The sequence below is a fragment of the Mus caroli genome, unplaced genomic scaffold (assembly GCF_978045245.1).
Source record: "Mus caroli unplaced genomic scaffold, Mus_caroli_1 scaffold_12, whole genome shotgun sequence".
Classification (NCBI taxonomy): Eukaryota; Metazoa; Chordata; class Mammalia; order Rodentia; family Muridae; genus Mus; species Mus caroli.
This window is the reverse complement of record NW_028227267.1, coordinates 36,212,606-36,284,694: the sequence shown is the minus strand read 5'-3', so window position 1 is coordinate 36,284,694 and position 72,089 is coordinate 36,212,606. Positions and strand designations below refer to the sequence as shown.

The 72,089-nt window shown below is 41.6% G+C and overlaps 1 long non-coding RNA gene and 1 pseudogene across 1 annotated transcript; one reads left to right on the top strand and one right to left on the bottom strand.

The window, feature by feature from the left end:
- Positions 1 to 34,969: 34,969 nt before the first annotated feature.
- Positions 34,970 to 66,706, bottom strand: LOC147001732 (uncharacterized). Its single transcript, XR_015044730.1, has 3 exons — positions 66,397 to 66,706; positions 39,782 to 39,964; positions 34,970 to 35,738 (listed from the first exon to the last, which is right to left on the bottom strand). It is a non-coding gene; the product is annotated as an uncharacterized LOC147001732 (long non-coding RNA).
- LOC147001733 (uncharacterized) lies at positions 46,280 to 51,506 on the top strand (annotated as a pseudogene).
- Positions 66,707 to 72,089: the final 5,383 nt, after the last annotated feature.

Sequence of the window (72,089 nt, the reverse complement as noted above, 5' to 3'; positions counted from 1 at the left end):
CATATTCCAACCTCCAACAGACTCAGGCCTGGAACTGGGAACTTAAAAAGGTAGAAACTGGGGAAGTGAGAGCTAATGAGACCAGGAAGCAGCCATTCAATGTCCCTGTTGGCCTTTGTTCACAGATGCCTATTTTGTCTGGTTGTTTTGGAGATACAGAGAATGTAAGATTTTAGCTTTTGAAGAAGGGACATAAACTTTACAATTTGATGTTGCCCCTGTAGTGACTTCTTCTATTGCCAAGTACAAGGGAGTTTTCATTGCAAAGAAATGGGGTTGTAAATCAGAGATTTTGTGAAATCACATGTCTCAATATATTGAAACAGTTTCTCCTCTCAAGCCAGTTGCACTCTAAAACATATAATCCAACTTGTGTAAAAGTAAAGGTGCAGGAGTAGGGTTTTGGCTTCTGGGAAACAAAGACACCTGGGTAAATAGACTGTTTATTCCATGAATGGACCACAGAAGTAGATTTATATTGGAGAAGAATCTCCCTCATAAAAGGATCCTAACCAAGATGAGCGACCCATGCCATGGCACTAACAAACTCTCCCCATTCAAAGCACTGGACTTGTAGTGAAGCAGAGAGAAATCTCTAGCTTTGGAAGGAGAAGGTGACAAGAGGTATCCCCAGGGGCAAAAGAGAGACTCCAGGAAAGGGCACCTCAGAAACTGGTCAAGATGGGGCAAGCTGGTAAGCCGGTAGGCCATGGAAGTTCCAGATGACATCATCAGTACTCACTTCCCTGGACAATCTCTTGTATTCAAGAGAACCTTGGAATCTTCTGTGATGTCACCAGTGTTGTGGTAACCAGAGCGGCTTGTGGGGTATTCCTTCAGATCCTCATGGGTTCCCAAGGAGGCATGTTGTCCATGCTCCTCAGGGTTTTTGGGAGAGAGAATAGAATACACACCGACACCAGACCAAGTCAGAAAGAGTCTGGTCGCCCGTCATGGTGGGAAAGGGCAAGAAACAACTGGTCATGGAGATGGCACAGTGAGTCCTGGGCAAGGTTTGGTGAGCTGCCGAGAGGATGTGGGCTTCAGCTGGTCCTTCCAGGAATAGGAATTATGATCTGGATACTTCAGATTCTTCAATGGTAGAACCAGAGTCAAGAATATCTGATGATTAGTTTTACAGACAGCCTGATATTCAAAAGCCTGCAGTTTCTTTGCTGAGAGATCTTAATTTCCCCCTGAATGGAAATTAGGCAGAGCAAGCTCTTTGAGAATAGAAAAGTGTTGTTCTCAGGATAGAGTGTTCATGTACTTCATCTTAATATAGTTTCCTCTAGGTTACATGAGCTTGTGATGCCAAGAACAGAGAGGGCTATTCCCCTGCCTATGAATCAAGGTCTCAGACACTTTGGTATTGAACACACATGATGTGGACTGATTCACAGTCTGGGGTTCCTGTAGTAGTGTACGAGCTCTCATCATGCATTTGAAGAAGACTAGAAAAGTGTTGGCTAGTATGCTAAGAGGTACAGACTTTGTTGTCAGCTGACAATGCCCTCCATTTATTCGTGCCTGGCACAGCTTATGCATTTCAGGGCTAGGGCTAGGGCTAGGGTGATTACAATAGGAAGTCAGGCATATGTTTAGTGATGGTGGTTGTGAACAGGGACCTAGCTGAGGAGCCCAGCTTGAAGATACCTATGATGCACTATCAGGGATTCACAGTGTCTCTAGATTTTCCTCTTCCTCAGGCTTCTGTGTGGGACAAAGCATGGTTTCCCTTTCCATGCCGTATTATCTCTACAAGGTTACTAGTGTTTTTCTACCTACAGGCTCTGTTGGGGAGCCATCACCCCAACTCCCGACCATCAGTGAGCAGGAGAAGAGACGCGAGAGTTTGGAGAAGCTCAAAAGAGAGCTCCAGAACATAAAAAATGCCAGAGAACTTCAGGGAATCCTGGCCAATTACACTAACAAGGAGTTAAACGACAGGTAGTCTTTATGCCCAGTTCTCTGCTGACTATCTTAGGCCATCCCTGTTAAGCCCAGATTCCCTCATACCACAGGTGGCTACAAATCCAGGCTGTCTGCATATCCAAATCAATTTTGCTGATTGGATTGTCGACACAGAACTTCAAGTTCACATAGGACTGAGATGGGGACACAGGCACTTTTCATTCCTCCAAAAGTAATTCAGAGGCTGTGGCATGAATCACAGTCTGGGGATGAAGGTAGTAATGTGTGAGCTCTCATCCTGTTATTTAAGAAGCTTACACAGGTGTTGGTTTGTGGGAGTTGCTAGGTAAAGTTTGTTTATAGCCAATCCTTTCCATAATTGGCCAGGTGGTAATTTCGGTCTAATTGGTCTTGTCAACACCTGGAGGGGCCTGTCCCACATATTGCCTCTCAGTATGACTGGATTGGCTGCAGTTCATCACAGCTTTTCTCAAATTTTATTCATTATACTCTCAGATAAAGGCAAATAATTTTATTTATTTGGCATTCTGATTGAGTGTAAGTGTGTGTGTGTGTCTCTCTCTCTGTCTGTCTGTCTCTGTGTGTATGTGTGTCTGTGTGTCTTGTGTCTTGTGTCTGTGTGTGTGTGTGTGTGTAAAAGAGACAGAGACAGAGACTGACAGAGCCTGAGAGAGAAACTGGGTGCATGTGACCTTGAGTGTGCATTTGTGGATGTGTGTGTTCCTGGGTGTGTGTGTTCCTGTGTGTGCAGCTTAGGATCTAGAAAGTCTGTGTCATATGATATATCCTTAGGTTTTGCCTGACTCCATTTCCAGGCAATAACAGTGAGGAAGCCAGGGATGTTCATTATGAGTAGCTTAGGACTTGACCTCTGTGCTCACCTCACCGTGGATGCACATTGGAATCTCCTGGTGTGTTATATATGATTATGTCCTTTGGGAATTTTTGTAGCAATAGAACCAAGGATTGGCAATACCTTGTCAAAAATCAGGAGGAGAATCATACAGATTTAACGTGGACCCAGGCCTGTGACACAGATTCCTGGAAAGTTCTGGGAGAGCAAGTCTATTCTTTCAAACCCCTTCAGGGAGCTGAAGCAGATCAGCACCCTGCCTTTTCTTCCCTGGGCTTACTGGCCCAAGCTGAAGTGCAATATATTTAATAAGCACCAAGTGGAACCGGTAACAAGGAGCTAAGTCCAGTGGAATGTATGGGGTGGGATAGAGCATGATTCAGCTTGAATTGAAATGATCCTTGTATCCTTAGTTCACGGGACAATTTGTTGCTTGGGCCATGCCCTCCCACAGGATCAACTTTGAGACATATATGCTTGAGATGCAACATGACCAGGTGATGACTGACCTGAAGAGAATGCCCCAGGATATCAGTGAGGCCTTGTCCAAGTGCAAGCACTTGACTAAAGAAAATCAGTTCTACTGGTGAGTGACTAACAGGGTCATGAGCCAAGAACTAGGCCCAGGGTATGTCTGCCAATCCTTGTCTTTGAACTAACGTGGGGGCTCAGGTTCTATACTCTTAGTCTCTAAACAGGAAGCCTGCCTCCTTCAAACAAGGCACTAAGATTTTGACATCTTAGACTCATTTTGACCAAGTGTGAAGAGACTGGTAGCCCCTCAAATCACTGTCCTTTCCAACTAAGTATTCTCAAGATCGAAACGTTTCCACCATGATGGAGATATCAATCAATCTTGGGCCTCTTGAGCTCTGAAAGTAGATTCATAGATGGGGTTTCCAGGAGAAACATAGAAAGATAGTGTGATGCTTGGGTCTCTTCACTCCTAGAGAATTTTGCCCTATATCTACAGGTGGTTTTTTAATACCACAGACTTACAAGCACATATAGACCCCATGTTCTTTTCTGAGAGATACATGAGTCCTTGTTGGTTGTCAGGGTTTTCAAAAATACCTTGGGTCTTCTGGAAAGTGGCAGTCCTCTGGATTTGATCTCCCTCTATGGCCAATCTGGATACTTGTCTGGGGCTGTCTGGGGATCAGGGCCCATGATGAAGGAATGGTGCTTGGAGGAATGGGAGGAAGATGGATGGATGCTGCCTGTAATCACCATGTTTTGTTTGTGGCTCAGCTTCAGGAACTGCCACCTCCTGATTGAAGCTAAGCTCATCCAGCACAAAGTCAGGATGTTGTGGAGTGAGAACAGACAGCTGCTAAGGGATCAGACTGCATTGGAAGAATGCAACATAGCAACAAAAATACTATGTAAAGAAGGCAGCCAGAAGATCAAAGACCACTATACTAAGCACCAACAGGTAGGATGAATGAAACATCATGGGCAGAATGCCCTAATGTGTAATCATAAAGACAGTCAAGCCTATGTAACCATCCTGCACCTTATCCAGGCTCTGTCCTATGTCTCATCCAGTTTTACACTTCTGTGATCATTTCCAAGACTTTCTGTGGAGTTACCCTCTTTTGAAGAAATTGGATTTCTGCCATGCCCTCTCCTCCCCATCCCAGTCGGCCACCTCTAGCTTGCCACTCTAGTCAGAGGAGATCCTGGACCCCTGAAAGCAACCCCTTGAGGCTCTATGGTATGGAGAGGTGCTTCAGGATGCCACCTCCTGAATTATCTAGGAACCAGGTCCTCTGTTCTGCTCTATGGCAACTCACCCAGAGGGGCTTGGGCCAGTCCTCTCCTAGGACAGAAGGGCAGGCTCCAATTTTATTGCTTTATAATTAAAGACTTTAGTAAGAAACAGAAAGTTATACAAAATATGTATTTTAAACATAGCAATTAGAGATCTTTTCCTATCTTGAATTAAATTAGCCCCCTAGAAATGCATGGTGTGTCTTACTATCTTCACCAAGAGGATTCAGGGAACCCTACACTGCATCCCTCACCTGACATTGTTTTGCTTAGTATATCAAGGGCATGGCTTTGCTTCAATACAGATTCCCCCTCATATTTTTTCAGAGTGTTGCATTTCAGAACATCCTTGCATGTCAATTCACTAGCCTCTTTTTGACTGACATTAGAGATGGTTTTTATGTCACATGAACTGCAATGTTATGAAAAGATCCTGGATAATAACTGCGGCTAACTTTTTATTGATGCTACCAGGGTCTTCTGAGAAGTAGCCAATGTAGGTTTAGAGAGCAGAATATATTTCAACTTCAAGCTTGCTGTAAGATGTTCTTGGAGCTCTCTAACTTAGGACCTTGAATCTTGTGTGCACCAGCTTGTATGTGCAGAACTTATACCAAACTTGTAGGATCGGCCAGTATCTGAATGGAAAAAGTTCCTGAAGAAGAAATAAATACAGGCCAGGGCACAATGGCTGGGTTAACCTAAGAGCCTTTAACACATCTGAGGTATCACTAATTCCTCAGGTAACAGGAAATGTGCTGTAATATAGCAGTGTTTTCATTGGGGTGAGTGTGTGTGTGTTTGTGTGTGTGTATGTGTCTTTGCTTTTGCCCAGGGGTGTTTGACCATGCGTGTTTTGAATTTGTGTAATGTTAGGTGCTTGTAAGTTCTTTTTTATACAAGTGTGTATTCATGTATTCTTTTTCTATGTGTGTGTGCATGTGTGTGTGTGTGTAGGGATGCACTTGTGTGTCTCTGTACATATATGTATTTAATTGTATCTCTATATATTCATATATTCACTTGTTCAGAAAACATCTTAATTGTTAATAGACAAAATCTTTAATGAGAAAAAATACTCAGTCATTTCATATTGCCTTGGAAAAACATCAAATATAGCAGCCCATCATCATGACTGTCCACCTAGCTCACTATAATTAAAGAAGACAAAAAATTGTATAATGTCAGATTTTCAAGAGAATTCAGAGGGAAAAGAATATAACTGTACTAAAATCATTTGTAGAAATAAGGAGGAGGCTGCTGAGTCAAATCAATGTGCCTGAGAGTCAAAAAGGCTGGCTAAGACTTTGTGTTTCTTGAGTTTCATGTGTTTTGCAAATTGTATCTTATATCTTGAGTATTCTAAATCCCTGAGCTAATACCCACTTATCAGTGAGTACATATCATGTGAGTTCTTTTGTGTTTGTGTTTCTTCACTCAGGATGATGCCCTCCAGGTCCATCCCTTTGTCTAGGAATTTCATAAATTCATTCTTTTTAAAAGCTGAGTGGTACTCCATTGTGTAAAAGCACCACATTTTTTTGTATCCATTCCTCTGTTGAGGGGCATCTGGGTTCTTTCCAGCTTCTGGCTATTATAAATAAGGCTGCTATGAACATAGTGGAGCATGTGTACTTCTTACTGGTTGGAACATCTTCTGGATATATGCCTAGGAGAGGTATTGTGGGATCCTCCAATAGTAATATGTCCAATTTTCTGAGGAACTGACAGGCTGCTTTCCAGAGTGCTTGTACAAGCTTGCAATCCCACCAACAATGGAGGAGTGTTCCTCTATTAGATACAATTTGCAAAACACTTGAAACTCAAGAAGAACGAAGACCAAATAGTGGACACTTTGATCCTTCTTAGAATTGGGGACAAAACACCCATGGAAGGAGTTACAGAGACAAAGTTTGGAACTGAGATGAAAGGATAGACCATATAGAGACTGCCATACCTGGGGATCCATCCCATAATCAGCTTCCAAACACTGACACCCTTGCATACACTAGCAAGATTTTGCTGAAACGACCCTGATATAGCTGTCTCTTGTGAGGCTAAGCCGGGGCCTAGCAAACACAAAAGTGGATTCTCACAGTCAGCTGTTAGATGGATCACAGGGCCCCTAATGGAGGAGCTAGAGTAAGTACCCAAGGAACTAAAGGGACCTGCGAGCCTACAGGTGGAACAACAATATGATCTAACCAGTACCCCAGGAGCTCGTGTGTCTCCCTGCATATGTAACAGAAGATGGCCTAGTTGGCCATCATTGGAAAGAGAGGCCCATTGGTCTTGCAAACTTTATATGCCTCAGTACAGGGGAACAACAGGACCAAGAAGTGGGAGTGGGTATGTAGAGGAGAGGGGGTATGGGAGAATTTTGGGATAGCATTGGAAACGTAAATGAAGAAAATATCTAATAAAAATAATAATACCAAAAAAAAAACCTTTGTGTTCCTTCTCTGTACTCAGTGAATAGTGACTGCCCACTGGAAGATCAGGGGACTTGTTGCATCTTCTGAGCACCCTAGTTTGTTTTCTTCCTTCCCTGCTACCATTTTCTTTCCAACTTTGCCCATGCTTCACTCAGTTGTTCTTGGCTTGGAGTTTGTCCAGGGTGTTATGATTTGAAAGAATGAGTGGCTTGGTGTTGAGAATGTACTAATCTTAAGGTGCATACCTATGGTGAAGTGCAAGAACAGGACTGCCTCAGGCAGCCCTTTAGACTCACAATAGTCTACAGAACAAACACTGGTCTGTCTGTAGCACTCTGTAACTACTCTTATTCAACATCATTCACTCTGTGTTAAAATCATCCTCAAAGAGGCTGGGGAGAAATGAGGATACTCAGACATTGCTGGTGGATTCAAATGGGGTCACCCTGTGAGATGCCATGTCCAACTCTTAAAAACATTGTACTGCATTGCGCAGGGACCTGGCAATTCCAGAACAAGCAGTAAGTGTCCAAAGAGAAATTAGGGCACATCATGGTTTTAGGGATATTCCTCATAGCAGCCCTGACCTATAAACTATCTATAAGTCCATCAGTAAAGCAGTGAAAATTACACTGAGTCCAGCCTTTCCATGGAGTATCGCCTAGTGGAATAACACATGCAACCATTTGACTGTGAACTATTCAGACTTATTTTCCTCAAAACATCTCTGGCAGAATCTCCTTATAGGGAAAGAAGTTTCACTTAGCATCCTGGTTATGGAGATTTACTAGTTGCCTGGGCTCCTAGCTTGGATCCAAACTCATACAGGCTATGGTAAATGAAGGGCCTATTGGAAGATTCTGCTCACTTTGGAGCCACTGAGGAACAGTGAGCAAGAGGCAGGAACAGGCTGATCTACCTCCATCCAGTGTGCCTTTGTTGGAAACAAGCCTACTGCGCATAGCCTTGGGAACTTCCTAAGCAGCTTTGGCCACAAACCCATATTTCCATTTTCTGTTTTTTAGGAGAAAGCACACTATTGACTGAGCTGTCTATAGGCTATGCCTACTCTGTTCTTACCCCAGTCAAGATTATTTTCTTTTACTTTTTCTTTTAAGAAAAAAAAATATTTCTTTAAAGTATGTGAGTACACCTTCTGTTCTTCAGAAACTCCAGAAGAGGTCTTCAGATCCTTCTGAAGACGGTTGTAAGCAACCATGTTTTTGCTGGGTATTCAACTCTGGAAGTCAAGAAGACCAGACACTGTTACTAAGTGCTGAGATACATCTTCAGCCTTTTATTTTTCAATTAAATGTTTTTTTTTTTTAAATTCTGGCTCTGTACTGTCCTGGGAGGTCTCTGTTTTTATCATTAGCTTGGAAAATAAACATGTTTCTTCAATGAAATACATTTGTACGTGTGAATACATGTGCTTGTGTTCGTTCAGAAATGTAGGAATGTGTGTGTCTGGATCTCTGTCTCTGTCTCTCTCTCTCTCTCTCTCTCTCTCTCTCTCTCTCTCTCTCTCTCTCGTCTGTATCTCTGCCTAGGGCTGTGTGTGTGTGTCTTCTCTGTCTCTGTCTCTCTCTTTCTCCCTCTCTCTCTCTCTCTCTCTCTCTCTCTCTGTGTGTGTGTGTGTGTGTGTGTGTGTGTGTATGTGTGTGCAGGTTTGTCCTGGCATGGCTGAAAAGATGCAGCGTCCTTTCTCTGTCTCTGAGATGAGGTACTAGCACAGGATGGCAGTACCTAAGGAGCCATATGCATAGCGAAACTATTGGGTTTTGGGTTTAGTTTTTTGTTTTTCCTTCATGAACATCCTTTTAGAGTTCACTTCTTACCCTTGGAAAGATTGGCATGAAGCAGACTCTTGCTGATTACAGTATCCTTTCAATGTGCATGGATTTCCTGTGAGATGGATTCTCTGGGGATTCCCAAATATAGGGGTTCAAAAGGAGAGCCAAGGAAGGATTCTGCACTCCAGAAATAATAAGAGGCTTCACTTCAACATTTGCTAGGCTCCCTAGAAGGCCTCTGTTCAATGGTAGATTCAGACACTGATACAACTTATTTTTCAATATAAAGTATTTAGACTATTGGAGAAATGTGGTGTTTTACTTTAACTCCAGCACAGTGTGTAGTTCACAGTTCAGTGTCAAGCAATTTTTTACATTTGAGAAAAACATCCAGGCCCAGGTTCTCTCTGCCCCTTCTCCTGTAGGGATACAGGAAAGATATCAGATGAAAGGTCATATTGGATTGTCCTGCTGAGTAAAGCTGGTGTTTGCTGGATCACTGACATGGCAAGATCTCACCAGGTTTTTTTTCTCTTCGTCCCATAGGTCTGAAATATTCTGCAGAAGCTCAACAGATCAGAGACCAGGTCAAGATCTTGCTCAGACACAACTGTTCACCAGGAGCACTGGGTGTGCAAAGCAAATTAACCACATCTAATCCTTGCATCTAATCCTTGTAACCATGGCAACCTTGGGCTGCATTTTCTTCTTTTTTGGTTTGCTATGGGTAATGAGGCCTTTATTTTGTCTAGCCTCTCGTCCAGCAAGATGCCTTTTTGGAAGGCTTCAGAAAAGTGCTGACATACATCAAGATCTGCTGGGCATCCAGCAGGACTCTGACAATGCCAATTTTAGATGATCCTGTTGGGTCATCAAGAATTATTTCATGCTGATCAGTCATGTGAATTTGAAAAACTTTGAGGTATCATCTGTAACATCTCTCATGTTAGCCTTGGAAGGACTAGTTCATCAGCAGAACACCCACCCCAATGAGGCACGCCTATATTCATCTTCAACAGACTATTACCATCAGTGACTTCCTTTTCACTATTTTACTAAGGCCAGCAACAGGCTGTGGGTCTGTGCTAAACATCTGCAGTAAGAGAATGATGCTTAGCTTAATTATTGTGTTTCATTTTTGGTTAGAGTTTTGATTTCTTTGGGTCTTTGGTTTTCCTGTATTTTCATTTGAAGTTTCATTATATATTCATTATCGATTTGTTACTGTAATTAATTTGCTTTTTTGCTAAGTCTATATAGTGTTTAAACTGACTCCCCATTTTAAGATGTTATTGAATAAAATTAGTGTATTGTTATGAATAAAACGTCATCCCTAATTATTTCTATTATAAGGACATTCTGCATTTATGTGTGGTTCATACATAGTCCTGTAACACTAGAAGTTTCAGGCAGGAATGGGACTCTTCAAATATCATGTTGTTTAGGCTTCATAAGTAGTGCCCAGCCAGCCAGAGCTCCACAGAAAATTGAGCTTTTGATGTGGATAATGTGTCAAACTATGTGGATCCCAATGTCAGGATGAAAAAAGGATCCATGTTCTATCTTTATAGTCATAAATTTAGCTAAAGTTATAATGTATTCTCCTTTGGATGACCACGTCAATCAAACAAATGAGAAATACAACAGTATTTCTCTAATACATCCCAGGAAATAAAAATATTCACTTTGAATAATTAAAATCTTCTGAATTATAAATAAAGTGATTTGAATAAAAATGACCTTCAAAGGTCATTTCATAATTGAATGTTTGATACCTACTGCATAGAACTGTTTTAGGAAGAACTAGTAGATATGGCCTTGCTGGAGGAGTTGTGACACTGGATGTTGGCACTGAGGTTTCAAAAGCTCATGCCAGTCCCTGCCTCTGTCTTTGTCCCTGTCTTTGTCCCTATCTGTCTCTGTTGATCTCACTATGTTTCGCTCTCTTTTTCTCTATATCTCAGTCTACACTCTCTCTGTCTCTGTCTCTGCCTATGTCTGTCTGTGTGTCTTTCTGTCTGTCTGTATCTATCTCTTTCCTCTGCCTCCTCTATATGTATCAGATTCAAGTTCATCCACTCCTCTAGTTCCATGATGCCCGTATGCATGCCTGTCTGTCTGCTGCAGACAGGCATGTGTACATGGTAGTGCACACCTGTAATCCCAGCAGTCAGAAGGCAGAGGCAAGAAGAACTGCATGAGCCTCTGGACAGCCTGGTCTATGTACTAGATTCTGGAACAGCAGGGGTAACTAGAGAGTCCCAGTCTCAAACACACTCCCTTTTAATGTTCTGTCCAACTGAACAGAATCTTCAAAAGAAGAGAAAGAAATGGATCATAGATATGTATTTAAATGTTTAATATCCTTCCTCATTAGAAAAAAATGCAAATTAAAATAGTTTTAACCTTGTATCTTACTGCAGTCAGAATGGCTCTTACCAATAGACTAAATGACCACAACTGTTGGTATGAGTGTGGGGTAAGAGAACATATATTCACCCGTACAGTCACTATGGAATTCGGGAGAAATGTTCTGTAAAACATTGTAAGAGATAGATCTCCCATATGAACCAGCTGTACTATTTGTGGTGGTTTAAATGAGAAGAACCCTTATAGGCTCATACATTTGAATAGTTGGTCAACAGGGTATAGCACTATTTGATGATATTTGGATCTGTGGCCTTCTGTGGAGGTGGGCTTTGAAGTTTCAAAAGCCCAGCTCAGGGCCAGTATCCCTGCTTCCTTCAGATCCAGATACAGAACTCTCAGCTACTTCTCCAACACCAGGTCTACATCTGCATGATACTGTCAAGAAAAAAATGTATTAAAGTTCTGAAATGGTAAGCAGGCCCCCATTTAAATGCTCTTCTTAAAGGGACCTATCATGGTCCTGGTGTCTCTTTCTAGCAAGAGAACACAGACTCAGACACTATTCCAGAGCATATAGCCAAAGGCATGATCCTAAGACAGAGACCGGGGTGTGCTCATATTTCTAGCTGCTTTCTTCATAATAGGCAGGACATCAAAACAACCCAGATGTAATGTAACTGATGCAAGGATAATGAATATATGGTTCATATACACAATGGTAATGAACTGTGACAATATAAATGAAATTTACAGGTTAAAGGATGGAGACATGAATAATCTTCCTGAGTGATATAACCCAGACCCAAAAAGACAAATACCACATGATGTGTCTTACGTGGATGGTAACTTTGAATGTCTAGAGATGTGTATTTAAACTGTAGTATCCATAAAAGGTAATGCACTAGTGTTGGGTTATAAGACGATATTTCAAGAAAATAATAGAACACATAATTTGTGAAGGAGAAAAAGGAAAACAGTAGAACAGAGTGAGGTAAATGTCTTGGGAGATTGCAGAGGAGTGTGGTGGCTTGAATATGGGAGTGGTACTTTTAGGAGTTGTGGCTTGTTAGAAACAGTGTGTCAGTGTGGAGGGTAGGCTTTGAGACCTGCATACTAACCATATGTCCTGGTGTCTCCACATATCAATATAACTCAGTCTAAGACCTGGGACAGTAGACTACCATGTCCAGAATTTGGTAAAGTTGAGTGGGTTGGAAGTCCCAGACCCACAGTAGATGGCAAAATGTCACATGCTTCCTACCAGGCCTCTTTCATGGGACCAAAATCTCTACATAGGAACATGGCCTGTGGTCATTTAGAACAGAATAGTGTTCTCCCTACTAATGAGGTACCTAGAAGATGGTAGGGTTTAGTCAATAAGCTTCCCTTCCTGGACATTCCTTCCTCAGAAGGTACTTAACTTCTAGTCTAACCTCAAGACGTGTTATGCTTTCATTTCCATGAAAAACAATCAATAAACAGTTTAGAACCACGGACTGTCTCTGTCATCAAACCAACTGTGGGTTACACGGAGAAAAAGCCTTTGCCTACAGAGCCTTGCCATCTAAGTCTCCAACAGAATGCCCCTCAGTACACCTGGGCTAGTCACATCTGAGCTAATCCAGAATTTCCCATTCCCAGATTTCAGGGCTAGTTCTCAGCCTGCTGGCCTCCTCCATGCTCAGATCCTCTGTGACTTCTAGCAGTGCCTGCATGTCCAAGGTTCCTAGGACCCCTGGCCCTGGTCTCCATGCAGGCCAGCAGGCTCAAACCTGCTGTGAACTACCTGCAACCCAGCACTGTCTGGATGTCAGACAGTGTACTCAATAACTTCTTGGAAACTTTTTCTAATAACATATGCAAATGATCAATCACCATGATCCAATAGGCATCATGAATAGGATGTAAGAATGATTCAATATTTTGGAATTCATCAAAGTAATATACTATGTAATAAATTTAAAAAATTATTACTTGATCATCTCTTTAGATGCTGTATCATCCCACGGATGCAGGAATGATTCAATATATGGACATCCATCAATGTAATCCACAAAATAAAATAACAAAATATATTGGATAATCTCATCAGATGCTGAAAAAGTGTTAGACAAAATCAATACAACTTCAAGATGAATGCATTGTAGGAATCAGAAAGTCGCAGTCTATATCTGAGTATAATAAGAGCAATATAGAGCAATCCAATTGCCAACATCAAAATATATGGAGAAAATTTTCAAGCAATCCCATTAAAATCAGAGACAAGGAAAGACTTCCCCCTATTCCCCTATGTATTCAACATAGTCCTTGACTTTTTAGACACAGCAAACAGTCACAAAAAGCATATCAAAGTGATACAAGTTGGGAGGGAGGAATTCAAGACACTACAATTTGAGGAGTATGGGATATTAGACATAAGTGAGCCCCCAATAATCCAGGAGAGAACTCCTACAGCTGATAAACCACTTCAGCAAAGTCAATGGATATAAAATTAACTCAAAAAATCCAGGAACTTTCCTCTACTCAAAGGATAATTAGGCTGATGAAGAAATTTTTAAAAACTACATACTTCACAATAGTCACAAACAATATCCTGGTATGACTCTAACAAATCAAGGGAAAGATCTGAATGATAAGAACATTAAGTCTCTGAACAAAAAAATCAAAGAAGACCATAGAAGATGGAAAGCTCTCCCATGGTCATTGATGAGCAGTATAAATATAGTAAAAAAGGTCCATCTTGCCAAAAGCAATCTACGGATTCAATGCAATCCCCAACACAATTCCAACTCATTTCTTCACAGAGATAGAAAAAGCAATTCTCAAATTTATCTGGAATAACAGAAACCCCAGTATAACAAAAACTATTTTTTTTTTTTTTTAGTTTAGAAAATCTCTTCTTTTTTGATAGGAATAATACTTCCTGTGAGGACTGGTGACAATCTTATCTCTTTAAGATACTTTTACATACTTTCACTCTGAACCAGCAAGCCTGGCATTTAAAAGAGTTGCCTCCCTCCCTCCCTCCCTCCCTCCCTCCCTCCCTCCCTCCCTCCCTCCCTCCCTCCCTCCCTTCCTTCAATAGCCCTGCTTCAGCAAGAATCACAGCCTTCTATTTTCCACAGTGCATATAGCAGCTCCCACCTTCATCAAGTCAGCTGAGATTGGCCTGGGTATGGCACCACACGCTTGTAATCTCAGCACTCCAGAGACACAGGAAAGAGAATTGGGAGTTCAAAGCCATGCTTAACCACACCTGAGATTTGAGGCCAGCCTGTCCATAAACAACAAAAGGGACTGAGTAGACAGTTTAGTCAATAAAGCACTTGGCTTGCACACTCATGGATCTGAGTTTGATCTTCAAACCCGTGTTAAAAAGCCCAATTTGGGAAAGATGCTTGGTGGTCAAGAACACATACTTCCCCTTTCCCATATTGTAGGCTGTGCCACTTTGCCTGACTGATGGTGTCCTTCGCTGTTCAGAATCCTTTCAGTTTCATAGGATCTATTACTTGTTGATCTTAGTGCCTATGCTAGCTCTGTTCTGGTCAGAAAACCTTTTCTTGTGTCAACATATTCCAAGGTTATTTACTGCTATTCTTCTGTCAGACTTGGTGTATCTGGTTTTATGTTGAGGCCTTTGATCCATTTGGAGTTGAATTTTGTGCAAAGTGATAAGTACAGATCAATTTGAATTCCTCAACATGCAATTGTCTAATTTGACCAGAGCCGTTTGTTGAAGATGCTGTCTTTTTCCCAGCATGCATTTCTGGCTTTTCTATAAAAACTCAGGTGCCCAGACTCTCTCATTTCATTTTGGAACCTGAGCAGAATAACAGCAAATATTTTTACACTTCACATTACACACACACACACACACACACACACACACACACACACCCTCATTCTCTTATTTGCTCTCTCTTCTCCCCACTCTCATCACACCATTACAGTTAATAGAACACCAGAAGTCCTTTTGAGAAAAGATGGTCTTAAGTGTCAAGATACAATCGTAGCAAAGGCCAGAAGAGTCTGGAAGGAACTTGCCTTTATCCACATTTACCAAGATTGAAAAATTGTCTTAAGGCTCCCCAAGAGCAGGCTCTCCTGAGAGCATTCTGTGCTGTCAATTTCCTGTCCTGTAAGAGTGCATGCAAGTAGCCCTTTACTGAGAGGCTGCACATTAGCTTCGGTCCCTTCAGGACTGAGAAAGGGCAGCTATCCAGGTCTTTCTTTCAGAAGATTAAAACTAGTTAGGGTCATACAGAGGTGATGGTTCAACTTGACATTGAATTGGCTTTTCCTCAATGCATTGAGAGGACAAATGCTGGCTAGGGCACTTCTTCTGCTGGTTTCTCAGTCACAGCAAGAGACAGAGCAAGTTTTATTCCTCTGCCAATCTAGTAGTCCCTGGCATTTCTTCTGGCTCTCCACAAGAAAAATCCAGCATTAGAGAAGTCTTGAAGATTTCCTTTTTTTTTTTTTTTGATTTTTAATATTTTTATTACATATTTTCCTCAATTACATTTCCAATGCTATCCCAAAAGTCCCCCATAGCGCCCCCCACTTCCCTACCCACCCATTCCCATTCTTTTGGCCCTGGCATTCCCCTACATTGGGGCATATAAAGTTTGCAAGTCCAATGGGCCTCTCTTTCCAATGATGGCCGACTAGGCCATCTTTCGATACATATGCAGCTAGAGACAAGAGCTGCGGGGTTCTGGTTAGTACATCATGTTGTTCTAACAATAGGGTTGCAGATCCCTTTAGCTCCTTGGGTACTTTCTCTAGCTTCTCCATTGGGAGCCCTGTGATACATCCAATAGCTGACTGTGAACATCCACTCCTGGCTTTTCTCTTGCTCCATTTCCTGGATATGACAAGTTCATACAGAACTGTCCTGGAACATGGTACTTCATTCAGATGGTTCACAAGAAGCACTGGTTTTGTTAATGTTCCATCAAACCTACTCCCACTAGTGTCCTAACACTGGCAAAGGCAATGAGACATGAGGCATCTATTCCAGGAGTTTCTGATTATTCTCAGAGCAGCAGTACAGCAGCCCACAAAGCCGGCAAAGTTAAGTGAGGTCAAACAGGGAACCTAAGAGCATACTGCTTCTTTCATAAAGTATGTTCTAGAGGATTACCATATCTAAACACACATAGTTTCGTACGCACTGGACACTAAAGTGCTCAGCATACATTGCTTTTGTCACTCAGTTTCCCCAAATATTAGAAGTCCCCAAATTTGGAGAAATTTGAAGGAAAAAATATGTCCCTGGGGTTGGCGATACCTCAAAAAAGTGTGAGGACAGAGAACTGTTTGAGACTCAGAGACCAAATGCTTACCAAGATCAAAGTCGAAGCCCAATAGGAAGATCTAAATAATATGCCATTGGATGAAACATGAAATTCGGAAGCCATAGGCCATGAAGGTAAGTCTTTGGCCTTCAGGCAGATCTATTTCGAATTTTCTGAGGAACCTCCAGATTGATTTCCATAGTTGTCATAGTACTTTGCACTCCCACCAGAAATGAAGTTTTGTTTCTCTTTTCTCACATTCTCACCAACATGTGCTTTTGCCAGTTTTTGATCTTGGCCATTCTTTATTGGAAAGTATACGGCCTTATACCAATCTCAATTGCTTTGGTTTTCATTTCCCGGAAGACTAAGGACTTTCCACATTTCTTTAACTGCATCTCAGCCATTCAAGTTTCCTTGTTTTGATTTTTTTCTATAGTTCTTTGCGACTTTCAGACTGGGTTCTTTTCTTTTTGGTGTTTATCTACTTGAGTTCTTTAGATATTTTGGAATGTAAGGTTAGTGAAATTTTTTTCCCAATATGTAGGTTACCAATTTGTCCTACTGACTATGCCCTTTGCCTTACATAAGTTTTTCAGTTTCATGAGGTCCCATATATCAATTTTTGATGTTAGAACCTGAGCCATCGGAGCGTATTTAGAAACTTTGCCCCTACTCCTGTGAGTTTGGAGCTCTTTCTCAATTTCTCTTCAATTAGATTCAGTGAATCTGGTTTTATGTTGAAGTCCTGATCCACCTGACCTTGAGTTTTATTCCTGGTGATAAATATGGATCTGCTTTCATTTTTCTACATATTTACTTACTGACAGTAGGACCAGCACCATTTATTGAAGATGCTTTCTTTTTTCCATTGTATATTTTTGGCTTCTTTGTCAAAGATCATGTGTCGATATGTATGGTTAAATTTCTGGGTCTTCAATTAATTTTGTTTTTATATTTTAAAATATTTTAATCTTACACTTCAAAATTTATCCTGTTTCCTGGTTTCTGGTTCAAAACCTGTTATCTCATGCCCCCTCCATCTGCATCTATGAGAGAGTTCCCCACTCACACAAACACTGCTGTCTCCTTGCCCAGGCATTCCCCTATACTGGGGCATTGAACTTTCAAAGGAACAAGGGCCTCTCTTCCCATTAATGTCTGACAAGGCCACTGTCTGCTGCATATGTAGCTAGAGCCTTGGGTTGCTCCATATGTACTCTTTGATTGGTGGTTCAGTTCCTGTGAGCTCTGGAGTATCTGGTTGGTTGACATTGTTGTTCTTCCAATTGTTGCAAATCCATTTAGCCCCTTCAGTCCTTTCTCTAACTCCTCAATTGTGGGCCCTATGCTCATTCCAAAGGGTTGCTGCAAGCATCTGTTTCTGGATTCTTCAGTCTCAGGCAGAGCCTCTGAGGAGACAGCTGTAGCAGGCTCCTGTCATCAAACACTTCTTGGCATCTTTGATAGTGTCTGAGTTTGGTGTCTGTATATGGGATGGATCCCCAGGTGGGAATTCTCAGGATGGCCTTTGCTTCAGTCTCAGTTCCACAGCTTGTCTCCACATTTCTTCCTGTGACTCTTTTGTTCAACCTTCTTTGACACTTTTTTTGTTATTTAAATGAATTTGCAAATTGCTTTTCTAAGTATAAGAACAATTGATTTGGAATTTTGATGGGGATTGCATTGAATCTGCAAATGCATGATGGCCATTTTTATATGTTAATCCTGCCAATCCATGAGAAGTGGAGATCTTTCTATCTTCTGAGATGTTCTTAGATTTCTTTCTTCAGAGACTTGAAGTTCTTGTCATACCAATATTTCACTTGCCTGGTTAGAGTCTCCTTCAAGGTATTTTCTTTTGTTTGTGACTATTGAGAAGGATGTGGTTTCCCTAATTTCTTTCTTAGCCTGTTTATTTTTTTAATAAAATAAGGAAACTAATTTGTTTGATATAATTCACATCCAGCCACTGTGCTGAAGTTGTATATCAGGTTTAGCAGTTCTCTGGTGGTCAGTGCTTCTAACCATTGGTTGTGTGCTGACCACTGTGGTTGAATTATGGAAAGCTGCTAACCCCTGTGGTTGGAAAGCTGGAAGAAGCTGAGGAGCAGGGGGGTGGGGGTGGGGGTGGGGGTGGGGGGTGGGGGGGGTCAACCCTGTTGGAGGACAAGAACACTCAGTAATCCCGGACCCTGGAGATCTCTCAGACACTGCAATGCCAACCAGACTGCATATAACCACTGTTATCAGGCCCCCAAAATATATACAGCAGAGAACTGCCAGGTCTGGATTCAGTCAGAGAAAATGCACATAAGCCTCAAGAGAATGGAGGCCCTAGAGAGTTCAAAGATCTGGTGCGGGTGGGCGTGGGGGTGGGGACATCCTGTGGACACAGGGGTTTGTGGGTGGTGGTATGGGTAATGATATGGGGGTGGATCAGGAGAGGAATAAAATCTGGAGTTTAGCCTGGTCTGGTGACACATACCTTTAATCCCAGCATTCCGGAGGCAGAGGCAGGCAGATTTCTGAGTTCCAGGCCAGCCTGGTCTATAAAGTGAATTCCAGGACAGCCAGGGCTACACAGAGAAACCCTGTCTTGAAACAAAACAAAACAAAACAAAACAAAACAAAACAAAACAAAACAAAAACAACAAACAAACAAATCTGGAGTTTAAAATATATAAAGGAAAAAAAATTTTTAAATAGAAGAAAGAAACAAAAGAAGGAATTCTCTGTTGGAACTTTTGTGGTCAGTTAAGTATATGATCCTATCATCTGCAAATAGTGGTATTTTAACTTCTTCCTTTCCAATTTGTATCCCTTTGTCCTCCTTATGTTGTCTAATTGCTCTGGCTAGGACTCTGAGTACAATATTGAATAGGTAGGGACTGAGAAGGCAGCCTTGTCTACTCCCTCATTTTAGTGGCATTGCTTCCAGTTTCTCTCCCTTTAGTTTGATGTTGGCTACAGGTTTGTTGTATATCAATTATACTATGTTTAGGTATGGGCCATGAATTCCTGATCTTCCCTAGACTTTTATCATAAATAGATGTTGAATTTTGTCAAATGCTTTCTCAGCATGAAATGATCATGTAGTGTTTTTCTTGAGATTTTTTTAGATAATGGATTATGCAGACAGATTTCTGTATATGGAACCATTCCTCCATCCATGGGATGAAATCCACTTGATAATGACGAGTGATCTTCATGATTTGTTCTTGGTTTTGGTTTTTGAGAAATGAAATGCATAAGTTTGCACTGGTATCCATAAATGAAATTCAGAAGTTCTTTCTTTTTTGTGGCTTTGTTATCAGTGTAACTGTGGCTCCATAGAGCACATAGGGTATTATTCCTTTTGTTTCTATTTTGTGGAATAGTTTGAAGGGAATTGGTATTAGGTCTTCTTTGAAGGTTTGAAAGAATTCTGCACTAAACCCATCTGGTCCGGAGCTATTGTTGGTTGGGAGATTTTACCCATTGCTTCTATTTCTTTAGGGGTTATAGGACAGTTCACATGGTTTATCTGATCCTGATTTAATTTTGGTACCTGGTATCTGTTAAGATAATTGTCCATTTCAAACAGATTTTCCAGTTTTGTTGACTACAGCTTTGTAGTAGGATTTGATGATTGTTTTTTTTTTTTTTTTTTTTTTGATTACATTGGTTTCTGTCATTATGTCTCCTTTTTCATTTCTGATTTTGTTAATTTCAATACTATCTCTGTGCCATCAGGTTAGTCTGGATAAGGGATTTTCTATCTTGTTGATTTTGTCAAAGAATCAGTGCCTTGTTTTCTTGATTCATTGTATAGTTTTTTGTTTGTTTGTTTGTTTGGTTGGTTGGTTGGTTGATTTCAGCTCTGAGTTTGATTATTTCCTGCCATCTACTCCTCTTGGGTATATTTGCTTCTGTTTGCTCTAGAATTTTCAGATGTTCGGTCAAGCTGCTAGTATATACTCTCTCCAGTTTCTTTTAGGAGGTACTCAGAGCTATGAGTTTTCCACTTAACATGGTTTTTATTGTGTCCCATAAGTTTGGGTGTGTTGTAATTTTGTTTTCACTAAATTCTAAAAAGTCTTTAATTTCTTTCTTCATTTCCTCCTTGGCCAAGTTATAATTGAGGAAAGCATTGTTTAGCTTCCATATGTATGTAGGCTTTCTGTTGTTTTTGTTGTTATTGAAGAACAGCCTTAGTCCGTGGTGATCTGATAGGTTGCATCAGATTATTTCAATATTTTGTATCTGTTGTGGCCTGTTTTGTGAACAATTATATGGTCAACTTTGTAGAAGGTGACATGAGGTGTGGAGAAGAAGGTATATTCTTTTGATTTAGGATGAAATGTTCTATAGATATCTGTTAAATCAATTTAGTTCATAACTTCTGTTAGGTTCACTGTGTCTCTGTTTAGATTCTGTATCCATGATCTGACCATTGATGAGAGTGGGGTACTTGACCTCTCCCTCCATTGTTGTGTGAGTTACAATGTGTGCTTTGAACTTTAGTAAAATTTCTTTTCTGACTTTGGTTGCCCTTGCAATTAGAGCATAGATGTTCAGAATTGGCAGTTTATATCGGTAGATTTTTCCTTTGATGAATATGAAGTGTCCTTCCTTATCTTTTTTGAAAAACTTAGGCAGACTACTCGATTTTATTTGATTTTAGAATGCCTACTTCATCTTATTTCTTGGGAACATTAGTCTGGGAAATTATTTTTCAGCTTTAAATTCTAAGGTAGTATCTGTCTTTGTCAGTGAGGTGCATATCCTGTATGCAGCAAAATCCTGGGTGCTGTTTACTTTTCGAGTCTTTTAGACTATGTCCTTTTATTTGGGAACTGAGTCCACTGATGGTTGAAAACCACTCTGGAAATCATTTTGGTGGTTCCTCAGAAAACTGGATATAGTACTACCTGAGGCCCCAGCAATAACACTCCTGGGCATATACCGAGAAGATGCTCCAACATGTAATAATGACACATGCTCCACTATTTTCGTAGCAGCCTTATTATAATAGCCAGTAGCTGGAAAGAACCCAGATGTCCCTCAACAGAGGAATGGATGCAGAAAATGTGATGTAATTACACAATGGAGTACTATTCAGCTATTAAAAACAATGAATTTATAAAATTCTTAGGCAAATGGATAGAACTAGAAAATATCATCCTGAGTGAGGTAACTCAATCAGAAAAGAACACACATGGTATGCACTCACTTATAAGTGGATACTAGCCCTGAAGCTTGGAACATCCAAGATACAATTAACAGCCCACATGAAGCTCAAAATAAGGAAGACAAAAATGTGGATACTTTGGTTCTTCTTAGAAGGGGGAACAAAATACCCATGGGTGGAGACAGAGAGACAAAGTGTGGAGCAGAGACTGAATGAAAGGTCATTGAGAAACTGCCCCATCTGTCTAACCATTCCCTATACTGTCACTAATCCCAGGTGCTACTGTGGATGCCAATAAGAGCTTGCTGACCAGAGCCTGGTATAGCTATCTCCTGAGAGTCTCTGTTAGTGCCTGTCAAATACTGAGGAGGATGCTCTCAGCCAACCATTGACTGATTACAGGGACTGCAGTAGTGGAGATAGAGTAAGGACCGAAGGTACTGAAGGGTTTTGCAGCCCCATAGGAGGAACAATATGAACCAACCAGTACCCCCAGTGATCTTAAGGACTAAAGCACTAGTCCAAGAATACATATGGAGAGAACCATTTTTCGAGCTGCATATTTAACAGAGGATGGCTTTGTTGGTCATCAATGAGAGAAAAGGTCCTTAGTCCTGTGAAGGCTCGATGCCCCAGTGCTCAGGAATGCCAGGACCAGGGAGCTGGAGATTGAGTGGGATTATCATTTCAAAGTCTGCAGATGACCTCCAGAAAACAAAGGAGTCAATTTGATCATCCCGAAATAAAATAACATGGGAAAAGCTTAAAAGCCAGTGACTGGACAAGTTAGTCATTTGGAAGAGGTGTCCATCAGCCTCTGGTTCTATCTGTACCTTCAAAGTCTACTCAAGGCTGGACTAACCTGAAGGAGTAAACACAAATCTCAGGGAGCACACAGTGGTCATGGAATACTTTCACCAAAGATAGATTCAGACAATCTATAACGATGACAAACAGAACTCACCTGTGGAATGGGAACACTCTGGCTGTACAGTCTTATTCTGACAAAGGCTCCAGAATTCAAGATTATGTACCATAAAACTAGAGCAAATCTGTGTGCAGGACACTATTGGCTCATCAATCCTGGGATACACCAGGGCATTCAGTAGGCACATATTTGTTTTAAGTAATCCCTACAGGAATGAGAAGAGAGGATGAATATGCCAAGATCACCCCTCTAAAAAGAAGACCTGAGAATGTTAACTCATCACCTAATGTAGAAAAGGCTGTGCTTTCCCTTTTAACTTCCAGCTATGCATCTGTTTAAATAAGAGAATGAGAAAAGGCACAATGGGGAAATCCCAGCATCTTCAAGAAAACACCATTCTCTTCAATCACAGGAGAGTGGGTTAGGAATGCCTCCCCCACCCACCTGCACAACTCTTCCAGGGAAAACAGAGGCTTTAGAATCTAAAGCACAGACTCACATCTAACCAATGAGAAAGGCATTCTAAGTCAGATCATACCAGCCCACAGATACTAAATGATACAATGAGAAAACCTTTTGAGAAGCAATCGCCCTCCACCCTACCACTCACTCCCCCTCCCTTTCTTTTCTCAGACAGGGTCTTTTGTAGCTCAGGAGGGTCTTGAACTCTGGATCTTCCTGTTCAGTGTTCCTAGTACCCAGCCTTGAGAGACATTTTTCAAACAATGTTTAACACCAGGTGTCAGACTCTAAACTTCTGAACTTCTAAGACTATCAGAAGCCAATTTAGGACTATATAAAAAAGGCACCACTGTGGGTGTGATTGTCCAACACATTCTTGCACATTTCTGCATTTTCTTAAACTTTATTTACATTATGCTCTACCCTTAAAGTTTCCTTCCAATTATCTGCAAGCTGGATAACTATCTCACTCTGTCTCTCAAAAATCCCCCCATGGACGGAAAAAGTTAAGTAAGGGCTGGACGGACATTTCTGGGGTTGTCTGATTTTGTCCCTAAAAGACACCCAGTGCCCCTGGACCCCTTGGGGCAGGCAGAGCCTGCTCTTCAGAATAGCTTGGCTGCCTGGAAGCCACTGCAGGTCTCTTTTTATGCGCTGTCTAGCAGGGTCACCGGTTTTATCTGGGGAATCTCAACTCTTAACTTTAGTTTGGCCACCAGCTGCCCCTTGCCCAGAACCTTCCTGGACCCCATGGCCAGGGCTCCCAAATCACCTGACCACATTGGGGTGCTCCAGGTGCCTCAGCATTGCCACCTCGCTGATGGTGGAAAGCTGCATGCCCTCCTCACTGGTCTGCACTCAAATGTGCTTCACATTCACAAAGAGGCAGCCTTTCTTCAAGTCGTGGGCCTTGACATCTTCTCATAGGCGCCTTAGTCGATCTCCATCACGCACTTATACTGCTGATCAGCGCGACTCAGGCTGTCCTTCTTCATGCTGGCTGCAGGCTGATGGCGTTATACAGTGGAACTGGGGTGCGCACTCGCTACCTTACAGGCCTCCGGGAGGCACGGAGTTGGACTCGCGCCCGCCACGCTAGAAGGACAGACTTCAAGCACAGCAGCTGTTAAACTCAGCCTAGCCAAGTCGCCAAGCCGCGCCGCGCCGCGCCATCACTGCAGGAGAGCTCCGATCCCTCCTCTTCCCCCTCCTCAGTGATTACAGGGTCCGCCCGCAATCTCTGCACCTAGGAGGAGGAGACAGGTGTACAAGGAGAAAGTGATCAGACTGCCCGGGAGACTTCCACCAGGTTCCACCAGCTCCCCTCCTTCTCCCCTCTACTCGCCCTGGATGCCTAATCCGGCCGGGTTTCTCGGAGAAAAACCAAGTTACTTCTTCCCCAGCAGGGCCCTGCAGTCTTAGCGAGGAAAAGGTTGTTGGGGGACCTCGGGTATGAGTGCCACGCGGGAAGCAGCGGGAGGCGACCAGGCCTGCAGAGCAGCTCAGAGTGTGCCTGGGACGCGGGGGAGGGGAGGAGCCGGGCGCTTCAATGTCATGGCTCAATATTTATACCTATATCGTTGTTCTCTGCTGCCCTCCCTGACTAATCGTGCGGGGTACTGGGCGACCTGGGTAATTCGGAAGCTGGCATGAAAGCACCAGGGTTCACAGGTGTGAGGCCGCAGAACGGGGTTGGGGCTCCTAGGACCCTGTAACCCCATGCTGCCAGTATGCCAGTGTGGGTGGTCAGACATCTGCTTGGAGATTGTTTCCTTTCTTTCTATGTTAAGTTTTTCTACAGGGAGACATTTGAAAGGGACTAGCTCTCACAAATGGTCTTTGGGGTATGGCAAGCTTAGTGGGAGAAGAAATTCTCCTCCAACTCAGAGACCTAACTGGTGGATACTCAGGGAGGACAGACTATCTGGTAGGAGAGGGCTGGGGTTACTAGAGGTGGGAGAGTGAGGGGTCCTGGAAGGGGAGAAGTGTTGTGCCCCCCACACCCACCTCCACCCCCGCACACACACTAAGATCCCAAGGGTGTAGGAAAGGCAGGTCCATCACACTTTCGCTCATCCTGTCCTGAAAAAGTAACTTCTGGACTTTTCTAGCTAACTGGGACTGGCCCTTAAGTTTTCAACCAGTGCAAAAGCAACCGCCCTTATGATAGTGGGTGTCAGGGGCAATAAACATAGGTCTCCCAGAGGGGAGATGGGGCGGTCCTTGTGTAGTGACTTCCAAGAGTCACAACTGTATTGCTCTAAAGCTTCTTAGGAAATGAATATTCATTTGGGGTTCATAAGAAATCAGGAAACCCAGAGCTATCTGCCTCTCATTTCCTTGAAATACAGCATTGGTGATAACTGTAAAGCAGAAATACTGACTTTCCAGAAAAGGGCTTCCCAACTACCCGTGTTGAGATTTCCCAGGCATGTTGAGACATGGCTTTCTTTTTAGGCAATATTAATGTGACTGCACATTTGGAGCCCTTTTGGGTTTTGTTTATTTGTTTGAATTTGGAGCGTTGCTATTTTTAATTTTTTTTTATTATATGTATGTTTGGCCTGCTGCAACCCGCACCTGGTACCAGCAAAACCGGCAAAAAGCAAGCAAGCCAGGCACATGGGGCAGGCCCCCATTGGCACCCAGCAGGTCTCTAGAAACCCCACCATGACCACAACTGTGCACCAAATGCATGCAATTCCTCCAGAAGCCAGAAGAGGGCATGGTGTTCAACCAAGAGACTCATTAATAGGATTTTAGATGCCTACTGGGTCCTCTGTTGGATAGACAAATTCTTTTTTTTTTTTTTTTTTTAATTTCTGTGCCTTTATTACTTTTTAAAATATTTTTATTACATCTTTTCCTCAATTACATTTCCAATGCTATCCCAAAAGTCCCCCATACCCTCCCCCACCCACTTCCCTACCCACCCATTCCCAGTTTTTTTTTTTGTTGTTGTTGTTGTTGTTTTTTGTTTTTTGTTTTTTTTTGGCCCTGGCATTCCCCTGTACTGGGGCATATAAAGTTTGCATGTCCAATAGGCCTCTCTTTCCAGTGATGGCCGACTAGGCCTTCTTTTGATACATATGCAGCTAGAGTCAAGAGCTCCGGGGTACTGGTTAGTTCATAATGTTGTTCCACCCATAGGGTTGCGGATCCCTTCAGCTCCTTGGGTACTTTCTCCAGCTTCTCCATTGGAGGCCCTGTGATCCATCCACTAGCTGACTGTGAGCATCCACTTCTGTGTTTGCCAGGCCCCGGCATAGTCTCACCAGAGACAGCTATATTTGGGTCCTTTCAGCAAAATCTTGCTAGTGTATGCAATGGTGTCAGCGTTTGGAAGCTGATTATGGGGTGGATCCCTGGATATGGCAGTCTCTAGATGGTCCATCCTTTTGTCACAGCTCCAAACTTTATCTCTGTAACTCCTTCCATGGCTGTTCTGTTCCCAATTCTAAAAAGGGGCATAGTGTCCACACTTCAGTGTTAATTTTTCTTGAGTTTCATGTGTTTATCAAACTGTATCTTATATCTTGGGTATCCTAAGTTTTGGGCTAATATCCACTTATCGGTGAGTACATATTGTGTGAGTTCCTTTGTGATTGTGTTACCTCACTCAGGATGATGCCCTCCAGGTCCATCCACTTGGCTAGGAATTTCATAAATTCATTCTTTTTAATAGCTGAGTAGTAGTACTCCATTGTGTAAATGTACCATATTTTCTGTATCCATTCATCTGTTGAGAGGCATCTGGGTTCTTTCCAGCTTCTGGCTATTATAAATAAGGCTGTCTTCAGGATCTGTTGTTATGTCTCCTTTTTCATTTCTGATTTTGTTAATTAGGATGCTTTCCCTGTGCCCTCTAGTGAGTCTGGCTAAGGGTTTATCTATCTTGTTGATTTTCTCAAAGAACCAGCTCCTTGATTGGTTGATTCTTTGAATAGTTTTTCTTGTTTCCACTTGGTTGATTTCACCCCTGAGTTTGATTATTTCCTGCCGTCTACTCCTCTTGGGTGAATTTGCTTCCTTTTGTTCTAGTGCTTTTAGGTGTGTTGTCAAGCTGCTAATGTGTGCTCTTTCTAGTTTCCTTTTGGAGGCACTCAGAGCTATGAGTTTTCCTCTTAGAAATGCTTTCATTGCATCCCATAAGTTTGGGTATGTTGTGGCTTCATTTTCATTGAACTCTAAAAAGTCCTTAATTTCTTTCTTTATTCCTTCCTTGACCAAGGTATCATTGAGAAGAGTGTTGTTCAGTTTCCACGTGAAGGTTGGCTTTCTATTATTTATTTTGTTATTGAAGATCAGCCTTAGTCCATGGTGATCTGATAGGATGCATGGGACAATTTCAATGTTTTTGTATCTGTTGAGTCCTAGATGGCCTAGTCAGCCATCAATGGAAAGAGAGGCCCATTGGACTTGCAAACTTTATATGCCCCAATATAGGGGAATGCCAGGGCCAAAAGAATGGGAATGGGTGGATAGGGAAGTGGGGGGGCGCTATGGGGTACTTTTGGGATAGCATTGGAAACGTAATTGAGGAAAATATGTAATAAAAATATTAAAAAAAATAAATTAAATAAAAAAAAATAAATAAATAAGGCTGTTATGAACATAGTGGAGCATGTGTCCTTCTTACTGGTTGGGACATCTTCTGGATATATGCCCAGGAGTAGGTATTGCTGGATCCTCCAGTAGTACTATGTCCAATTTTCTAAGGAATAGCCAGACTGATTTCCAGAGTGGTTGTAAAAGCTTGCAATCCCACCAACAATGGAGGAGTGTTCAACTTTCTCCACATCCTCACCAGCATCTGCTGTCACCTGAATTTTTGATCCTAGCCATTCTGACTGGTGTGAGGTAGAATCTCAGGGTTGTTTTGAGTTGCATTTCCCTGATGATTAAGGATGTTGAACATTTTTTCAGGTGCTTCTCTGCCATTCGGTATTCCTCAGGTGAGAATTCTTTGTTCAGTGACAAATGTTCTTAATGGAAGAGACTTCTTTCCTGTCCCTACCCTACATTTCTTCTTTGTCCTTCCAGGTTGTGTGGTTTTTAATTGAACAAGATCATCCACAATCAAAGATAGAAGTTTATGGAGACCTATAGGTTCAGGTGCTTGAAGATGGAATGCTAATTTTCCTAGGTTACCTGGCACCCATGCAGAGCTCTTATGGGTTCAAAATAATGCCATAGAATTGTCAAGGCTGGAGCAGATCTGTCACCTCTCATGAAGGATAACCATGCAGACTAGGCATGAAATGCCTAATTGATGAAATGCAGAATTGAGAAGATCCTCAGTGAGAAGAGATAGAGGAAGGAACAACCATTTAAGGCCAGCTCACCAGTGTTGGGATGAAACTTCAAACACATGTGCATGGATGGAGCCTGAAATAGAGGTCACATGCCTATGGTGGAGAGCATGTCTGTGCAAGGCTAGGAAGGGAGAGTGATGGTGGATATTGATTTTAACCACACTAGATCTCAGAGTTTATTGAGGAAGTACATCTTCCAGTGGATACTTCATGCTTGTGAAGGTCTCCTGCAACAGATCTCATTCCTGAGACTAACTGTGAATCACACACTTAATGTGTAAAGGAATTAATCCCCTGGATCCCCAAACTGGTGCTGTCAAACCAGGGATTTTAAGCAGAAGCCTGAGAAGGACTGGGGGATGTGTTAAGTTGCTCACTGTCTTTGGACACCTTCTCTTTCTAAGCTAAGTCTAACACAAAAAGGACACCTGTAAACACACAGGAAACCAATCTTCATCAAGTGATATGGGTCTTCTTGTCCATCTTTCAATTCTCTAGTGGATCCTGAGCCTTATTTACTTGTAGGTCTTCAGTGTAGTGCTTGGCTGTTTTGGTAAATGCTATCTGTCAGGTAGCTTAACCTGATATCTAGTGATGCTATTTGTGCAGGTAGATAAGACCTTGACATCAATCTTTAAACAACTAAACTGTCCCGAGCATGCAGTGTGGACTGAGACACTTCCTTTTCTCTTTCAGATAGATATTCCTTGTCTTGAAAGTATTCTGTCAGCCATCTCAAGGACCAATCTTGTAGCAGCCAAACTGACTATGGAGTCTCAAATTGCCACTTGCCTTGTAGCTGTTGTAGCAGATGAATGAAGTTACAGACCTGGAATGTAACTCAGGGAGCATGGACTTTTTTATTAGGTTCAATCATAGCACTGGGAGATCAAAGAGAAGGATAAATTACCCCATCTCACCAGACTTGTTGGAGACAAAAACAAACAAACAAACAAACAAACAAACAAACTGTGAGGCTCCATGGAGTCTTTTAAAGTCTGCCACCCTCTTCATAGATCCGTCTCAGATTCCATTTATTGCCCTTAATTGGGTATATATATTCTCTAGGGAAAGTTTTCAGTGTTGGGGTATAACCCAGAATATAGATACCAATACATAGATTATTAAATTCTGTATCTGTGGTAACTGGCTGACTAGATGGATCAGTGGATAAAGGTAATGTGACCAAGCATAGAGACCTGAGTTCCTTCCCTGTAACCTACATCATAGGAGAGAAAAAACTCCATAAATTGTCCTCTGACTTTCATGTAGGTGGGGGTGCCAGGTCTTAGCAGCTAAAGTTTCCCCCTGCTCACTTACACTGAGAACTCTCCATCTGATACAATCATGTAATTATATGACTCTGTGCTCTATTTGAGAGATTCAGTACTTTTTTATTTTCACTTTTGTTGCCCAGAAGTTAGAGAAACCAAGGAGGCCAGCATCAGACCAACACCTGAAATGCAGGTGAGGGATTATGGATATAGGGAATTTGTAACTGAGGTGTGAACATCATGTGTTCCAAACTGCTCTAAATGGTTTTCAATACATGTGTGGCCAACTGTAGTAGATGCTGTTATTTCATTGCTGTTTCTTTGTTGCTATAGTTTTGTTTAATTGTCTAACTCTGATTACCTCAAAGAGACAAAAAAACTGTGATGAAATTTGCACTAATCCCTGTGGCCTGTTGAATCCTCATTAGATGTCAGAGTCAGCTTTAGTGAGGATGCTGGCCTGGATGATGCACAGCTGCTCGAGGTCGCCTGTACTGCCATATGCAAATAACTTCCTCTGACAAAATAGCAGTTATCAGTGACACAGAGTGAAATTGTTTACAGTGCTAGCACTCCTAGGTTTAAGCAGACACCAGTTGCAAAGTACAAAGGACCCAAAGATGGAAACATATGCCCAGGCTGACAACAGTAGGCTTTGAAATGATTAAATTGACCTGGGAGTAGACAGTGGAATGTGAGGTGCAGGCAGAGGCCTAGTACAGAGTATCTGACAGTTTTCCTGGTAGAAGGTATTCCCACTACTAGAAGGTCTTTGGATCTCTGGTCTAGGCAGCATAAGGAGAGTGATGAAAGTCACTGTCTTGTGAATTTGCTGCTGAGACAATTGCTTTCTATTCTGAATATACACAATGGAGTTGACTCAAGGTCAAGAAGAAACAGCCATTGTTGTAGTTCATTCCTCTGAAGAACATTCTCCTACTCTTTTCAGCCCACATAGATTAATCATGTACCACCTTGTTCCCTGGACACTCACATGACAGGGATATGGTCCTACTTTCCTGTTATGTGTACCAGAAGATCACTTTACAATGGCCCAGATGATCTAGTTCAATCTTGCAAGACACAATAATCTATTCTAGTATGGTGGCACTTGCCTTTAATGCCAGGAGAGGCACAGGCAGACAGAATGCTATGAAATCAATGCAGTCTAAACAGTTGGTGGAAATTATGTTTTTTTTGTTTTTTATTTTTTATTCAGGATCAAGTCAAATAAGTTCCTGAGGCTTGGAGGTTTTAGGTTTACCTTTTAAGGGGACTTTGTACTTGTAGGAAGGGATAATGCAAATATTCACAGATAAATTGTGGAACCCAGGCCTTCATTCAGCTCCAAGGCAAGTGCATCCAGGGGACTAATGGATAATCTGCTTTGGGGATCCCGACTAGGCTAACAGAAGATTATTAAATGTAGTTATTATAAGGGAATTGTCCCACCAGTTCATATAGAGTAAGATGCAGAGCCCACATTTGGACAGGTTTTTTGGCACCATGTATTGCCATGCATCATGTGGGTACATGGTGTCAGGAGACACAGAAGAAGGCCTCATTTCCCTTGAAACTGGAGTTACTACCATCTCACACCATTGCTTGAAATACCAGCACTTGGGAGAGGAGGTCAGAATCAGGAGTTCAGGAGCATCCTTGACTATATAAGAAATTTTAAGTTACCTTCATTCCTCTAAGAACTTCATTGAGTTTCCATCTGTTGCTATGAATTGTAATGCTAAATCCTGTTCCTAGGAAGGTCTGGAACTAGGAGAGTATTCTCCTATCAAAAGCTTTTTTTGTGCAAATATGTTTGCTTAATTTAAAGCCATTAGTTAAATAAAATTGGCTACTGGTATTTACTGGACGGATTAGACGTATTTGAGTTTCTAGTTATGTGGTTGTGGGTGGAGAAGTGAAAGATAAGAGGAGAAACTAGAAAAAAGAGAGAAGGCACCATGGGGGACCTGTACCACGAGCACATATGGAGGAAAAACCGCAAGTATTTGGGGTGCACCACTAGAAAGGTAGCCAGGTGAGATGTTAGAAAAGCAGATTAGGGGTCACCCGACCCACAGTAATTATCTCTATTTTTGTTTTTTTTAAGACAGTGTTCCCCGTATTTCGCTGGCTGTCCTGGAACTCACTTCGTAGATCAGGCTGGCCTCAAACTCAGAAATCCTCCTACCTCTGTCTCCCAAGTGCTGGGAGTAAAAGTGTACACCACCACCTCATAGTAATTATCAAAGCCAAATGATATAACAATAGTCTGAGTCATTTCTTTAGAAGCAAGTCAGATTGAGCTTCCATTGGTTCTACTAAAACTTTGTCTCAAAACAGAAGGTGATGGGGAAAGAGAAGAGCATTGGCTGGAGGGGAGAGGAGAGAAGACCATGGAGAAAATGGTCAAAGACATACTTGAATAGAAAGTCTTCAAGAGTCAAAGGATGTGCATTTTTTCATTGAATTATTTATTTCCATCTGATCACAGCCCCTCCCTCTCTTCCCAGTCAGACTCAATGTCCCACTCCCCCCCCCCCCCAATTCCCTATTCCCTTCTCCCCAGAGAAAACGACCCGCTTTTTTTCCCCAATACCAACCCATCCTGGCACATCAAGATGCATCAGAAATAAGTGCATCCTCTCTCACTGAGCACAGACAGGGCAGCCCAGCTAGGGGAAAGAGATCTAAAGGCAGGTAACAGAGTCTAAATCCGAGGCAGCACCCACTCCAGTTGTTAGTCGCCCACATGAAGACCAAGCTGCATATCTGTTTCATTTATGTAAAGGTCCTAGTTCAAACCCCTGCATGGTGTTGGCTCATGGTTCAGTCTCTCTGAACCCCCAAGGGTTCATATTAGTTGACTCTGTAGGTCCTCTTGTGGCTTCCTAACCCTTCTGGCTACTACAACCCTTCCACCAACACTTCCACAAGACTCTCTGACCACAGTCTAATGTTTCGGCAGTGGGCCTCTGCATTTTTACATTTAAAGGGTGATGGAGAGAACAAGCAATTAGAGGGACTGCACACAACAGGTCAAAATGGAAACCTCTCAGCAGCCTGCAGCAGCTACTTGTAAAAAAAGATGGTGTCTGTGGTCTTGAGAAGTAGGAGATACATTCCTCCTGGGTACCTGCCATTTGAAATAAGGGACTGCCTGATGTAGGCTGTGATAGAAACATCTCAATAGCCTGTGGAAGCTCTTCATACTAAAACATAATTCCCCTTTATCTTAACCTTAGCCCTGTACAATCATTGTATAGAATTCATTGTGCATGACTGCTTTTCAGCTGGCCTTGATATGTATACTTATTTTATTATATCTGAATTTCCTATTTCTTTCTTCTTCTGCTCAGTTGTAGTCTGTGAAACTCGATGTTTCATGATGTAATGATTTTAAACTATGAAAACCTGAGATATAAGGGCTCAGTACAGCACAGTTTAAAATGTTCCAGGTGTATTCTGTGTGTTCTCATCTTGGAAATAATGTAATAATAACTGTGTAATGGTAGTTCCAGATTAATGCATAACTTTCAAAGACAGCTTGAAGAAATTATTAGAAAATGAAATAGAGACAACATTGGGACCCAAGAAATGTAAAAGTTATTGACGTTATGAAATTAGTTTCACACAACATTTGAGAGTAGTCCTGAATAATAAAGTACAGAATATGTCATACTGTATGCCAGTCAAACTAAGTCAAAACACTGGGACTCTTACAAGGGTTATTGTGTGCAATGTACACAATCAGAAAGCTAGCAGAAGTACTGAGTTAAGGGTTAAGCACCTCTGACCCATTCAGTGCTTTAGTAGAGGTTTTCCCATCAGAGCTATACCCTGCAAAGCAGGGGTTGGATCTCCAGTACACACCAGCTACTCAAATGGATACCATGTTTCCTTTTGTAAAGAAATGGAAGAGTCCCTTCAGCCACCATCTGGGAAGGCTCTATCTCATTTTCAGAGCCACTGCAATTGCAAGATTTTAACTTAGCCCCAGCTCCATTGTCTTATGCCAGTATTCTCTGCATTGTCCACTTTCCTGTGGTAGTGTCAGTGATGGGCTCTGCACTATGATTTGTCCCTGTTACCTGACCTGGTGTTGCTGCTCACAAAACCTGCTTCTCTGATCAAAAGAGAAACTTCAAATCACATTCTAAACTGCTTTGGCCCTGAAAGGAAATCGGTGCTTCTACTTTTTTACAACAAAGTAAACATATCTCAAGAAAAACTTTCTATAGATATGATCCATCCCACTAATATAGCACACAAAGAAGGACAAAAGTCCATATTAGGCGATGGAGAGATAGCTCTTCATTTGAGAATATGTTTCTCAAAAGACCCACATGGCATCTAACAGTCCTCTGTCATTTTAGTTCCAGGTGAAACCCAATAACTTCTTCTGGCCTATGGGCAGTGGCATGCAAGTGTTGCACAGACCTACAGAAGGCAAATCATGCGTGAATATAAAATAAAACCAAATAACAAACAGAATCGCCACTGGGGGGAACAAAAACCAAGGGAGAAAACTCACAAAGCATATGGGCCTGGATTTGGTCTCAGCTTTTAAAAAACATCTGGGTACTGAATACTGAACTACACACTGTGCTTGTGTTAAAACCATAAAATGGAACCAAATGTATTGTCAAGCACAAAATTCACTCTCATAATAATGAAAAATAACAAAATCACCAAAAAATAATAAATCCCTATCTCAAAAGTTCCTAAAATTGAATCTCTCTAGTAGTAGTTACCACTGATAGAACATTTGAAGGAAAGCAGAAGCATACATGTCTGTGTTTTCTGACAGCTTTTATATTCCCTTAGAATATGTTTTTATTTCCTGAAAGACATTTCAGAAATACTGATATATTTCCCATTAATTTGTTCAACACTATCATACACAGTATTTTAGCAGCAGCTAAATGTTTGATATGAAAGGATACAATATGGGTAATTTTTCCACCTTCAAGTTGGAATCCACAGAGTTGGACACACTAGACAACTGAATGTACAAACTATTACTTTTGTAGCTCAGTCTGGCTGGGAAGTCATTATGGAACCCAAGCCCCTTACTTAGAACCACCTGTGTCTGATAGGTGTGGGATTTCAATAGGGTGATACCACAGCTGAATAAAGAAGTTTCTTAGCTGGGCGTGGGGGCGCACGTCTTTAATCCCAGCACTCGGGAGGCAGAGGCAGGCGGATTTCTGAGTTCGAGGCCAGCCTGGTCTACAAAGTGAGTTCCAGGACAGCCAGGGCTATACAGAGAAACCCTGTCTCGAAAAACCAAAAAAAAAAAAAAAAAAAAAAAAAAGTTTCTTAAGAATGAAGAGTTAGAGATCACTGTTTTATTCATAAGAAAACATCCAATTTACTCAATAGTAACTAAAAGTGGGCAGTCAATATGTACAGTGTATAGCCTTATCAAAAAAGTAAATCAATTACAAAATAAAACAACAGCAAAGAAACAAACAAAAAATAAACTTTAAATGAAACAAAAGAGAAACAAAATAACAAAAGTAATCAAAGCTCAAACCAAAATCTAAAAACAACAATTGTGCTAAAGAGCCTTCTTTGGCTGTTATTTTGCAGCACAGACTTACAGCCCATGGCTGTCCTTGGAAACACAGTAGAAAATAAGTTACTTCTGGTAACAATCTTTACAAGAGAAATTTAAGTAGGTCTCCTTTTTTGGAGTATGGGTTTGAAGAACAAGGACACCCAAGACTAAGTAGAAAACATGTTATAGACTTTGGCTCAAAGTCTTTACGATCTTGTAGATAGATTTTGTAATTTTCCTTGATGACCTATCAGGACAAGAAAAATTTACACTCTCAGAATCTTCCTGTTTTCCCAGCAGCTCTTGATGTGTCTCAGCACATGTCTGAATCCCTCTACATGCTCACTCTTGCTGAGCCAGAGCACAGATGAAATTAAGGGTTATTCATTGCAAAGAAACAAAAGTAAAGGAAGAAAATGCCGCAGATGATAGCCATGATTACTGGGGATGAGATGAAATATTTGCTTTGCACATGCAGATATCCCCCTATAGAAGTTATCTTCAAAGGAGACCTTGTCCTGGTCTGTTCCATGTTCCAGTTTCTGCTGGAGTATTTCACACCTAGGGAAGGAAGGAACAAAGGCCTGATTAGGATTTGTCAATTCAGCTCTCCATCCCACACTAGATCTATTCAGCTGGATAATCTATTATGACCTATCATTGTCTAAGGTCATTCCCTGCATCCCCAAGTGTCATAGAGCACCTGGGCTTGGAATTATTTCTCAGCTTTTAAAAACTGCTAGAAACTGAGCTGAGAACTACACATTGTACAGGAGTTTAAAAGAAAAACACTATATTTCTCCAATAGTCCAGGTATAATATATTGAATAATAACAATGTAGGAATGTCTGATACTGAGTTCAAGTGAGATGTGAACAACCTAGAAAACCATGTGGATGCCTCATGGGGAACCTGCCTAGAATTGAAGTGAAGGTTACGATTATTTCTCTAGTGCAGGACCCTGACAGGGTACCACTCATCAACCCTTGTATCTGGAAATAACCAGAGAAAACCTATAACATGAAATCCACAGGCACTGCATGTGTCCTAAAATCAGAAAGAATGTGCTAACTGAAAATATTCCCAAGGCTAGGAACTGAATTTTAAAAGTGATGGTCATGAAGGAACATAACAACACACATGTACATCTGAGACTGTGGTAGAGCACTCTGTCAAATATGCAATTTATTTGTATTCACACAACCCAAGCACAGTATACCTCAGTAACCTGTTGATTTTCCTAGCTAATGCTATTATAAAAATCTCCCAGGATATTTTGGAGTCATAAAAACAAATCTTGAATGGGATAGGTACATAATGAGCAAAGCATATAGACAGCTCAGTCAGTGATAAGCTTTCCCCTCATAAACACAGACTCAGAATCAGGGTTCTTGGCATAGTATCCAATCTGTCTTAGCAAGTTCCAAAAGCTGTGTAGAGTAGGCTTCTCTGCCAGCAAAGGATCACGTGTTGGTGATGGACTAGCCTCTCCTTCACTGTTTCAGTTTTGTCCCAAAGTAAACAGTTCCCTCCATTAGAGGCTCCCTTTGTCATTGCTTGACTGACTTGGTGTCCAAAGGTATGATCCCAGAAAAATAGGACGTCATTATAAATAGGAATCAATGGAACAATTTTCTCCCAATAATGTGACTGTGTCAAGGATATTTTGAGTAAAATGAGGCTAACTAGTTGAAGGTCAAATACTTGCATGGATTATCTAACACTGAGCAGTAGTTCATGAAAGGGCTGCATCACATAGTACAGTTTCACTCTTTAGCTGATGGACATCAGGATATCATCTTCTTCTGGACTACTCTGAGGACCAGTACAGACCTCATGTGCCCTAGAGACTCTCTGGATATCTACTCCTTGTTCTGGAATCAGTGGGTCAAAGGGGACTTCTTTTCTACTTTCTGAACCTCGCTTCTCAAACACCTGATTTTATACTACCAGACCTGTCTGAACGTCCTCATTTCTCCCAACACCCATTGAGGCTGATTTTAACACTGAGAAAATGATTTTGTATAACAGCAATTGCAGAATCCCACACAGATAACATATTGTGAGTTTTTAGATTATCATGACCCTCAAGGGGCTCCTGAAACAGCTCTGTTTTGCACCACAGCTGTGGGAATTCTGCTGGATGCATGTACAGCTACATGCAACTCAATCTCTCAATGATTAGAATCCAAGCCATATCATAAGCAATGTTTTACTGAGTAGAGGTAGCTGGAAAGGCAATGGTAGCAAGCAATAAGGAGAAGAATCTGGAATGCTGAGAATACACAGTGAGCCACCTGATATTCCAGTCGGTCTTTTTAATTCTTCCAAAGCAGAAAAGGGACATAACACATGGATTTTATACACCAACTTCCTCCTCAACACTATGTACCATATTCCATTGATTTTCTCCAAAGGATTTCAATGAGGATCAGTAGTATTGCCCCTAGCCAGTTGAGAGTCTGACTTTAGATTTTGTGTCCTTTTTTTTTTGTCTTGGAATCTAGGTAGAGTTGCACACGAATTGGACTGCTGTATTTGATTTTTCATGAGTGCAGTCTGTAATGACAGGGGCTTTACTCATCATGCTTGGCCTCTAGAGACAGACATGGTTACATGTCTACAGGAACACACACACAAACATACACACACACACACACACACACACACACAGTTGTATATTCAAGCATCCATACCACAAACACTTGCAAAGGCATTTTGCCTTACGCAAACACACAACATAGAATAAACACACTGAGTCACAGCTGGTACACAAACATACACACACACACACACACACACACACACACCAACACACACACCACATACCACACAAAGACTGACACAAACACAAAAACATCAATGAAATTCTTGCTCTTATCTAGCATATTTTCTGTTGCATGAGCACATAGTTGGACCTATGATGTGTATAAGGCTCTTAGACTCAAGGGGGCTTTGCAGCCCTGACCTGTACTTGTCTCCTCTTCAGGAACTTTTTCTATGCAAATACTTGCTGGTCCTAAAGGGAAATTACAAGCTCTACACAGATATCCTGGACAACACAGCACTAAATTGCCAAGTAAGAGATTTCTATGTATAGCCTCCAGTAAGCCCCATTTTGACTCATCAAGGCCCTCTCACTAAACCTACACTGAGTCCTTTTGAGCATCCGAGGAAGACTGTGACTTTTGATCATTACTCAGGAACTTTTCAACACATTACTTATTATATGATATTAAATCATCCTCAAAATCAGTCAGGAGAAATCTAGTTAAATGACCTGCTGTGACATTTCTGAAATGCAGCACTCTGCACAACTCTGAGTGAGAATGTATCCTGAAACAAAGCCATGCCCAAAATATAGTTAGCAAAACAATGTCAGCAGAGTGAGCACTGTAGGCTTCTATGTATGCCCATGGTTAAGCCAATAAGACAAGCCAGAATCTTCCAGGCAATAACTCTAAGGAGGAAAAATTAAGAAATGTAATACTAATTTTAAAAATAGTAGTATTGTTTAATGATTTGCTGATATAAATAAGAGACAGATCTCCACCTGGTAGTGGACAGATGAAAATTCTACTGGACATCGAACAACAGGAAGTATCAGGTTTATTGAGAGACATAGGCCCAAAGAACTAAGTTAAAGAATGAATACACAAAATCAGATGTCCTTAACTGGCCTTACAGAATACCCACAAAGGTACAGATTTGCATAAGCATCCATAAACACACATACACATACACACACACACACACACACACACACACACACCTAAAATCATAAAAGACCAAAAACAATGAAGAATCTGTCATGCTAGTGGAAAAAAAAATTTAGACTATGCAGAGCAGATGTTTCAACTGAGAAACACAACTCTGGTATTCTTACTAGGGAAATAGAAAGATCTAGACAACATTCTTCTTGGACAGAATGAGGAGCATACAGAGAGAATTTTTTTCATGAAGCCTCAAAACTCTCACACCAACTGAGATTGTGAGAAGCCTTTCCTACATCCCTGCTCATCCAGCCAGCTCCAGACCACAAGGCCCAGGAAAGAAAACTCCAACAGCACTCAAAGAAAATAGGACTGACATGCTGCTACTCAGGCTCACTGAGTGTGAATCAAGATCTACAGGGGAAAGGGTTGGGGTGGGGGGCAAAAACTGCCAAAAGGCAACAATGAAATCCACTTATTTCTCAATCCCACTAAGCTCTCATCCCTGCAAACTACTTCCTACCTGAAATCTCACATGCTCCCCACAAAATTTTGAAGGCCTTTACATCTTCCTGCAAAGCACTCTACTATTCTAAAGAAGGGCTCCAACACAGCACCCTTCAAACTCAATGTCATATAGAGTGGTGATGTGTAATCAACTTATCTCCCCTAGTGAACTGCAGATTCTGGCAGAAGAGAAAAATTTGCTTGTCAAACATGCAGTTTCTTGATAAAGGCTACCTCCACAAAAAGCCTGGTAGATGATCCCATAAATAAACAGTTGGAGGAGGCATAGGCAAGTGTCTGGTAAGTTGCTGGAATGTTCCATTGGACTTTCTATGTTTATGGTGAGCCATGACAGCAATCTGCCTCTGATACACATCACCCTACCTGCTGCTGCTTGGGACTGGTGACAAAAATGTTCTTGCTGGCCTCATCACAGATCCTTTTTCTTCACCAAAGGATGCTTCCTGTTCAGCTGGCCCCACCAGCAGCTTCCTGTTCTCATTCAGCACCATCCTTACTTTTTCCTTCAATTAATTGTAGTCACTCAGGAGGTAACAGTGCCTGAAGCTGATCCACAAAAAAAGAAACAAAAAATGGTCATTTCCAGCAAGCTTACATTTCTCTGCCACTCTTTTAGAACTAGGATTCCTACAAGAGTCCTGATCCCAGGACAGCCTCAGACTAGAGTTCACACTATACCTATCAGTACCAAATCGAGGTAGGTCAAATCCAGAGATCAGCCGCATGCCACAAGTCTCAAAGGACTTAGGAAAACCATAACACCAATAGTGTTCCATGTACATTACTGAAGAGGAAATGTTCCTCATGGTTGCTTATATGTCTTGTTACCAGAAAACAATCAGCAGGGAAAGGGCAAAAACACTCTGAGGGAGAAGAGAAGACCAACATGTATAAATTCTTTCCATTTTTGTCATGGATCCCAGAACTTTGAATCTGCTGTCAGAATCCTAAAGTTTCAGGGTTGCTTGATATTCCCAGCATGGTGGAAATGGTTTCTATGCAGAGGATCCTGAATTTGGAAGAATAAAGTTTGGAGTGTCTTGGACACTCTTCACACTTAAGAAAACTGAGTCCAAGAGGTACAAATCCAAGACCCTTGCCTCAAGGGAGGGCTCTTATTAAGGAACAGATAGTGGGGCTGGAGAGATGGCTCAGAGGTCCTGAGTTCAATTCCAAGGAACGACATGGTGGCTCATAGCCATCCGTAATGTGATCTGACCTCCTCTTCTGGAGTGTCTGAAGACAGCTACAATGTACTTACACATATAATAAATAATTAAAAAAAAAAGAAACAGGTAGTATAGAACTAAAGCCCTTATTTTTGTTCAAAGTCCTAGAAGGCCACAAGCATTCCCTGCCTAGTGCTGCTCCTTACCTGTGTCAGGGATTCACCTGTAGGAATAGTTATCTTCTATGAGTTCCTTGAACTTCTCTATCATATCACTTATTGACTGGGTCATTTTTTCCATATCCAACATTGTCTTCTCATGTTGTGATTTAATGATGGTGAATTCAAGGTTCATCTTACGGTAGAGCATGGCCCAAAGAGCAAATATCCTCTGAACTAAGCAATCAAGTTATCATGTGCAAAAAGGTTGTATCTGAACTACCCAAGCCAATTGTATGCCACATCCTTGTTCCTTCAAAGAAGGTCCTATTAGTACTGAGTAAACTTATTATCTTGCCCAGAGAACAGCAGAGCCTGGGAACCAAATGAAGAGTAATGACCCTCAAGAGCTCCTTGGGTGAGCCTGAAGTACTATACTAGGTCTGTGAGAAGTTTCTAATAGACCTGTCAAGATATTGAATCCTTTATCCTCAGGCTGGTCCTCTTGTCTTAGAGCTTGGTGGGTCCCACTATCTAGTGAAAGAAACAGAGAAGTAATCTCTGGGTCAGCATCTTATATTTACATCACCCCATGCAGTTGACGTTCTTCTCAAAGCAACCCCACAATTCTGGCTGTTCAAAGCAAGGGTCAAAGTCCTACTCTTTGACTATCCTGGAGTCTACTTTGAAAAACCCACTGTCATCACGTCTGCTAACATCTTGACAGATGAAGACCCACAGAAGCTCATCAATAATTGTATGAGGAAACAAACATGAAGAAACAGATCAGTCTAGACATATTGTACACCACCACATCCCATGAAAGATTCTGAGGGAATGTTCTACATGGATGGGAACACCTCAATTAAACATGGAACCAGTTACCCAGGGGCTTCGGGAGATATTGTAGCTGAAATTATTTGGCCTCAAGATATATAGACCAAGTCTATGGTGAAAGAAAACACCAGTCATCACTTACCAGGAATGTCAATATGCTTTACTTAATAAATATGTGGATACTATGATATATGGAGAAGGAGGGCTCATCATTGCTGGCAGAAAGAACATTAAAAACAAAGAGGAATTCTTGGCTCTCCTGGAAACTCTTTGAATTCCTCCATGATACTCTTGGTTTCAAGGCAAAGCACATCAACTTAATGACCCCCTTGAGGTCACAAGTAATCAGGTCACTGAGTTGGCATGCCAAAAATTGTTTGAGATCAGTGTATGCTGTGCATGGTGGCACATGCCTTTGATCCCAGCAATTGGGGGCAGATGCAGGCAGATTTCTAAGTTCTAGGCCAGACTGGTCTACAGAGTGAGTTCCAGGACAGCCAGGCAATACAGAGAAATCCTGTCTAGAAACAAACCAATCAAAAAACAAATAAACAAAAAACAGTGGAATCTACTGACATTCAGGTGACATACTGTGACCCACTGTAGCCTGAGTATCCATAGTATAAACAAGGGGAAATAAGGGATGTAAAAATATCTAAAGCATAGCTGAAACCAAAGTTTGGTGGTGGACACCAGAGGGAAGGAACACTCTGCCAGGAAATACTGGCAAGTTTCTGGAAACAAACCTTCACCAGACTACCTGACTGGAATACACACTACTTTCTAAGTTGCTCATAACAAGGTATGGTAAAACTGGACTTAACAGCATGGCTCAATTCCTCCAAGCAATATGTCAGCTTAATAGTAAAATACATGTAAAGACAGATACTTCTGCTAGAAGTGGGAACATATGAGGGGCCAAACAGTGGTCAATTGTGGGAAACTGACTTCACTGATGTGTGTCCTAATGGGGGAGAGTAAGAGTCTATATTTTTTTTTCCTGAAACTTATGAGTTTATCCACTAGTCTGAAACTTCTAAAAGAGTAGCTGAAAAACTCTTCAAGGTACTTGACCAACAATTATACCACACCCTTTGAATTGTGTCAAACTATAGCAGAGCATTCATAGCCAAAAGCTGTCAGTAAACAGTGAATGATTTAGGAATAAATGGGAACCTTCATGGTGCATGCAGACCTCAGAGTTCTGGTCTCATGGAAGTAAAGAAGAGTTCCTTAACGGAAACACTACAAATCTCTCAGAAGAGTTCAGGGAAAGGTGGCTGGGCCTCCTTCTTACTTTGGGCCTATTGTACCCAATACAGGGAGGAATTCATCCCAATACTATTTTATTGGAATGCCTGTCCCATAGCTTTCTAGGCTCAGATATCATCAGCTAGCCAAAGTATAACTATTTCTTTTTCATTAGCCATGTTCTCGAGTTCTCCATAAAGGCTCTTCTTATGACTGCCAGAGAAACAGAGTAGACTTTTGACTGCCCAACCATCTCCCCAGACACCTTTGGGCCTTGTTGTAGTGATATTCCATAACCAAAGGTGGTAGCCAAAGACAACACAATCAATGTGGAAAGCCTTTGCATGATTTCTACACTCTTACACCTCTGAGGATAGGTGGCATTTTACCATGCACTCAGCACACACAGATCAAGAAGGCAGAAGGCACTGATGTCAATGCCAAAAGGAGCCCCTTCTGAAATTATGAATCCATTAAAATAGAGGTTTCACTGGACCCGAGGCCTTTCATCCCTTATCCATCCAATTGAGTCTTAGGTATCTTATGAATACAGGATCATATTCCAACCCCCAACAGACTCAGGCCTGGAACTGAGAACTTAAAAATGTAGATACTGGAGAAGTAAGAGCTAATGTGACCAGGAAGCAGCAATTCAATGTCCCTCTTGGCCTTTGTTCACAGATGCTTATTCTGTCTGGTTGTTTTGGAGATAGAGAGAATGTAAGATTTTAGCTTTTGAAGAAGGGACATAAACTTTACAGTATGATGTTGCCCCTGTAGTGACTTCTTCTATTGCCAAGTACAAGGGAGTTTTCATTGCAAAGAAATGGGGTTGTGAATTAGAAAGTGCAATCTGCAAATTCATCTGGAATAACAAAAAACCTAGGATAGCAAAAACTCTTCTCAAGGATAAAAGAACCTCTGGTGGAATCACCATGCCGGACCTAAAGCTTTACTACAGAGCAATTGTGATAAAAACTGCGTGGTACTGGTATAGTGACAGACAAATAGACCAATGGAATAGAATTGAAGACCCAGAAATGAACCCACACACCTACGGTCACTTGATCTTCGACAAGGGAGCTAAAAACATCCAGTGGAAGAAAGACAGCATTTTCAACAAATGGTGCTGGCACAACTGGTTGTTAACATGTAGAAGAATGCGAATCGATCCATTCCTATCTCCTTGTACTAAGGTCAAGTCTAAGTGGATCAAGGAACTTCACATAAAACCAGAGACACTGAAACTTATAGAGGAGAAAGTGGGGAAAAGTCTCGAAGATATGGGCACAGGGGAAAATTCTTGAATAGAACAGCAATGGCTTGTGCTGTAAGATCGAGAATTGACAAGTGGGACCTCATGAAACTGCAAAGCTTCTGCAAGGCAAAAGACACCATCAATAAGACAAAAAAACCACCAACAGATTAGGAAAGGATCTTTACCTATCCTAAATCAGATAAGGGACTAATATCCAATATATATAAAGAACTCAAGAAGGTGGACTCCAGAAAGTCAAATAAACCCATTAAAAAATGTGGCTCAGAACTGAACAAAGAATTCTCATCTGAGGAATACCGAATGGCAGAGAAGCACCTGAAAAAATGTTCAACATCCTTAATCATCAGGGAAATGCAAATCAAAACAACCCTGAGATTCCACCTCACACCAGTCAGAATGGCTAAGATCAAAAATTCAGGTGACAGCAGATGCTGGCGAGGATGTGGAGAAAGAGGAACACTCCTCCATTGTTGGTGGGATTGCAAGCTTGTACAACCACTCTGGAAATCAGTCTGGCGGTTCCTCAGAAAATTGGACATAGTACTACCGGAGGATCCAGCAATACCTCTCCTGGGCATAGATCCAGAAGATGTCCCAACCGGTAAAAAGGACACATGCCCCACTATGTTCATAGCAGCCCTATTTATAATAGCCAGAAGCTGGAAAGAACCCAGATGTCCCTCAACAGAGGAATGGATACAGAAATTATGGTACATTTACACAATGGAGTACTACTCAGCTATTAAAAAGAATGAATTTATGAAATTCCTAGCCAAATGGATGGACCTGGAGGGCATCATCTTGAGTGAGGTAACACAATCACAAAGGAACTCACACAATATGTATTCACTGATAAGTGGATATTAGCCCAAAACTTAGGATACCCAAGATATAAGATACAATTTGCTAAACGCAGGAAACTCAAGAAGAATGAAGACCAAAGTGTGGACACTGTGCCCCTTCTTAGAATTAGGAACAAAACACCCATGGAAGGAGTTACAGAGACAAAGTTTGGAGCTGTGATGAAAGGATGGACCATCTAGAGACTGCCGTATCCAGGGATCCATCCCATAATCAGCTTCTAAACGCTGACACCTTTGCATACACTAGCAAGATTTTGCTGAAAGGACCCAAATATAGCTGTCTCTTGTGAGACGATGCCAGGGCCTAGCAAACACAGAACTGGATGCTCACAGTCAGCTATTGTATGTATCACAGGGCTCCCAATGGAGAAGCTAGAGAAAGTACCCAAGGAGCTAAAGGGATCTGCAACCCTATAGTTGGAACAACATGATGAACTAATCAGTACCCCGGAGCTCTTGTCTCTAGCTGCATATGTATCGAAAGATGGCCTAGTCGGCCATCACTGGAAAGAGAGGCCCATTGGACTTGCAAACTTTATATGCCCCAATATAGGGAATGCCAGGGCCAAAAGAATGGGATTGGGTGGGTAAGGAAGTGGGGGGCGCTATGGGGGACTTTTGGGATAGCATTGGAAATTTGGAAGGAGATTGAGGAAAATATGTAATAAAAAATATTAAAAATTAAAAAAAGAGGACAATAAAATGGAATTTTCAATAGGAAAAAAAAAAAAGAAAAGAAATGGGGTTGTAAATCAGAGATTGTGTGAAATCACATGGCTCAATATATTCAAACAGTGTCTCCTCTCAAGGCAGTTGCACTCTAAAACATAGAATCCAACTTGTGTAAAAGTAAAGGTGCAGAAGTAGTTTTTTGCCCTCTGGGAAAGAGAGACACCTGGGTAAATCGATTGTTTGTTCCATGAATGGACCCCAGAAGTAGATTTATATTGGAGAAGAATCTCCCTCATAAAAGGATCCTAACAAAGATGAGCTACCCATGCCATGGCACTAACAAACTCACCCCATTCAACACTGGACTTGTAGTGAAGCAGAGAGAAATCTCTAGCTTTGGAAGGAGAAGTTGCCAAGAGGTATCCCCAGGGGCAAAAGAGAAACTCAAGGAAAGGGCACCTCAGAAACTGGTCAAGATGGGGCAAGCTGGTAGGCTATGGAATTTCCCAGTGACATCATCAGTAGTCACTTCCCAGACAATCTCTTGTATCCAAGAGAACCCTAGAATCTTCTGTGATGTCACCAGTGTTGTGGTAACCAGAACAGCTTGTGGGGTATTACTTCAGATCCTCATGGGTTCCCAAGGAGGCATGTTGTCCATGCTCCTCAGGGTATTTCAGAGAGAGAATAGAATACACACAGACACCAGAACAAGGCAGAAAGAGTCTGGACGCCCGTCATGGTGGGAAAGGGCAAGAAACAACTGGTCATGGAGATGGCACAGTGAGTCCTGGGCAAGGTTTGGTGAGCTGCCGAGAGGATGTGGGCTTCAGCTGGTCCTTCCAGGAATAGGGATTATGATCTGGATCCTTCAGATTCTTCAATGGTAGAACCAGAGTCAAGAATGTCTAATAATTAGTTTTACAGACAGCCCGATATTCAAAAGCCTGCAGTTGCTTTGCTGAGAGATCTTAATTTCCCCCTGAATGGAAAATTATGCAGAGCAAGCTCTGTGAGAATAGAAAAGTGTTGTTCTCAGGATAGAGTGTTCATGTACTTCATCTTAATATAGTTTCCTCTAGGATACATGAGCATGTGATGCCAAGAACAGAGAGGGCTAAGGTCTCAGACACTTTGGTATTGAACACACATGATGTGGACTGATTCACAGTCTGGGGTTCCTATAGTAGTGTATGAGCTCTCATCATGCATTTGAAGAAGACTAGAAAAGTTTTGGCTAGTGTGCTAAGAGGTACGGATTTTGTTGTCAGATATGAGCTGACAATGCCCTCCATTTATTCTTGCCTGGCACAGCTTATGCATTTCAGGGCTAGGGTGATTACAATAGGAAGTCAGGCATATGTTTAGTGATGGTGGTTGTGAACAGGGACCTAGCTGAGGAGCCCAGCTTGAAGATACCTATGATGTACTATAAGGGATTCTCGGATGCTGGGCGTGGTGGCGCGCGCCTTTAATCCCAGCACTCAGGAGGCAGAGGCAGGTGGATTTCTGAGTTCGAGGCCAGCCTGGTCTACAGAGTGAGTTCCAGGATCAGCCAGGGCTACACAGAGAAACCCTGTCTCGAAAAACCAAAAAAAAAAAAAAAAAAAAAAAAGGGATTCTCGGTGTCTCTAGATTTTCCTCTTCCTCGGGTTTCAGTGTGGGACAAAGCATGGTTTCCCTTTCCCTGCCCTATTATCTCTACAAGGTTACTAGTGTTTTTCTACCTACAGGGTCTGTTGGGGAGCCAGCACCCCAACCCCCCACCATCAATGAGCAGGAGAAGAGACGGGAGAGGTTGGAGAAGCTCAAAAGAGAGCTCCAGAACATAAAAAATGCCAGAGACGAACTTCAGGGAATCCTGGCCAACTACACTAACAAGGATTTAAATGACAGGTAGTCTTTATGCCCAGATCTCTGCTGACTATCTTGGGCCATCCCTGTTAAGCCCAGATTCCCTCATACCACAGGTGGCTACAACTCCAGGCTGTCTGCATGTCCAAATCAATTTTGCTGATTGGATTGTCGACACAGAACTTCAAGTTCAGATAGGAGTGATATGGGGTCACAGGCATTTTGATTCCTCCAAAAGTTATTCAGAGCCTGTGGCATGAATCACAGTCTGGGGATGAAGGTAGTGATGTGTGAGCTCTCATCCTGCCATTTAAAAAGCTTACACAGGTGTTGGTTTGTGGGAGTTGCTAGGTAATGTTTGTTTATAGCCAATCCTTTCCATAATTGACCAGGCAGTAATTTGGGAACAATTGGTCTTCTCAACAGCTGGAGAGGCCTGTCCCACATACTGCCTCTCAGTATGACTGGGTTAGCTGCAGTTCATAATGGCTTTTCTCAAATTTTGTTCATTATACTCTCAGATAAAGCCAAATCAATTTATTTATTTGGCATTCTGATTGAGTGTAAGTGTGTGTGTGTGTGTGTGTGTGTGTGTGTGTGTGTGTGTGTGTGTAAAAGAGAGAGAGAGAGACAGAGACACAGACTCAGAGAGATACTGCGTGCATGTGAGCTTGTGAGTGCGTTTGTGGATGTGTGTGTTCCTGTGTGTATGTGTGTTCCTGTGTGTGTGTGTTCCTGTGTGTGCAGCTTAAGATCTAGAAAGTCTGTGTCATGTGATATATCCTTAGGTTTTGCCTGACTCCATTTCCAGGCAATAGCAGTGAGGAAGCCAGGGAGGTTCATTTTGAGTAGCACAGGACTTGACCTCTGTGCTCACCATGGATGCACATTGGAATCTCCTGGTTTGTTATAAAGACTTTTCCCTGTAGATGTGATTATGTCCTTTGGAAATTTATGTAGCAATAGAGCCAAGGATTGACTATTCCATGTCGAAACAAGGAGGAGAATCATACAGATTTAGCGTGGACCCAGGCCTTTGACACAGATTCCTGGAAAGTTCTGGGAGAGTCAGTCTATTCTTTCAAACCCCTTCAGGGAGCTGAAGCAGATAAGCACCCTGCCTTTTCTTCCCTGGGCTTACTGGCCCAAGGTGAAGAGTAATAAGTTTAATAAGCACCAAGTTGAACAGGTAACAAGGAGCTAGGTCCAGTGGCATATATGTGGTGGGGAAGTGCATGATTCACCTTGAATTGAAATGATCCTTGTATCCTTAGTTCACGGGACAATTTGTTGCTTGGGCCATGCCCTCCCACAGGATCAACTTTGAGACATATATGCTTGAGATGCAACATGACCAGGTGATGACTGACCTGAAGAGAATGCCCAGGGACATCAGTGAGGCCTTATCCAAGTGCAAGGAGTTGACTAAAGAAAATCAGTTCTACTGGTGAGTGACTAACAGGGTCATGACCCAAGAAATAGGCCCAGGATATGTCTGACAATCCTTGTCTTTGAACTAACGTGGGGGCTTAGGTTCTATACTCTTAGTCTCTAAACAGGAAGCCTGCCTCCTTCAAACAAGGCACTAAGATTTTAACATCTTAGACTCATTTTGACCAAGGGTGAAGAGTCTGGGAGCCCCTCAAGCCACTGTTGTTTCCAACTAAGTATCCTCAAGATCGAAACGTTTCCACCATGATGGAGATATCAATCAATCTTGGGCCTCGTGGGCTCTGAAAGTAGATTCATAGATGGGGTTTCCAGGAGAAACATAGAAAGATAGTGTGATGCTTGGGTCTCTTCACTCCTAGAGAATTTTGCCCTATACCTACAGGTGGCTTTTTAATACCACAGACTCATAAGCACATATAGACCCCATGTTCTTTTCTGAGAGATACATGAGTCCCTGTTCGTGTCAGGGTTTTCAAAAGTACCTTGGGTCTTCTGGAAAGTGGCAGTCCTCTGGATTTGATCTCCCTCTATGGCCAATCTGGATACTTGTCTGGGGCTGTCTGGGGATCAGGGCCCATGATAAAGGAATGGTGCTTGGAGGAATGGGAGGAAGATGGATGGATGCTGCCTGGAATCACCATGTTTTTGTTTGTGGCTCAGCTTTAGGAACTGCCACCTCCTGATTGAATCTAAGCTCATCCAGCACAAAGTCAGGATGTTGAGGAGTGAGAACAGACAGCTGCTAAGGGATCAGATTGCATTGGCAGAATACAACATAGAAATAAAAATACTATGTAAAGAAGGCAGCCAGAATATCAAAGACCACTATACTACGCAGCAGCAGGTAGGATGAATGAAGCATCATGGGCAGAATGCCCTAATGTGTAATCATAAAGACAGTCAAGCCTATGTAACCATCCTGCACCTTATCCAGGCTCTCTCCTATGTCTCATCCAGTTTTACACTTCTGTGATCATTTCCAAGACTTTCTGTGGAGTTACCCTCTTTTGAAGAAATTGGATTTCAGCCATGCCCTCTCTTCCCAATACCAGTCGGCCACCTCTAGCTTGCCACTGTAGGCAGAGGAGATCCTGGACCCCTGAATGCAACATCTTTAGGTTCTATGGTATGGAGAGGTGCCTCAGGATGCCACTTCCTGAATTATCTAGGAACCTGGCCCTCTGTTCTGCTCTATGGCAACTCATCCAGAGGGGCTTGAGCCTGTCCTCTCCTAGGACAGAAGGGCAGGCTCCAATTTTATTGTGTATGTATATGTGTGCGTATGTGTCTCATGGCTTGCCTGAAAAGATGCAGCGTCCTTTACATGTCTCTGAGATGAAGTACTCGTACAGGATGGCAGTATCTAAGGAGCCATACACATAGCAGGGCTATTGGGTTTTGTTTTTGTTTTTGTTTTTTCCTTCATGAGTATCCCCTTTAGAGTTCAATGCTTACCCTTGGGAAGAATTCCATGAAGTGTACTCTTGCTGATTACAGTATCCCTTCAGTGTGCATGAATTTCCTGTGAGATGGTTTCTCTGGGGATTCCCAGATATAGGGGTTCACAAGGAGAGCCAAGGAAGGATTCAGCACTCCAGAAATAATAAGAGCCTTCACTTCAAAGTTTGCTAGGCTCCCTAGATTGCCTCTGTTCAATAATAGATTCAGACCCTGATACACACTTATTTTTCAATGTAAAAAATATTTAGACTATTGGAGAAATGTGGTGTTTTACTTTAACTCCAGCACAGTGTGTAGTTCACAATTCAGTGTCAAGCAATATTTTACATTTGAAAAAAACATCCAGGCCCAGGTGCTCTCTGACCCTTCTCCTATGGAGATACAGGAAAGATCTCAGATGAAAGGTCATACTGGATTATCCTGATGAGTAAAGCTGATGTTTCCTGGATCGCTGACATGACAAGATCTCACCAGGCTTTTTTCTCTTCCTCCCATAGGTCTGAAATATTCTGCAGAAGCTCAAACAGATCAGAGACCAGGTCAAGATCTTGCTCCGACACAACTGTTCACCAGGAGCACTGGATGTACAAAGCAAATTAACCACCATTGCATCTAATCCTTGTAACCATGGCAATCTTGGGCTGCATTTTCTTCTATTTTGGTTTGCTATGGGTAATGAGGCCTTTATTTTGTCTAGCCTCTGGTCCAGCAAGACTGCCTGTTTGGAAGGCTTCAGAGAAGTACTGAGATACATCAAGATCTGCTGGGCATACAGCAGGACTCTGAGAATGCCAATTTTGGCCGGTCCTGTTGGGTCATCAAGAATTATTTCATAGTGATCAGTCAAGTGAATTTGAAAAACTTTGAGGTATCATCTGTAACATCTCTCATGTTAGCCTTGAAGGACTAGTCCATCAGCAGAACACCCACCCCAATGAGGCACGCCTATATTCATCTTCAACAGATTATTACCATCAGTGACTGCTTTGCACTATTTCACCAAGGCCAGCAACAGGCTGTGGGTCTGTGCTGAACATCTGCAGCAAGAGAATGATGCTTAGCTTAATTATTTTGTTTGGTTTTTGGTTAGAGTTTTGATTTCTTTGGGTCTTTGGTTTTCCTGTGTTTTCATTTGAAGTTTCATTATATATTCATTATCTTTTTGTTACTATAACTAATTTGTATTTTTGCTAAGTCTATATCTTTTATAAACTGACTCCCCACGTTAAGATGTTATTGAATAAAATTAGTGTATTGTTATGGATAAAACATCATCTCTAATTATTTCTATTATAAGGACATTCTGCATTTATGTGTGGTTCATACATAGTCCTGTAACACTAGAAGTTTCAGGCAGGAATGGGACTCTTCAAGTATTATGTAGTTTAGGCTTCATAAGTAGTGCCCAGCCAGCCAGAGCTCCACAGAAAATTGAGCTTTTGATGTGGATAATGTGTCAAACTTTGTGGATCCCAATGTCAGGATGGAAAAAGTATCCATGCTCTATCTCTATAGTCAAAAATTTAGCTACAGTCATAATGTACTCTCCTGTGGATGACCACGTCGGACAAACAAATTAGAAACACAACAGTATTTCTCTAATACATCCCAGGAAACAAAAATATTCACACTGAGTAATTAAAATCTTCTGAATTATAAATGAAGTGATTGGGATTAAAATGACCTTCAAAGGTCATTTCATAATTGAAGGTTTGATACCTACTTCATAGAACTGTTTTACAAAGGAGTAGTAGATATGGACTTGCTGGAGGGGTTGTGACAATGGAGGTTAGCATTGAGGTTTCAAAAGCTCATGCCAATCCCTGCCTCTGTCTTTGTCCCTGTCTTTGTCACTATCTCTCTGTCTCTGTTGATCTCACTATGTTTCTCTCTCTTTTTCTCTATATCTCAGTCTACAATGTCTCTGTCTCTGCCTCAGTCTTTCTGTTTGTCTGTCAATCTGTATCTATCTATCTCTTTCCTCTGCCTCCTCTATATGTATCAGATGCAAGTTCATCTACTCCTCTAGTTCCATGATGCCTGTATGCATGCCTGCCTGCCTACTGCCAAGTTCCCCACCTTGACAATCCTGGATCACCCTTTTATATTGTTGGCCAACCCCAATTGAATATTTTCTTTATACGTTATCCTGGTCAAGATGTGCCCTAGCAATAAAACAGTGAATAAGAAAGCAAAAGAAACTCTTAATCAATGCAAAGATCAGCTACAAGATGGGAGAGGATCTTCACCAAGTGTACATATGACAGAGAGTTCATTTCTAGACAATCGGATGGTGTTTAAAACCAAACACCAGGAACCTGCCTGTTAAATATTAAAACATTATAAATTTAAACATTTCAAAATGTTCTATGGCTGTACATGGTAGTGCACACCTGTAATCCCAGCAGTCAGAAGGCAGAGGCAAGAAGAACTGCATGAGCCTCTGGACAGCCTGGTCTATGTACTAGATTCTGGGACAGCAGGAGTAACTAGAGAGTCCCAGTCTCAAACACACTCCCTTCTGATGTTCTGTCGAACTGAACAGAATCTTCAAGGAAGAGAAAGAAATGGATCATAGATATGTTTTTAAATATTTAATATCCTTCCTCATAGGAAAATGCAAATTAAAATAGTTTTAACCTTGTATCTTACTGCAGTCAGAATGGCTATTACCAGTAGTTTAAGGACCACAACTGTTGGTATGAGTGTGGGGTAAGAGAACATATATTCACCTGTACAGTCATTACAAAAAAACAGGAGAAATGTTCTGGAAAACATTACTAGAGATAGATCTTCTATATGAACCAGCTATACTATTTGTGGGGGTGTGAATGAGAAGAACCCTTATAGGCTCATAGATTTGAATACTTGGTCAACAGGGTATAGCACTATTTGATCGAATTTGGAGCTGTGGCCTTCTGTGGGGGTGGGCTTTAAAGTTTCAAAAGCCCAGCTCAGGGCCAGTATCCCTGCTTCTTGCAGATCCAGATACAGAACTCTCAGCTACTTCTCCAACACCATGTCTGTGTGCATGATTCTGTCAAGACAAAAATGTACTAAAATTCTGAAAAGACCCCCATTTAAATGCTCTCGTTAAAAGGACCTATCATGGTCCTGTTGTCTCTTTCTAGCAAGAGAACACAGACTCAGACACTATTCCAGGGCATATAGCCAAAGGCATTATCCTAAGACAGAGACCTGGGTGTGCTCATGTTCCTTACTGATTTATTCACAATAGGCAGGACATCAAAACAACCCAGACGTAAATATAACTGATGAAAGGATAATGAATATATGGTTCATATACACAATGGTAATGAACTGTGACAATATAAATGATATTTACAGGTTAAAGGATGGAGACATGAATAATCTTTCTGAGTGATATAACCCAGACCCAAAAAGACAAATACCACATGATGTGTCTTATGTGGATGGTAACTTTGAATGTCTAGAGATGTGTATTTAAACTGCAGTATCCAGAGAAGGTAATGCATAGTGTTGGGTTATAGGAGGATATTTCAAGAAAATAATAGAACACATAATTTGTGAAGGAGAAAAAAGGAAAACAGTAGGACAGAGTGAGGTAAATATCTTGGGAGATTGCAGAGGACTGTGGTGGCTTGAATATGCTTGATTATGGGAGTGGTACCTTTAGGTGTTGTGGCCTTGTTAGAAACAGTGTGTCAGTGTGGAGGGTGAGCTTTGAGATCCTCCTACTAAACACCAGTTAGACAGTCTTCTTGGTGCCTTCAGAATAAGATGTAGAGCTCTTAGCTTCTTCTCCAAAGTAATGTCTGCCTAGATGCTGCCATGCTTCCTGCCTTGAAATCAATTGACTGAGCCTCTGAACCTATAAGCCAGTGCCAATGAAAAGTGGCCTTGGTCCTGGTGTCTCCTCACATCAATAAAACTCAAAGACCTGGGGCAGTAGACCACCATGTCCATAATTTGGTAAAGTTGAGTGGGTTGGAAGTCCCAGACCCACAGTAGATGGCAAAAGTGTCACCTGCTTCCTACCAGGCCTCTTTCATGGGACCAAAACCTCTACATAGGAACATGGCCTGTGGTCATTTAGAACAGAATAGGGTTCCCCCTACTAATGAGGTACCTAGAAGATGGTAGGGTTCAGTCAATAAGCTTCCCTTCCCGGACATTCCTTCCTCAGAAGGTACTTAACTTCTAGTCTAACCTCAAGACATGTTATGCTTTCATTTCCATGAAAAACAATCAATAAACAGTTTAGAACCAAGGAGTGTCTCTCTCATCAAATCAACTGTGGGTTATACGAAGAAAAAGCCTTTGCCTACAGAGCCATGCCATCTAAGTCTCCAACAGAAGGCCCCTTAATTCTCCTGGACTAGTCACTTCTGAGCTAATACAGAATTTCCCATTCCCTGTTTTCAGGGCTAGTTCTCAGCCTGCTGGCCTCCTACATGCTCAGATCCTCTGTGACTTCTAGCAGTACCTGCATGTCCAAGATTCTGAGAACCCCTTGGCCTGGTCTCCTTGCAGGCCAGCAGGCTCTAACCTGCTATAAACTCCCTGCAACTCAGCACTGTCTGGATGTCCAGGATTTCCTGGGTCCATGTCCCCAGACTCCTTAACATAGGCCCATGGAATTCAGAACCTCCATTCTCTACTCTTGCCTGTGGTTTTCAATGTCAAATGGACTCCAAGGTGTCAGGGAACCCCAGCTTCGATCTCCCATGCCCAAGGCTACATTCTTCCACCCCCTAAGTAGTGTAATTGCATTTCAATCCAGGTCAATACCAGACAGTGGGCTTAGGATACATACAATCTACCATGTCTGCATTTGGTCTGCCCAGTTGGTTTCCCACACCTGTGCTGCAGACCAGAAAGCAAAACAACACTAAGACAAGGAAGTAGTATTGAGGTGGGATAACTGACTGCAGACTTTTGAAAGGCCACCTGTAAGCCTACAATTTAAGAAGCTTTATAATACACAAACCCATATAAAGGAGGTTTAAATGAAAATACCCTATTATGCTCTGACAATTCCTCCCCTGAACATAATATACTACCCAATGAAAAGCCCAGGGCCAGGTTTGCTTTATCTGTTTGGAGTTGCTCATCACTGAGTCTCATACACACTCCCCAATCATTAAAGACTGCTTCCATTGCTCTTCCTCCCTTTCTGGAAGTCAATGGTCAGACCATATTGCTGAAGAAGATGGTATCTGGCACAGCCATCAATTCAGGCATCTATCTCATTATTTTCTTGAGAACATATCTATTACTCTTTAGCAGTTACTTGGAGATATTTGGCCCATTGCAACCCACCAAATGTCTATAGAAGAGATAATCCCTTGGTAGCTGAGATTGCAAATCCCAGTCCACCATCACCCTCCTAAAATCTGGCAACTGATATTCTAATTTCAGCTTCTCTAAGTGGGCTAAACTGGAGAGGGAGCCCAGGGCCTCAGGCACACCAAGCAGCAAACACTACAGGACAATACACTACACTTCACCACAGCACACTGCACCACACCACACTATAGTATACTACACTAGATAACCCCAGTCCTCCTGTTTCTCTGAGATCAACTTTGGCTGTCCACTGTGGGAACATGTCTTCTTTATATATCTGCACTGGATATAGGAAAATATGTTTTAACCAAGATCACTTTGGTGTTTGTCTAGCAAGTTTGTTGGCAATGTTAAAGATTTTCAATTGACATGCAACTTTATCCTTTGTGAAGATTCAATATAAGAATACAATGTACAACTATCAAATTATTTATCATTTCTTTTCATTGGGAGCTTTCAACTCCCATTTTCATTTTGACCTAATGTTTTCTTGTTGGTTGGTATTGTGGTAGAAGCTGTTCCACACTGTTTAATTTTCTTCTACTAGGTATAATGACCATTACCATACAACCCTGAAAATATTCATCTCATCAGATAGATTTAAAGTGGCTAAATACTCTTTTGCAAACAAATTATGGATTATGGAGAATCTGGGGGTTGGGTTTTAAAATACTTTCACCAAAATAGTCAGAATATAAAACCTCTTACCTAGTTTTTGGTTTATTTCGAAGGAACAGCTCACCTGTAGTATAGAAATGTTTTTCTTAAACAAGGACTTGCTGTAACCAAGTTTGGGAGGGTTAGCTTTAATTGTCAGTTGGAAACAACCTGGAGTGAATCTGGGAGGAGAGTCTCAACAAGGGATATTTCCCTGGGTGGCCTGTGGGCATATCTTTGGGGTTAGTTCTCCTAGTCAAATCAATTGATATCAAAAACCACAGCCCACTCTCAGAGGCAATATTCCCTAGACAAGGAAGAGGCCCCGAATACATAAAGGTGGAGAATTGAGCTGAACACAAGTAAGCACTCAAGTGAGCTAGTGAGCATATCTGTGTTCATTTGTCTCTGAATTGGAAGGTCAGAGTGATGTGACCAGTACTCTCAAGCACCAGCTGTCACGACTTCCTGCAATGCTGGGCAGTCACATGAAACTGTAAGCTAAACAAACTGTTTCTCTCCTAAGATGCTTTTTCTGAAGCGTCTTTTCATTTGTCCACCCTGTCAGATCTTCTCATTTGGAGGCTTGGAACTCTTTTTACTTTATTTCTCCATCAAATGCAACATGTTTCTGGGAACTGAACTTTCCCTTCTACAATGTTAAGTACTAGAATTAGTTTCTTTGTTCTTATTGTAATTTGACATCTGTTATCTAACAATCCCCATCTCCTTCCTTCTACTCAGGTCTCTACAAGAACTATCTCATCTACTCTATTTCTATAGAAGATGTAATCCCTTGGTAGCTGAGATTGCAACTCCCAGTCCACCATCACCCTCCTAAAATCTGCCAACTGATATTCTAACTTCAGCTTCTCTAAGTGGGCTAAACTGGAGAGGGAGCCCAGGGCCTCATGTATACCAACCAGCAAACACTACACGAGTATACACTACACTTCACCACAACACACCACCCCTCTCCACACTACAGTATACTACACTAGAGAACCCCAGTCCTCCTGTTTCTCTGAGATCAACTTTCTTTCTTAGCACTTGCTCAGCCTTCCTGCATGGATTATCTGCCCAAACAAGGTGAATGTAATAAAACAAAGGGAACATTTTCTACTTTCATAATCCACATTAAAATTTGCTGTGAACTCTCTGCAGTTCATGACCACCAGGAACACCTGGCCTCCATTCTCCCCATTGCCACTTACTGGGTTCCCTCTCCATTTTTTCTGTTCTCTTTTCTAATCTGAGGATACAGCCTTGGATACTCATTTTTTGGGTACTTTGTCCTTTCCTTCAGACCTCTGTATTTGCTGTTTCTCCCCTTAGGACTCTGTGTATCAGGCTGAGTACTTATAGAGCTGTTTCTATCTCTGCATCAGCCGATACCCACAAGAGCTTCTGGCCCTCAGACAGGTGGTTCTCCAAAGCTTTAGATAAGAGGTGTGACTCTGAATAACACCCTGACTCCTGCAGACGGATGGCTGCTGAACAAACTCCATGACTAGTTGTACCAGGAGGGTTTTGGGACTCCTCCAAGTCTGGCTGCACTGCAGCTTCTCCTACAATTCAATGGGGATGCCTTACAGGTTAAGAGGATCAGTCAAGTACTAACAAGGTGGCCACATGGACACATCCAGAAAGGCATGGTACAGGAGAAGCTGAAATTCCTACTTGTTCATGTGAAGGCTGCTAATAGAACATTAATGTCCAAGCAGCTAGGGTGAGGGTCTTGACCACACCCTATACCCCAACTTGGCCACACCTTCTTATATTGCCACTCAGTGGGCTGAGCGTATAAAAACCATAACAAATATTGATGCAAAAATACTCAATAACTTCTTGGAAACTGAATCTAATAACACATGCAAATGATCATTCACCATGATCCAATAGGCATCATGCATAGGATGTAAGAATGATTCAATGTTTTGGAATTCATCAAAGTAATATACTATGTAATAAATTTAAGAAAGTATTACTTGATCATCTCTTTAGATGCTGTATCATCCCACAGATGCAGGAATGATTCAATATATGGAAATCCATCAATGTAATCCACTATATAAAATAACTTAAAATATATTGGATAATCTCATCAGATGCTGAAAAAGTGTTTGACAAAATACAATACAACTTCAAGTTCAATGCACTGGAGGGATCAGAAATCACGGTCTATATCTGAATATAATAAGAGCAACATAGAGCAATCCAGTTGCCAACATCAAAATATATGGATAAAAATTTGAAGCCGTCCCCTTAAAATCAGAGACAAGGAAAGACTTCCCCCTCTTCCTCTATGTATTCAACATAGTTCTTGACATTTTACCCAGAGCAATCAGGCAAAAAAAAGCAGATCAAAGTGATACAAATTGGGAGGGAGGAATTCAAGACACTACAATTTGAGGAGTATGGGATATTACACATAAGTGAGCCCAAAAAAATCCAGGAGAGAACTCCTACAGATGATAAACCACTTCAGCAAAGTCAATGGATATAAAATTAACTCAAAAAATCCAGGAACTTTCCTCTACTCAAAGGGTAATTAGGTTGAGGAAGAAATTTTAAAAAACAACATACTTCACAATAGTCACAAACAATATCTTGGTGTGACTCTAACAAATCAAGGGAAAGATCTGAATGACACGAACATTAAGTCTCTGAACAAAGAAATCAAAGAAGACCATAGAATATGGAAAGATCTCCCATGGTCATTAATGAGCAGGATTAATATAGTAAAAAAGGTCCATCTCGCCAAAATAATCTACGGATTCAATGCAATCCCCATCACAATTCTAACTCATTTCCTCACAGAGATAGAAAAAGCAATTCTCAAATTTATCTGGAATAACAGAAACCACAGTATAGCAAAAACTATTCTTAACAATAAAAGAATGGCTGGGGAAATCACCATCCCTGATGTCAAAATATACCACAGGGCAATAGTGATAAAAATGGCATGGTACTGGTATAGATAGACAAGTAGACCGATGGAATGGAATTGAAGACCTACACTCATATGGTACTTGATCTTTGTCAAAGGAGCCAAAACCATCCAGTGGATAAAAGACAGCATTTTCAACAATTGGTGCTTGTTCAACTGGCAGTATGCATATAGAAGAATGCAAATTGATCTATTCTTATCTCCTTGTACAAAGCTCAAGTCCAAGTCACTCAAGGACCTCCACATAAAACAAGATACACTGGATCTAATACAAGAGAGAGCAGTAGAGAACCTCAAACATATTGGCAAAGGGGAAATGTTGCTGTACAGGACACCAATGGCTCATGCTGTAAGATAAAAAACACTGTCAAATGGGACCCCATAAAATTGAAAAGCTTTGTAAGGCAAAGGATGCTGTCTAAAGGACAAAATTGCACACACATATTGGGAAAACATCTGTACCAACCCTACGTCTGATAGAGGGCTAATATCCAAAAAATACCAAGAACTCAAGAAGTTACACTCCAGAGATCTTAATAACCCTATTAAAGAATGGGGTACAGAGCTAAACAGAAAATTCTCAACTGATGAATCTTGAATGGTTGAGATGTACTTAAAGAAATGTTCAATATCTTTAGTCATCAGGGAAATGCAAATCAAAATGACCCTAAAATTCCACTTCACAGCACTCAGATGGGCAAAGAACAAAAGTCAGCTGACAGGGGATTCTGGCAAGAATGTGAAAAAAGAAGAACATTCCTCCATTCCTGCTGGGACAGCAAGTTGGAAAAACCACTTTGGAGATCAATCTGGCAATTCCTGAGAAAGTTGGAAATAGTTCTACCTCAAATACAGGTATACCACCATGGTACATAGACCCAAAAGATTCTCCAATATATTAAAAGGACACATGCACCACTACTTTCATAGCAACCTTATAATGACCAGATGCGAAAACAACCCAGATGTCCCTCAACAGAGGAATGAATACAGAAAATATGGTACATTGTACAGAAGTACTACTCAGCTTTAAAAACATTACTTCATGAAAGTCAAAGGCCAATGTTTGGAAGTTGAAATATCATCCTGAGTGTGGTATCCTAGTCACAAAAGGATATAGATGGTATGTAGTTATTGATAAGTGGAAATTGTTCAAAAAATGCATGGAATCCTCACGATACAACTAACAGACTATGGGAAACCGAAGAAGAAGGAAGATCACACCAAAGTGTGAATGCTACAGTTCTACTCAGAAGGGGGAAGAAAAGAATGTTTGGAAGTAGGAGGAGAGAAGGATCTGGGAGGGAGAGAAGAGTAGGAGGTAAAGGGGGTTCTGGTTCAGATACGGGAGGAGACCGGGAAGAAGTACAGAGGGAAAGTCATTTGAAAGGAGGTCTGTAGCCACTGGGGAGGGGGAACTGTGTGTAACCACTATAAAGTCTCAGATGCCAGGGACCCAAGAGATTCCCAGAACCCAACATGAAGGACATTAGCCGAATACCAAACAAAGAAGAAGTAGGAACTATACAGACCATATTTATTGGATAAGCATGGAAACCTTCGAAGGATGTAGCCACCCAACCATCTCAAAAGTATTAATCCAGAATTCCTTCTCTCAAAAGTAAATGCAGGGATAAAGAGAGGAGCAGAGCTTGAAGGAAAGGCCATCTAGAGACTGCCCCAACTTGGGATCCATTCATCTGGGGACACCAAACCCAGTCACTATTGCTGATGTCAAGAAATCTGATGCTGTCAGGAGCCTGGCAAGTTTCTCTCTCTCTCTTCTCTCTCTCCTTTTTTTTCCCCCCCACAGGTGCAGGAACATTTTTGTTGCTTTTCCCTAAACACAGTGTAACATTGATAGATAACATTTGTATCAAGTTAGGATTATGGGTAATCAGGAGACGATTCAGTATATCAGTATGTAGCAATGGTCCTCAACCTTCCTAATGCTGCAGCAAATCTTTTATGTACTTCTTCATGTTTTGGTGATACTCCCGCCCCCATACCATGTAATTATTGAAATGCTACTTCATAACTGCAACTTTGGTATTTGGTCTCTCTTGAAATGCTATGCATGCAGCCAAACATGAGACCGAGCAAGGGGACCCAGATTGTGAAGTTAGGACAAGGACTGAAGGAACAGAAGGGGATTGCAACTCCATAAGGAGAACAACAAATTCAACCAAACAGAGCCTCGCAAAACTCACATGCACTAAACCACTAAGCACATACTACATGAGGGGATATCCAGAGTTCCAGCTGGATACGTAGCAGAAGAATGCCTTATCTGGCATCAATGGGAGGGAATGCCCTTGGTCCTGTACAGGCATGATGATCCAGGGTTGGGCAATGCTAGGGCACTGAGGCAGGAGTGTGGGGAGGAGGGGGTATAGGAGCACCCTCATACATAAAGGAAACGCTAGAAGTGGAGAGGATGGGGTTTTTGGAGGGGGAACTGAGAAGGAGGATAACATTTGGAATGGAAATACATAAGAAAATCAATAAAGAAAAAGTAAAAATAAAGTTATAAAAATCACAAATGGGGAAACCCTGGAGAAGGACAATCTACAAAATAGATCAGGATCTACAGATACAAGCCTCACCAAAAGAACTTAGAAAAGAGAATTACAGGCAAAGGAAATACCATAAATGATATTACAAAGTCACTCAAAGAAAATACAAAGAGTAAAAAACTCCTAACTCAAAACATCTAGCAAATACAGGACACAATAAAAAGAACAAAACTAAGAATAATAGAAAAAGAAGTGGGTGAGACTTAACAATTCAAAGACCCAGAAAACATCTTCAACAATATCATTTTTAAAAGTCCTTAACCTAAAGACAGAGATGGCCTTAAGTTTGCAAGAAACCTACAACACACCAAATCGATTCGACCAATACAGAAAATCATCCTGTCACATATTAAACAAAAGTATAAATGTACAGAATAAAAAAAGAAAATATTACAAGCTCTAAGGGAAAAAAAAGTCAAATAACATACAAAGGAAGACCTATGAGAATTACATCAGACTTGTCACCAGAAATGATAATATCTAGAAGATCTTGGACAAATGTCTTGCAAACTCTAAGAGAATACAAATGCCAGCCCGGGCTACTATACCCAGAAAACTCTTTATGACCATAGTTGGAGAAACTAAGATATTCTGCAACAAAAACAAATTCAAACAATATCTTTCCACTACTCCAGCACTACAGAGGATACTAGAAGCAAAATTCAAACAGAATAAGTGTAAACATACCCAAGAAAACACAACAAATGAATTATCTCACAAGAGACCCAAAGAAAAAGAAAAGCATGTTGTCACCATTCCCTGCCCTATTATCTCTATGAGTTTAATAGTGTTTATCAACCTACATGGTCTGTTGGAAAGGCATCACCCCAACCCTCCACCACCAATAAGCAGGATCAGAGAATCAAGAGGAAGGAGAAGCTCAAAGGGATCAAAAATGAGAGAGATGAACTCCAGGGAATCCTAGCCAATTACACTAACAAGGATTTGAACAACAGGTAGTCATTATGCCCAGTTCTTTGCTGACTGTCTTGGGCCCTCTCTGTTAACCTCAGTTTCCCTCATATCACAGGAGGCTAAAACGCTAGGCTGTCCACACATCCCAATTCATTTTGCTGAATGGATTTTCGACACAGAACTTCAAGTTCAGATAGGAGTGAAATGGGACTCAGGCAATTTGATTTCTCCAAAGGTAAATCAGAGCCTGTGGTATGAATTACAGTCTGGGCTTTAGGGTTGTAGTGTGTGAGCCCTAATCCTGCAATGTAAGAATCCTATACAGGTATAAGTTTTGGGGAGATGCAAAGTACACTGTGTTTATGGCCAATCATGTTTGCAGTTGACTTGGAAATAATTTGTGTTCAACTGGTAATGTCAACAGCTGGAGGGGCCTGGTCCCACATACTGTCTCTCAGTATAACTGGATTGGCCATAGTTCATCACTGCTTTTATCACATTCTATTCACTATACTATCAGATAATGTGTGTCCATTTGGCATTCTGATTGTGTTTGATTATGGGGGGGGGTGTCAGTGTGTGTGTGTGTGTGTGTGTGTGTGTGTGTGTGTGTGTATGTGTTCCACTTAAGAGCTGGAGTGTCTGTGTGGTATGCTGGGGCCTGAGATTTTGCTTGACACAGTTTCCAGCCAAAAATAGTGAAGACAGAGGGAGCCTCACTTTGAGCAGCACAGCATATGAGCTCTGTGCTCACCTTAGGTGCATACTGGAAATGTAGTATCCTGTAGATACTGATTATGTCCTTTGGGAGTTTATGTAGCAATAGAAGCAAGGATTGACAATTCCTTGTCTACAAACAGATATGTAGGTGGACCCAGGACTACAGCACAGGTTCCTGGAAAGTTCTTGGAGTGCTAGTCTATTCTTTCATGCCCCTTCGGGGAGATAAAGTAGGTCAAATCCCTGCCTTTACTTCCCTGCCTCTACTGACCCCAGGCAAAGAGTAATAAGTTTAATAAGCTCCAAGTGGAACTGGTAACATGGAGCAATGTTGTGGTATATATGTGTTGGGGTAGTCCATGATTCAGCTTGAATTAACATGATCCTTGTATCCATAGTTCATGGGATTATTTGCTCCTTGGGCCATACCCTCCCACAGAATCAAAATTAGGACATTCATGCTCAACATGCAACATGATCAGGTGATGACTGACCTGAAGAGAATGCCTCAGGACATTAGTGAAGCCTTGTACAAGTACAAGGAGTTGACTAAAGAAAATCAATTCTACTGGTGAGTGACTAACAGGATCATGATCCATGTACTAGGCACAGGATATGTCTGCCCATCCTTGTCTTTGAACCAAAGTAGGGGCTCAGTTTATATACTGTTTGCCTCTAAACCAGAAGATCTCAGAAAATGGAAAGATCTCCCATGCTCATGGATTGGCAGGATCAACACTGTAAAAATGGCTATCTTTCCAAAAGCAATCTACAGATTCAATGCAATCCCCATCAAAATTCCAACTCAATTCTTCAACCAATTAGAAAGAGCAATCTGCAAATTCATCTGGAATAACAAAAAACCTAGGATAGCAAAAACTCTTCTCAAGGATAAAAGTACCTCTGGTGGAATCACCATGCCTGACATAAAGCTTTACTACAGAGCAATTGTGATAAAAACTGCATGGTACTGGTATAGTGACAGACAAGTAGTCCAATGGAATAAAATTGAAGACCCAGAAATGAACCCACACACCTCTGGTCACTTGATCTTTGACAAGGGAGCTAAAACCATCCAGTGGAAGAAAGACAGCATTTTCAACAAATTATGCTGGCACAACTGGTTGTTATCATGTAGAAGAATGTGAATTGATCCATTTCTATCTCCTTGTACTAAGGTCAGATCTAAGTGGATCAAGGAACTCCACATAAAACCAGAAACACTGAAACTTATAGAGAAGAAAGTGGGGAAATGCCTTGAAGATATGGGCACAGGGGAAAAATTCCTGAATAGAACAGCAATGGCTTTTGCTGTAAGATCGTGAATTGACAAATGGAACCTCATGAAACTTTAAGCTTCTGCAAGGCAAAAGACACTGCCAATAAGACAAAAAGGCCACCAACAGATTGGGAAAGGATCTTTACCTCTCCTAAATCAGATAGGGGACTAATATCCAATATATATAAAGAACTCAAGATGGTGGACTCCAGAAAATCAAATAACCCCATTAAAAAATGGGGCTCAGAACCAAACAAAGAATTCTCACCTGAGGAATACTGAATGGCAGAGAAGCACCTTAAAAAATGGTCATTTGCTTCTTAGGGGTCACGTGAGACAGGCAGGACAAAATTTACAAGTATTAGATCCCAGTGGAATTGCCAAATGAATGGTTATCATTGCCTTGGGGGGGGGGGGATTTTATGTTTTCTCTCCCCTTTCCCTGCATTGCAAGATGGTCTCTTCACCCTGCCTAGATCTTGACTCACACTGAAAGAGCCTGAGCAGGTACTTGTCAGTCCTGTTTTCTGTCAGTGTTGCTCGAGTTCTTTCCTAGAGCTTATATTCTGGAGCTGACTGGATCAACAGGGATGTGATATAGGCTTCTCTCAGGCTGAGTGTCAGTGTGAGAGATGTGAGTCTTCAAAAATGAAATTTCACTAATGCTCTCAACCTAGTCTAAGAGTGTGCCCCCTAAAAATTTTTATTCCCCAGTGATGGATAGCAGAGTCCTGTGTCTCACATTAAACATAAGTCTTTCATAGTCTCCATTCAACTGTTTCTCTACCATCCATTGCTATCTCCTCATAGTTTTCGACTCACTTATGATTTTTGGTAAAGAAAGGGATGGAGGGAGGGAGGGAGGGAGGGAGGGAGGGAGGGAGGGAGGGAGGGAGGGAGGGAGGGAGGGAAGGAAGGAAGGAAGGAGGGGAAGGGGGAGAGGGAGAGGGAGAGGGGCGGGGAGGAGGAGGGGGAGAGGGAGGGGAACGGGGAGAGGGAGAGGGAGAGGGAGAGGGAGAGGGAGAGAGAGAGAGAGAGAGAGAGAGAGAGAGAGAGAGAGAGAGAGAGAGAGAGAGAGAGAGAGAGAGAGAGAGAGAAACCATGTTGCCAACATTTAAAAGTGAATAAAAACATAGATAGTCCAGCCCACCTTTTCCAAATCTTATCATGTGACCTCAGAGTCCCCTTCCCAGTCCTTCCCTCATTCACTACAACTTCCAGACCCAGGGTTTGGAGGCCCACCCATGTGAAAAAAAACAGGGGTACCACGAAGCATGGTACCCTTGGAACCCGAGCATGATATGGGGCACAAAAGGGGAGCTCAAAAACAGCTAGCTGAAGACATGAGACAAAACAGGGCTCCAAGGATCTCAATGTTCCTATTGAAAGAACACTTAAGAACCTAAAACACCAGCCTATCATTCTATGATGGGAGTGTAGGGCTCTTGGAGGACAAGGGGCAGGAATCCAGGCACCCCGGAGTCACGAAAGATGGTTCTGTGGCCTGGTGGGAAAGCATTGGTGTTGGTTGAGGGACCACAGAATCCAACTTACCTGGATTCTCATGGCTCTCCATTTACTGGTCCTCAGACTCCAGTGGCCCTGGGGATCAAGCTTCTTCCTGAAGCTCCACTTCTGGGCCTCTCTTCTGCTGCGAAGCCTTCACACAGCACTCTTTCTCTTGCATGCATCGTGGATGCTGGCAGGGGTCGCAGCAGATACTCAGACACTGGAGTCAGGAGGTCAGGAGACCAGGCCAGATATGACCTTTGTGGCCAGTTCTAATCCAGCCACATGCCCTGGTCCCCCTCCCAGTTGGTCACAGCTAACTTTCCTTTCTAGGTATAGGAGTTCCTGGACCCCTGAAAACAACCCCTTCCAGCTCTATGGTATGGAAAGGTACCTCGGGATGTCACTTCCGGAATTATCTAGGAACCAAGTCCTCCGATCTTCTCTATGGCAGCTAACTCAGAGCACCTCTGGCCCCATCTACTCCTAGGACAGAAGGACAGTCTCCAGTTTTATTGTTTTCTAATTAAAGTCTTTAGTAATAAAAAGTTAAATATGTAAGCATTTAAAAATAAAAATTAGACTCCTTTGCCTTCCTTGCACTAAGATAACCCCCTGAAAATTAATGGAGTGTCTTACTGGCTTCACCAAGTGGATTCTTGGAATAATACAGTGCATCCCTCTGCTGACATTGTTTTTGCTGAGTGTATCATGGAAATGACTTCTCTTCTCATGTCTTCCACCTCATTATTTTGCAGAGTGCCTCATTTCAGAAAAAAAAAAAAAAAAAACAAAAAAAACAAGGCATGTTAAGTCACTAATATCATTCATTTTGGCCCACATTAGGAATGATGAGTGTGTGTGTGTGTGTGTGTGTGTGTGTGTGTGTGTGTATGTGTGCACATGTGCGCGCGCGTGCATGCGCGCGCACACGTGCTATTGCACGCCTGTGTGTTTAAATTGGGATTTTTTTTAATTTACATTTTAAATATTATCCCATTTCCTGGTATCCCCTCATTAAAAAAAAACCTCCCCCAATTCCCTTTCCCCTCCCCTTCTTACCAACTCACCCACTCCTGGTTCCTGGCCCTGACATTATATCACATGAACTGTAATGTGTTGAATTGCAGCTACTGGATAATATCTATGGCTAACTGTTTTTATTGGTGCTACCAGAGTCTTATGAGAACTAGCCAAGTTAGGTTTAGAGAGCAGAATATATTTCAACTTGGAGCTTGCTGGAGGATGTTTTGGAACCCTTTTTTAGAACCTTGAATCTTGTGTGGACCCACTTGTGTGTGCAGAGGATCCGCTTGTCTGTTTTATACCATACTTGGAGAAGCAGCAAATATCTGCATGGAAAAAGTTCCTGACAAGGAAGTCAGGACAGGCCCAGATAGCACAGGCTGGGTTAATTTAAGAATCTACTACACAGCTCAGGTCCCAATACCAGGTCAATTGTCAGGAAATGTGCTGTAATATATGTAATATAGCAGTGTTTTCATTGGTGTGTTTGTGTGTGTGTTTGAGTGTGTGTGTGTTTATGTTTTTGCCCAGGTGTTTGTGAACATGTTTATGTGTCATATTTGTGTAACGGTAGGTACCTGTTGTAGGTGCTAGTACATAGTACTGTTCATTCATGTATTCTTTTCTTTTATGTGTGTGTGCATGTATATGTGAAGGCATGTATTCATGTGTCTCTGTACACATATGTATGTATGTGTTTGTATATATTCACATAATCACTTGGTGAGCAAACATCTTAAACTATATAATAGAGGACAACTTAAAAGAGAAAAGTACTCTGTCAGTTCATTTTGCCTTGGGGAAACAGCTCTTCATCATGCCTCTCCACCTAGATCACTAGAACAAATGGAGACAAACATGGTGTAAAGTCAGATTTTGAAGGGTTTGTAGAGGGAAAAGTGCTTATCTGCATTGAAATCATTTGTAAGAAAAGAAAGGAAGGTGGAACCTGGAATTAGTGATGAGTCTGCTGTGTTAAACCCATTTGGCTGAGAGTCAAAAAGGCTGGCTAAGCCTTTGTGTTCCTTCTCTGTACTTGGTGAATAGTAACTGCACACTGGAAAACCAGGGGGATTCTTGCATATTCTTGGCATCCTAGTTTGTTTTCCTGTTTGCCTGCTACCATTTTCTTTCCAACTTTGCCTATGCTTCACTCAGTCTCCCTTCCTTGGAGTTTGTTCAGGGTGTTATGATTTGAAAGACTGAGTTGCTTGGGGTTGAGACTGTCCCAAGCCAAAGGGCCATAAGTATGGTGAAACGTAAGAACAGGGCTGCCTCAGATAGCCCCTTAGGCTCATGGGCTCATGATATTCAGAAGCACAAACACTATGTTCTCTCTGTAGCCCTCTGTAATTCCTGTTATTAAAAACAGCTTTAAAGGTTCACCAGCTCAGGACAGGTATTCTTGCTTCCTGGAGTTCCAGATACAGGACTCCCACACCATATCTGCCCATAGGATGCCATGCTTTTGCCAAGACAAAAATGTACTAAAATTTTGAAAATATAAGCCCAGTTTCAACCTACCACATCCAAGGCTACATTTTCCTACTGTCTAATTAGTGTATCTGCATTTTCATCCAGGTCAATACTAGACAGAGGGATTATGGTAAATATAGTCTAACATCTCTGCATTTGGTCTGTCCAGTGGTTTTTCCACACCTTTACTGCAGGGAAAAAGCAAAACTGCACTAAGACAAGGAGGTAGTATGGAGGTGAGATAACTGACTGAAGACTTTTGAAAGGCTACATGGAAACCAACCATTGTAGAACCTTTATAATATACAAATCAATATAAACAATATTTAAATAAAATTACTCTATTATGCTTTGACAATGCCTCCGCTAAATCCCATAAACTGTCAAATGAAAAACCCAGGGGCAGCTTTTGGTTATTTTGTTTTGGGTTGTTCATCATGGAAGTCTAGTACCCACTCAGGAAACATTAAAGGCTATTGTGATTGCTCTTGGATACTTTCTAGAAGTCAGTGGTAAGACCACAATGCTGAAGAAGATGGTAATTGGCACATCCATCAGGTCAGACATCTATCACATTAGTTTGTGTGTGTGTGTGTGTATGGATGTTTGTGTGTGTGATGTGTGTTGTGAACATACCAATTTCTCTTTAGCAGTTACTGGGAGATATTTGGCCAATTGCTGCCCACCACAGTACTTCTACAGAAGAGCTAATCCATTGGTAGCTGAGTTTGCAACTCACTGCCTACCATGACCCTCTCAACATCTGTCCCAAGATCTGTCACCTGCTGTTCTGATTTCAGCTTTTCTAAGTGGGCATTACTAGAGAGAGAGCCCAGGGTTTTGGGCACACTAAACATTAAGCATTACATTAAACTACACTTCACTACACTACACTACACTACACTAGCCAACCCCAGTCTTCCTGTTTCTCTAAGATCAACTTTTGACTTTCCACTGAGGGAACATGTCTTCTTTATATTTCTATACTGGATTTAGAAAACTATGTTTTAAGCAAAATCACTTTTGGCTTTGTCTAGCAGGCTGGTTGGCAATATTAAGGTTTTTAAACTGGCATGCAAATTTATGTTTTTTTGAAGCTTCATTACAAGAACACAATGTAAAACTATCAAATCATTTAACATTTCTTTTCCTTGGGAGCTTTGAACTCCCATTTCTGACTGACCTAATGTTTTCTTCTTGGTTTGTTTTTTGGTAGAAACAGCTTCTGACTCTTTAATTTTATTCTGACAGGTATAATGTCCATTACCATATGAACCTTAAGATACTGAACTTACGAGATAGCTTTAAAGTTGTGAAATACTCTTTTGCACAAAAAATTGTGGATTGTGGAGAACACAGGAACTGATGTTAAGATACTTTTCAAAAATAGTTAAATATAAAAGTTCTTAATTAGAACCTTCTCTATTTTTAAGGACCAGCTTACCTGAGCAGAGATGTATAGGCCTCTCAACCTGGTACTTGGGATGCTAGGGCAAGAGTTCATGGCCAGCATGGACAACATGGCAGGACTCAGCCTCATTAAACTGAAAATGAGAAAGCGCCTGACTACCTGATACAAAAATGACCTTTATAGCCTTAAATATATAGAGAGTAGAATATAAATGTTTTTCTTAAACAAATACTTTTTCTAACCATAAACTTGCTGTCTGTGAGGGTTAACTTTAATTGTCAATTACATCCAACCAGGGGTCATCTCGGAGGAGAGTCTCATCAAGGGATTATCCATGGGTGGCCTATGGGCATATCTTTGGGGTTAGTTCTCTTAGTCAAATTAATTGATGTAAAAAACCACAGCCCACTGTCAGAGGCACTATTGCCTAGGCAGGGAGGGGGTCCTGAACTGCATAAAGGTGGAGAATTGAGCTGAACACAAGAGAGCACTCAAGTGAGCTAGTGAGCATATATGTGTTCATTTCTCTCTGCTTTGGACTGTCTGTGTGATGAGTCCAGTAATGTCAACCACCAGCTGTTATTCCTGCAATGATGAACAGTCACATAAAACTGTAAGCTAGAAGAACTGCTTCTTCCCTGAGACATTTTTGGCTTGGATATTTCATCACAGCAAGAGAAATGAAACTACCACCTCTAATGAGCCTTTTCATTTGTCCACCCTTTCACATTTTTCCATTTAGAGACTTTGAACTATTTACTTAAGTTCTCCATAAAATATATAGTATGTTTCTGGGGAGTGAACATTCCCTTCTACAGTGTTATGTACTAGAGTATATTTCTAGAGTATATTGTTGTTTGAAATCTCTTATCTATCAGTATCCATCTCCTTACTTCTAAACAAATCTCTGCAACAACCATCTCATCAACTCTGAAATCACACCACACATCATACATCCTTGCTCTGCTTCCCGCACAACCTATGCACTATCCATACCATAAGCATAGCTTATGTCTTTTGGCCAAATTAGATCCTAAGAGGATACACAGTGGGGTGATACATGGAGGAGAGAAAATTACATTTAAAGAAAGGAAGACCTGGAAAGATAACCCAGACTGTAAATATTCTCTGCAAGTAATAGGACAGAAAGTAATAGAACAGGACCCTTGATGTTCTTATCTGACCTAGATATGCCACAAATGTGTGTATCCCTCCATGTTAAAATGTTCATGTGTGCTACATATATCAGGCACACACACACACACACACACACACACAAACACACACACACACACACACACACACACATTTTTATAAAAATTCTTTATCTAACAACCACTGAAGAATATCTTGCCCTGTACCTGACTTTCCATTCTTCAGAGAACGATGATGTGTAAGCAGAACCAGAAGTTAGAAATGCATAAGGCATTCAGTACTTAATGAAAGGCTCTGGTTCTGGGTAACCACCTAGGCTGCTCCTACCATTTCTCCTTGCATGCCATCTGTTCCTCACTGTCATGGTGACTTTCTTCTACTCTGTACAGCTATAGTCCTTTCATCTCCTCATACTTGGAAGACCTACTGAGATTTTTTGAAAGTTTTGTCTTTTTTGTGTCATAATCAAAGGAATGTAGACTAGAATAAAGCCAGTGTTGCAGTAAATCTCTCCAACCCAAATATACCCTGGCAAGGATCAATACAATATGATTACATGCAGTGCACCTAGATTGGGCAGACCTACCAGTACACTAACATCTTTCAGAGCTTAAGATACCCCTTAGAACTTGCAGTTTCTCCAGACCATGTGCTTCTGCTCCAATTTTCT